Source organism: Mandrillus leucophaeus, unplaced genomic scaffold (assembly GCF_000951045.1).
Source record: "Mandrillus leucophaeus isolate KB7577 unplaced genomic scaffold, Mleu.le_1.0 Scaffold3, whole genome shotgun sequence".
Classification (NCBI taxonomy): Eukaryota; Metazoa; Chordata; class Mammalia; order Primates; family Cercopithecidae; genus Mandrillus; species Mandrillus leucophaeus.
Genome location: NW_012103142.1, coordinates 14,710,810 through 14,782,283, shown reverse-complemented (window position 1 = coordinate 14,782,283; position 71,474 = coordinate 14,710,810). Strand labels below are relative to the sequence as shown.

The window sequence follows — 71,474 nt, the reverse complement described above, 5'->3', positions numbered from 1 at the left end:
TCTCTCTCTCTCTCTCTCTCTCTCTTTCTTCTCTCTTTTTTGGAGATGTGGGTCTCAGTTGCTGAGGTTGGTCTTGAACTCCTGGGCTCAAGTGATCTTCCTGCCTCGGCCTCCCAGAGTGCTGAGATCACAGGTGGCCAAAACTTGATTTTCATGAGTCACCTTTATGTAGGTGTTTTGCTACACTTAAGACACTGTTAGCTCCTTAAGAGAATGGGGTATACTTTTTGTCTCATTGTAACTCTTCTTCCTAGCCGACTGCCCTGGCATAGTAAGTTGTATATAGTCAAACAGCAAGTTAGTTTTGAAAACCACTAGCATTCCTTTAACCCTGGATCAAATAATATGAGAAGAGTTAACTTTATTTATTCTAGGTATTTTTCTTTTGAGAAGAGTTAACTTCAGATACCAATGGCTGTGTGTATTAGAAGACAAGCATAAGAAGGCTACCTAGATTCAGTTTAGGAATCCTTTGAGAGAATCTCTGGTGCTCATAATGGTCAAGGAGCTTGAATCTAATTAATCCTCCCACAGATAACAGTTGTAAATTTGAAAAAATGAGAAAATAAACTCTTTAAATATGCTGGAAAATAGCTAAAACAGGTGGAAAATGGAGGACTTTTTTCTTAAAAAATGGAAAATTTCACTGAGTAAGATTCACATTTATACAGCTTTTTGCATGAGGGCACGCCCTAATTTCTTCAGTGTGAGAAAGAGAGAACTCAGGCATAAATCTACAGTTGTATTTTCTTAACATACCACAGGGACAGGTTTGGGGCTGAGTTTTAACCTGAGTGTCTGAAAATCAAGGGAGGAAGTCCTGGAAAGGAAAGTCATGGTTGACAAGGAGGAGATTCATCCCAAAGTTTGTGGATAAGTGCCCCTTCAATCCTTGTCTAACTCATGAACTTAGCATAAATGGGAGAAGGCTCCAACGCCCTTAGTGGGAAGTAGCCATTGGAAGACTGAGCAACCTGAACAGATACATCAGTTGCTGCCCACTGCAGTGGAGGGACAATCTGGAGTTTGAGTCATGCAAAGTTACAGGGGCTGGGGAAACTCGGGCATTCCATTGAAACCCCAGAAGGACCGTGACTTAACAGTAAAGACTATGTTCCAGCACTAAGAGATTTGCCTTGAACGAAGGACAAAACCACACAAAGCCTCCACAAATTCCAGATGATCATGCAGTAATTTAACTGCTCTAACAAAAATTAACACAAATCAGAGAAGAATGAGAATATGCATAATCACTACAATGTAATATAATGCCTAATATATAATCAAAAACTATGAGACCTGTGAAGAAACAGGAAACTGTTATCCATAGATAGTATTAAAAGCAGTAACTAGAGAAACAGACCCCAAGATGACTAAAATGTTAGAATTAGCAGATAAACACTTTAAATCTCTATTATATACTTGTTAAAGAATTTAATGGAAAAAAAAAGATGAACACGCAAATAATCTCAGCAGACAAATGGGAATTATATAAAAGAACCCAGTGAAAATTCTATCAGTATTATATCCAAAATAAAAAATTCACTGGATGATTTTAAAAGTTGACTGGCGATGATAAAAGAGACAGAGAGAAAAATGTTCAGAAAAATGAATAGAGCTTTAGTGACCAATGCAAAAAATACCACCCAGTCTAAGATATGTGCAGTTAGAGTCCCTGATGAATAGGCGACGCACAGAAAAATATCTGAGCAAATAAAGGCCTAATGTTTTTCAGATTTGGTTATTTAAAAATCACCTAAAATATATAAGAAACTTGGTGAGCCCAAGCAAGATGAATAAAAAGAAAATCAACATAAGCATATCATAATCAAACTGTTATAAAAACAAAAATAAAGAGGACATATGAAAGGAACTAGAGAAAAAAGACATTCCATACAGGAGAACAACAATATGAAAGATGGATTATTTCTTATCAGACACTGGAGACAAGAAACAGTGTATCTGGAGCCAAATATTTACCAAATATATATCAGACAAAAGACATATCCAAAATATATAAAGAACACTTACAACTCAATACTAAATAACAAATAACCCAATTTTTTAAATGGGTTAACAGAGAAGATATTTTACAAGGGAAGATATACAAATGACCAATAATTTACTTTAAAGGAGATCAACATTACTAGTCATCAGGGAAATAAAAATCAATAAATTAATAAGATAGCACTACATGCCCAAAAGAATGGCTAAAATTTAAAAAATTGACAACACCAGATGTTAGCAAAGACATGGTGTAAATGAAACTCGCATACATTGTTTATGGTTGTGAAAAATGGTACCAGCACATTGAAAGAGGTCTAACACTAAACCTACACCTATACTATAACCCAGTAATTTTATTCTTAAAGTATTTACACCAGAGATATGAAAATACATTTTAAAAAAGAATATGTGCAAGACTGTTCATAATAGCTTTATTCATAATAGCCTAAACATAGATTCAATCCAAGAGAATGGTAAAACAGGCTGTGACATACTCAATTCAATGAAATGACACTCAGTAACAAAAAAAGAATAAATTACTGGTAAACACAGCAACATTGATGCATCCCAATAACACTTTACTGAGTAAAAAGGAGCCTTAATCAAGAGTATATAACATATGATTCCATTTATATGAAATTCTAGAAGAGGTTAAATTCACCTATGAAGAAAAAAGAAAAAATAGAACAGTGGCTTTTTTTTTTTTTTTTTTTTTTTTCTTCTGGAAAAGTGAGAATAACTTGAAAGGGCCATAAAAAAACTTTCTGGAATGATAAAAATGTTTCATCTCTTCATAGGAAGTTAGGTTTCAGAGGTATATATATTATAAACATAGTCCATCTCTTGATAGGAATGTGGATTACATAGGTGCATAAATCTTTAAGAAGTCATTGAAATGTACATCTAAGGCCCATACATTTTACCCTATATATATTTTATGGTAAAGGGAACTATACACAAATATTGAACCGTAGTTAGTTACATGCATACTGAAGTGACTGGGGTAAAGTCTACTAGTGTCTGAAAGCAACTTTGAAATGCATCAAAAATACAGTGGATTCGTAGAGTGATATTAGGATGGATAGATGAGATAAAGCAAATAAAACTGTTAATTATAATCTACGTTGTGAGTATGTGAGTGTTCACTGCACAATGCTTTTAACTTTTTGATTATTTAGAAGTTTTTATAATCAAATGTTGGAAAACAAAGACAATGCATTAAAATTTAAAAATGTTAAAATAATAATTTTAACACTACTCTAAACTCAAATTCTATTTCCAGTTAAAATATTCTCAAAATGGAGGCAAAATAAAGATCATTTTCAGGTAAAAGAGAAACCAGAATTTGTCATCAACAGATCTGCTTTATAATAAATGCTAAAGGAAGTTCTTCAAACTGAAAAGAAATGATACTAGATAAGAACTCAAATTTACAGGAGCAATGAAGAGCACCAGAAATTGCAAATATAAAAGTAAATATAAAGACTGTCTTGTTTTTCATTAATTACTTTAAAAGACAACTGTTTAAATAAAAACTCCTAACACTATAGTGTGAGACTCATGAAGCATAAGATGGAAAATACTAAACAATAAAGGGCAGGGGTATAAATGGAATTATAACATTGTAAAATGCTTGCATAGTAGTAAGGCTAAGGACAATATTTTTAAAAATTTAAACACACTTTTACCCCATCCATGAATGAAAATATTCACAAGATAAATTATGAAGTATCCATTAATACACTAAACTTTAATAAGCATACACCATATCAAAATTTGAAGAAAGCAGTAAAGCAGTGCTTCAAATAAAATTTATAGCGTTAGTAGCCATGTTGTAGAATATATTATATCAGAAAAAATGAAGATTTAAAATAAGTGATATGAATTTTCATCTTAAGAACATAGAAAAAGAGCAAATTAAACCTGAAATAAGTAGGAGAAAGGAAATAATAAAGATAACAGAAAGCAACTAAATAGAAAGCAGAGAAGCAAGAGAAAATTAACAAATCAAAAGTTGATTCTATAAAAATATTAATAAAATCAGTAAGTCCCTAGCAGGACATGTCAAGAGAAAAAGAGGAAAAACACAAATTGCTGATATCAAGAATGAAATAGGAATATTACTAAAGATTCTACAGACATTATAAAGATAATGAGATATTATGCCAACATTTTGACAACTTAGTTGAAATAGTTGTTAAATTTTGTCAAATGCTTTTTGTGCATCTACTAAGATAATCTTAATTTTTTATTACTGAAAAACAGAATTTAATAAAAGCAGCATAATAGAAAATAAGAATAACTGTATAATTATTAAATAAATTGAATTAATTATAAAAATACTATCCCACAAAGAAAATTCCATTACTTGGCTATTTTATTGGTGAATTTTACCAACATTTAAGAAAGAAAAAATTTTAATCATACACAAACTTATTCAAAAGATAAAAGAAGAGGAAACATTTTCAAGATGGTTTTGAGATCTACATAGCTTTATTACTAAAGCCTAATAAAGATATTACAAAAAAGTAAATTAGAAACCTATACTTTTTATGAATATAAACACAAAAATCTATAACAAAATATTACCAAATGGGATCCAGCAAAATACGAAAAAGGTAATACATCATAACCAAGTAGAGCTCATCTGAGAAATGCAAAGTTGGTTTAGCATTCAAATTTGATGTTATTTACCGTATTACATGATAAGGAGTAAAAAGTATAGTTATCTAAATTGTCGCAGGAAAAACATTTGATACACTGTAACAGCTATTCATGATGAAAACATGCCATCTGACAAAGGGCATCTGTGGAAAACTTTCATGTCCCACATGAATGAAGTATTGAATACTACCACTAAAACAAGCCAATGAGGCAAAGATGTCCACTCTTACCACTTCTATTCAACATGGTAATGAAGGTCCTAGCCAGAACAATAAGACAAGAAAAAGCAATACATGGTGTAAAAATTGGAAAGGAACCAGTAACACTGTCTATACTGATAGGCAAGAAGAATTTTTATTAAAAGTCCTAAAAAAAAAATCTACAAATCAACGATTAATGAGTAAATTTAGCAAGGTAACAGGATACAAAATCAATATATAAAACTCCATTGTATTTTTATGTATTAGCAGAAAACATTAAGTGGTAAAATTTTTTTAAATTTCATTTTAATAGCATCAAAAATATAAAATGCTTAGAAATGAATTTACCAAAGACACACAAGATCTCTACACTGAAATTTATAAAATGTGGATTAGAGAAATTAAAGAAGACTGAAATAAATGGATAGATGTACCATGTTTATAGATTATAGGACTCAATATTTTTAAGATATTAGTTTTATACAGATTTATGTACAGAATAAACACATTCCTATCAAAATCCCAGCAGGCTTTTTGGAGAAACTGATTATAAAATATATATGAAAATGCAAAAATCTGGAGTAGGCTAAACTGTCTTGAAATTGGAGAGCAAAGCTGGAGCACTCAATTCAAGGTTAACTATAAAGCTAGAGCAATCAACATAGTGATTTTTGACATGATGATGGACAAGTAGAATAAGAGAACAAAATAGAGATACCAGATCAAGAGATAAGGAGTCTTGGAAAACTTGGCAAACAAGACTCTTGCAAAGAGTACTCAATGAGGAAAGCAAAGTTTTATAGCAAATGTTGCTGGAACAACTGGGCTAATAAATACCAATCAATCAATCTCAATCTCTTCGTCCTGTTGTACATAAAATTAGTTTGCAATCAATTATAGACAAAAATTGAAACCACACAACTTCAAAAAATATTGGATAATATCTTTGCGACTTGGTTTAAGCACAGATTTCTTAGAATGTAAAAACGCAAACCGTAAGTTAAAAAATTGATAAATCACACTTTATCGGCATTTAAAGCTTTTGCATTTCAAAATTCACTGCTTGAAAAACAAAAACAAATAGGTAAGTAACAGACTAACAGAAAATATTTATAATACATCTATCTGACAAAGGGCTTTAGCCATAACATATAAAATCCTACAAATAATAAAAAGACAAACAATATAATTTTTAAAACTTATGAAGGAGTTGGACAGACCTTCATAAAAGAAGATACAAAAATAGCCAGTGGCATACTGAAATGATAGCCAGTAGCATACTGAAATGAGCTCATTTATCTGTAAATCAGCTGTAAATCAGGAAAAACTAATCCACGGGGAAAAATCAGAATGGTAGTTGTCTCTTAGGGAGTGGGGATGGGAACTGCCTAGAAAGGAACTTCATGGAATGAGGGAAGTGTGCATTATATAGGCATATGTGTTCGTCAAAAGCCTTATATACTGATTTGTGTATTTCACTCTATGTAAATTTAACTTGAATAAAACAATTCTATGCAAATATTGAACTCTAGTTAGAAAGTTTGCTTTCACAGTAGTCTGGGTCTGGGCATCTGAACTTTAACACTAAAGGTGACCTTCACATGGTGTTGCTTGAGAAATACTGCTGTATCCTTACTACCTTTATCTTATGTCAGGTCACTTGTCTCAAATCACTCTCAAATATAATTTCTTACCTACCTTGCAGCTAGAGAGACCATATCACTTAAGCTGTGGTCTGCGTGGGGACCAATAGCATCAGCATCACTGGCGGACCATTGGACATGCAACATCTCACGCACCAACCCTGACCTACTCTGTAGGTTAACAAGCTCCTCATACGAATCCTATGCACATTACAGTCTGAGAAGCACTGCCTTACACCTCACAGAGGCAATGGTGAAGGTTACATAAAATATTAGATGAAGGCACAGTGCCTGGCACATAATAGGGTGGTGGAGATATGACAACCAGGATAAAAGAACCTGTAATGGGAAAGAACCCCTTTTAAAGTTGGTGTTTCTTAAATCATGTTCCATTAAGTATTGGTGTTCCATGAATTTACAAGGCAAACACTGGAGAAAATAACTCAATTTTCCAAGTGTTAGTGAGAACAACATTTGTTTATATCTAGCTGTTCTCCATAAAAAGGGATTCGAGGCAGCACTGATAAAGAGGATGGAAAATACGGAAACATAATCTACATCTCCTGAGACTATAAGCAGCCTAGCAGCCCAACAAGATGAAGCAACCTTGTCCTGGCTTTCCCTCTTCACTCTAATCTTGCCCATCTGTCTAAGCAGGTGGGGCCTTGTAGGCATTGAGTCATCATGGCTGCTCAGCTGTCAGTCAACTGCTTGAGGGTGCCTACATGGGGTTTCTAATATTTATTTCTACCAGCTGTTAGTTCTATACACAACCTTAGCTGAAAGGCAGAGAAGTGATTCTACTAGTCATTATTTCTAACAATGAGTAAAATGTAACATATTGAGATCTTTTTCTGAAGAGAGAAAAGAGTAGACATTAATAACACCAAGAAAAAAGGATTGTGAACATGTGAAATATGGACTTTTCTATTTCTCAAAGTGTGGCATGTTTCTCTTGTAACAAAAAGAGAAGAAATCAATATGCTGAAAATAGGATCCTCACACTACATTTAGATTCACCTAAACAAAGTGCAAACTTTGCCTTGCTCTGATGCAAACTATATTTCACTGGGTTTTTGCTCTTTTACGTTGCACCTGGTTATACTAATAGTTTAATGTGTGTTGCATTTTAAAAGTTATTCTTGGATACTGTGTATCTCAGACTGGTTAAGCAGCACTGGTTTTGATGTAATGTCATGTCTTTCTCCCCATGAGATAAAGATTCAGCAGGACTTGAAAACCCTCTTAGACCCTGGTGGTTACTCCCAATCTGAAGCCCATGAGCAGGCTGAGAGGGGAGAGAGAGTTAAACCGAAAACTCCTAATTAAGAGCAATTAATATTACCCAAATTATCAGCCAAGATGTAAGGAATGGGGAACTTCCACCTGGTGTTTGGGTCTCTCAGGCCATTTCTGGAGTTCTGTGAAAACAAAGGTAAAGGTGAGTGGGAAGCCTAGTCCTCAAGGTCACCTTGACCTCCTCCTTCAATAAACTCTCACACAGCAAACAGTCTATCACACAATTCAAACAGTTTAGTGGCAATTTCTCTTCTGATTATGAAAGCAATAGAAGTCTCTTGAGAGATAATTTGGAAAAATCAGAGAAATTATTAAGAACAAAATAAAGTGGGCCTGCAATCCCAGGAAAATTGGATAGATAAGCCATCTAATTATTTTAGACTCTTTTGTGCTGTTTACTTATTTTCCCTCTGTTTTTGTCCTTACCGGCTATAGTGGAACTCCTCACTGGAACAGATTATAGATGAGATTTCTGTTATCTCTTTCACAGTGCCCATCCCAGGGCTGGCCACAGAGCAGAGACTGACACCCAATGGTACTGTCTGTCCTGAGGAACTTACTGCATCTTTGACAGGTACTCACCTGCAAGAGGATGTCCCCTTGAAAGAGGTCCAAGCCTGCAGCTGGAAATGGAATTTTTTTTTAAAAAAAGAATATTTGAGGGAACATTATTAAAAGGCATCTTTCATAATAAAATTTATCTTTGCCATTATAAATCTTTGAACATTAGTCTTTACGTGGCAGAACTTTTCGAAACAATGCAAAAATTCCAGTTGAGCAAATGTGAATGGCCAATGAGTATCACATATTGTCATAGCCTCTGTTTTCAATTATGAAACAATAAATCTTGTCTAAGAATCTTAAAAGTAAGAGATAAGTTAGAAGGGATTTTATTGATCACTGACTATAAAAAAGGGATTTGAGGCAGCACTGATAAGGAGGATGAAAAATATTGAGAGAATGGCTGGGGGTGGTGGCTCACGCCTGTAGTCCCAGCACTTTGGGAGGCCGAGGTGGGCGGATCACCTGAAGTCAGGAGTTTGAGACCAGCCTGGCCAATGTGGTGAAACCCCTTCTCTACTAAAAGTACAAAAATTAGCTGAGCTTGGTGGTGCACACCTGTAGTCCCAGCTACTGAGGACCCTAAGGCAGGAGAATTGCTCAAACCCAGGAGGTGGAGGTTGCAGTGAGCCATGATCGTGCCACTGCACTCCAGCCTGGATGACAGAGCCAGACTCCATCTCAAAAAAGAAAAGAAAAATATTGAGAGAAATGGAGAAAAAAATAGAGTCCAGTGACATGAAGTGATGTACTATGTAATCCAGGGGCCAAGTGAGCATCAAAACTCTGGCCTTCCCATTCAGGGCTCTTTCTGCCCCCGTACCATTCTGCCTCTTGTCCCAGGGTAGATGAATGTATTCTGCTCTTTCCCATGAAAACACGATGATACCCTCCAAAACCAAGCTCAAGGTGCTGCCCACGTCATAAGGAAGACCAGAGGATTGTGGACAGATCCATTCAAAACCATACCTCCAAACATCTGTTCTCAGGTGCTTAGCAGAATACATTCTCCCACTGCTGGTATTGCTTAATCCTGGCCTCATCCTGTTTCAGTAAGCAAGATTCTTAAAAGGGAAGATCTTTGTGGGAAAATTTCTCAAGCATTAAAAGAGCATCACTTATCATAACTCTCATGTGACAAGCAACATTTTCTGTAAAATGCAACAACTTCAGACAGAATCACTGGATTGTACTTCATTCTGAGGACAGCCCTGATTTACAGGCCGGGAAACCAAAGCAGAGATTAATTACCACAGTCTCACGAGCCAGCAGAGGCCCCATTTGGCAAAGCCCATGGCTCATTCAGGAACCAGCTCCATTTATGCATAGGACACCAAGGAGGTGTTACGTATTAGCAGGCATCATGATTTCACTGGCCAGTGACTAACTAGGGCTATCCCTGCATCACTCCCTTCCTCATGCACACATTTGCTAGATTGCTTAGCCTCCTTAGCCCTGACCTATTCCTATGCTAGCAGTGCAATTAAACAACCACAAACAGTAATGACATCACTGTACCACTGTCAGTAGGATCCAGATTTGAATAATCTTTTAAATAAAGGGACTTTGTTCTGGTCCATCTATTCTTTCATTGAGAATAGTTCTACTATTTGTTTGTCCTGAGCAAAAATCTGTATTTCCTGACACCTGGCCTGGATTATAATGGAATTGAGGGAGCTCTTCCAAAGTGAAGTGAACGAGCCCACTCAGACTTTGGCCCCAGTGGTCAGTGAGAATGGATGGGGTCATGGGGGACAGGGAGAACTTCCCAAAGAAGTGCACATCCAGTGAAAGCAAGCCTCAATCTATTCATTACCCAATTTGTTCATGTGGTGCACACTTATTAAATGCCTAATGTGTCTGAAGCATTTTTCTAGATGCTGGGACATAGCAGAGAATAAAACAAAGTCCTTGAGGAGATGACACTCTTGATTGGGGGAAGAGGGAGACATACAAATAAACAAATAACTGTAAAGTATGACAAATGGTGAAAAGTACAATAAAAAAGAAACAAATGAAAGGTAAGGTGGGAAAGAGTGCTGAGGTGAGATAGGTTAGCTATTTTATTAAAGAGTGATCAGGGAGGGCCCCCAGAGGAGGTGGCATTTTAGCAGAAATATGATAGAGTAAGGGAATGAAGGAAGTGTAGTGGAGGTAAAGGCAACACCAGATAGAAAGGTCCTGTGGCAGGAAAACCTTGATGTCTTAGGGCAGTGGTCCTAAACTTGAGCATCAGAGTCCCCTGGAAGGCTTGGTCAACACAGGTTGATGAGCCCCCACCCTTGGATTTCTGGTTCATTAAGTCTGGGGCGAGGCCTAAGAATGTTCATTCCTAAGAAGTTTACTGATGCTGCTGGCTGGGGGACAACACATTGAAAATCACTTCCTTAGAGGAGTAGCTGTGCAGTCAGGGTGGCTGGAGAGCTCAAGTGGGAAGAGGAAGAGTAGTCACAAATCCTGTTTCAGCAGATCGACTCACACTCTAATGTGCATAGAAACCACTTGGGTCTGTCAAATTGGAGATGCTAATTCGGTAGGTCTGGGGTGGATCCTCAAATGCGGCCTTTCCAAGAGAAAGCTCTTGAGTGACACAAGTCACTTTGGCCTGTGGAACACACTTTGGGAATCAAGGCTCTAAGGCCTTTACTTTGTGTTGGAGGAGAAGTCATTAGAAGGTTGCAGCAGAGAAATGACATGATCTGAAGGATAATAAAGGAAGAGTTCTATGTTGTGCAGAATAGTCTGTAGGGAGCAAAGGCAGAAAGGAAGCACAGTTATAAGGACCAGTTCGGATATGAGGTGGCTGACCAAGGTGGGGACAGTAAAAGTGCTGAAAAGTCTCAACTGTGGTATGATTTGAAAGTAGATCTAGGCCGGGCACGGTGGCTCATGCCTGTAATTCCAGCACTTTGGGAGGATGAGGTGGGCAGATCACAAGGTCATGAGTTCAAGACCAGCCTGACCAACATGGAGAAACCCTGTCTCTACTGAAAATACAAAAACTAGCCTTGCATGGTGGTGGACACCTGTAATCCCAGCTGCTTGGGAGGCTGAGGCGGGAGAATCACTTGACCCCGGGAGGTGGAGGTTGCAGTGTGCTGAGATTGTGCCACTGCACTCCAGCCTAGGTAACAGAGCAAGACTCCATATCTTGGGAAAAAAGAAAGAAAGAAGAGAATAGAAGAGAAGGAAGGAAGGAAGGAAGGAAGGAAGGAAGGAAGGAAGGAAGGAAGGAAGGAAGGAAGGAAGGAAGGATCAAGTAGATCTAATAGCATCTGCTGACAGATTTTGCATAAGGTATGACAGAAAGACAAGAGTTAGGGGCAACTCTAAGATTCTGAGCCTAAAATCTAGAAGGAGTGAGTTACATTTACTGAAATGAAAAGGACTGAGAGGAGCAGGTCTTGGGGTGGAGGATAAGAAATGTTAAGTCAGCCTTGTGAGGCAAAAAGAAGATGGTGAAAGGTGGCAATTTTCTCTATATGATTTTCACCATCAATTTACAGTGTTAGAATCTGGCCATATGGCTAACCCAATCAATCCTGGTGGTTTGGTTGAAATGGCCTAAAAACAAGATTACATGGTAATGAGATTTCTTCACTGGGGTCAAAGTTCAGAGGTGGTGGTAGGCCTGAAGAGTACAAAATGGCAAAGAGGTAAAGAATTAATTTTTATTAGATAGATAAGGATGAGATTAGAAAAACTCTAAAAATTCAAATCCCAGCCCTGTTGTAAAATAACATCAGATTCTCTGAACTGTTTACACAATGTCTGACTCTAAAAAGAGGTATTTTAGTGCCTGGCTCTGAAGTCTTGGGACTTATTCATGCATTCACCCATTTACCTTCCTAAACTATTTCTGCTCTGCCTATGCAGCCATTCTCCAGCTATTCCAATTAAATATCAACTAACTGGCTTCTTTGTGAGTGAGAGAACGCCAGAGAAATTGACCCTTAGGTATAGGTATTTTCATTTTGTAGTCTTCAGATAGCACTGAGCTATTAAGGTAGGGGCTGCAAGATCTGGAAGTGAGCCCCGTCACTGCTACCTATGATCCTGAGCAGGTCACTCTAACCATGAGAAGCCACTTGCTCCTCCCCCCAAAAAATGAAAACAGCACTTACTCCACAACAAGACTGGACAAATAAAAATATCATGGCCAGTGGAGGGGTTGGGTTTTGTTTCCCCACTAAATATAACCAAAGGCTTATTCTTACATTTTTCTTTAACAATCAGAATAATTATCTATTTGCTTTCCTTTTCTTCCAAATACAAATTGGAAAAATAAATTTTTTATAAAGAGAAACTTGTTATGTATCTAGATCCATTGAGGACTCCCTAGCTCTCCTAGAATGTCTGGTCTAACTGTCTTCTCTTTCCACAGTTTTGTCTTTCAGAAAATGCAATTTCTCACAAAGCATCAATAAATATTTCTCCCCCAAAGAATCACAATACAGTATTATGAAGGAAAGTGCTTTTCAGTAATCCCGTCACTGGGTTTTAAGTAATTTCAATACTTTAATATGCAAAAATTGACCTCACCTAAATTGATTTCTGAAATATCCTTCTGTTCACCAAAGTCTGCATCATGTACTGTTAAAAGTGAGGGGAAAAAAAATATTATTAGCCTTGCTGAACGAAAAAAGTTCAAAAACACTCTCTGTGCATTTGAACTAATTCTTACCATTTTCTTTAGGAAGATACTTAATCTGAAAAAAAATAAATATACAGAAAATGGATAACGTATACTAGAATTAATATTTCTAAATATCCAAAAAGCAGGACTCTACTTACCGATACAGCTGCTATGTGGGCAAAAAACAAGGTAAAGGAGAGAATGCATGTGGATCTAGTCCAAGCCATTGCTGCGAGTGAGCTGATTTTTAGCAGACACCTTGTCATAAATACCTTTTAGACTTTACCCTGACAGTTGTATTAGAAACTTTGACCCTTCCATATGTACCGTAGTGCTAAAAAAGGTAGTCAAAGATAACAGCATTGACTCTTTCGAGGACAGACACTAAGTTTACCTTAAATGCTTAAGCTTCAGAGACTGGGGAAAAGTTTGAAAAATTAATACTGAAATGAGCATATAAGAAGTAATAACATTCCTATAGGGCAGCAATAGCGATTCATATAATATAACAGAAGATCCTCTTAACAATAAAAACAAAAATAATTTTAAAATTTATTATTAAGTATTTAATTCAAATAAAATATAAATTCAAATTTTATGGAAATGTTATAAAGCAATTATTGAAGGACATAAAAAAACCTGACTCTCTCTATATATATACATATATATGAAATATTAATAGATTATTTCAATATTAATCTATAAATTCATTTTCATTCTAGTAAAAAATCTAACAGGGTTTTCAGTGGAATTTGTCAAGCTGACAAATGGTTCAATTTACATGAAGGAGTAAACCTTGAGGAATATATAAGAAAATTCTGAAAAGGATGAATAAAGAGAAAAGAATCGCCCTAAAAGAATATCAAGAACTTTTGTAAAATTACAGTAATTAGAGTGTAATAGTTCCAAAAATAAAGACAAAATGAATCTGTAGACTGGAATAGGTAATATCCAAATAGATGCAAACACATATGGGGCTTTTGTGTATGAGAGGAACCAAACAGTCAAGAGGGAAATCCTGGTCTCTTTCATAATAATATTGGAATAATTGCATTTCCATATGAGGAAAAACATTAAATGTTCATCTGACACCATTCACAAAAACAAATTCTAGATAGATTAAAAATGTAAATATGAAAATATAAACTTTGAAAAAGAAAATATAGGAACATATTTTTAACCTTGAGTTCAAGAAAGATTGCTTGAACATGAAAAAATCATAGAAATTATAGGGGAAAAGAATAATACATTTGACTATATCAAAATTTAAACTTCTTCATGACAAAAACATAACATGATTAAAAGATAAGCCACAGATGAGAGATGATATGTATAGTGCATATAATTGAATAAGAATAAGTATCCAGGATATGTAAAGAATTTCTACAAATCAATAACAAGAAAAAGAGATTATCTAAGGAAATAATGAACAAACAATATGAGTAGCTAATTCACAAAAAACCCAGATGGCCAATGTACATGTAAAAAGGTTTTTAGCCTCATAAGTAATCAGAAAATATATAAATTCAAATAGCAGTAAAATAGTCACCTCAAGCTAAGATTGGCATAAATTAAGAAGACTGACAATATCAAGTGTCAACAAGAAGGTAAGAAAATAGGAAATCCAGTAGGACATCAATTTGATGCTATCTAATGAAGTTGAAATGTGCACAGTTCATAGGATAGAAACACCACTCCTAGGTCTATGTGCTAAAGGAACTCACACATATGTGCACAAAATTCCACAGAATATATTCACTGAAGGTTTTTTGTGTTATAGTAAAGAATGGGGAAAATGTGTTTATACTAAAAGAAAAGATAAATTATGGAATATATTCAGTCATGCACAGGTAAATTAACAATTGGCTCTTTTTAAAAAAGTAAAAACAAACAAGCAAACAAACAAAACCAAGCCTTTATTTGTAGTGTTTGTTGATTTCCATGGTCAATTTCAAGCTACGAACATCATGTCACTGAATGCAGCGTCGGGAAGAGATGTACACAGTGGGCTCCATCTGCCCCAGCACAATACTAAATATATGCACACACCCACCTATTCTTGCCTGCACCAGGTATAAGAATCTTTGGTATTAGAGCAATCTTCAAGGTCTAGAGCCTGCATCCCTCTACCTCAGACTTACTACTGGGCAGGTGGGCTAGTCCTGCTATCAAAAAAGCATTTCCTGTCACAAAAGACTTTTAGAAGGTTAACAGTAGAGCTTCTTGAGCTGTAAAATAGGAGGCATGTCAACTGGGGGCCTGCTTCTGATGGGCAGAAGAGGTCTATGGCTGATTTTTGTTTTACCTAAGCCACTGATGGTGAGCTGATAAAAGGCCTTCTTCCACTGTCTCTAACCACTACAAGCCACTAATATTACCTTTTTAAATGAAATAAAACAAAACAAAACAAAAAACCAAATTTGCTCAACAGCTGCAATGACTTAAGTGAGCAACTACAATCCATACCATTTAAAAATTGGGCAATAATCAAATTTTAAAATTGGGCAACATCATAAGAATAATTGGCTTTAAGTATCAGGGTGGAAAACATGGGACTTTTATTTCTTAAATGTGTTGTTTAATTTTTCTCAAATTCTGAAGCAATTATGGTAAAATTGAATATTTGTTAATCTTGGAAGCCAGGAAGTAGGAGTTTGTTATTTTCTAAAGAAACAGGCAGTGCTGTTGCTTTGGTACACCTCTCTACTAAATCTCAGGTATTAGGATTTCAAACAGGCAATAGTGAAGCTGCTTAATTCTCTCCACCTTCTCTTGCTTCCAGCCAGATGTGTTTTTATCTTTCCCTGCCTTCTTAAACTTATCTGAATGATATACTACAACAATGGCTTTGGGATCAGATAGGCAGGAATTCCACCTCTACCATTGACTAGCTATGGCAATTTTAGCACCTACTTTCTATGTGTAGAATGGATAGTGGTGCCTACTTCATGGTGCCAATGTAAAAGTTCAATGAGATAACATATGTAAACCACAGCTACTAGAAACGTAGAAAGCACTCAATAAACTGTTCTTTCTACCTACTAGTTAGCAACTGCCTCCTAGCAAAACATGGGTAATAAAAACAGCTCAGTCCACTCCTTGCTCAGTGGAATCTCCAGTAGTGAGAACATAGGTCTTCAGCAGACACAACCTGCCCCCAATTATTTTATGGTCACAATCTTAATGGCAGGTGTTAATTAGTTACCAGCTATTTGCAATCCTAGTCACTTCTTCATTGTGTCAGGGTATCAGATGAGTAAGGCTGGGGCCTTAAGTCCTTCATTTGAAGGGTTTATGGCTTTTCAGTTTAAAGAAGATTATGCACTCTGAGGTCAAGGTCCATGCTTTATTTCCTGTATCTGCCCCAGTGTTTGGAAACATAGTAGGTAATAAGTTATCATTTTAACTGAAAAACAGTAAATAGAATTTTCTCTGAAGGTATTGGATGGGGTGACTTGCTTTGATCTCAGGCAGGGCATTTCATAAACTGACCAGTTGAGAAAGTGGTCTGAAGCTTGGAGGAAGAAAGTCATTAACAGGTAGAAAATGGAAAAACCCTCCCCCAGCTATTTCCACACACTCTCCAGCTTCATAAAAGTTCAGGTCAGGAGTTGGGCTAAGAGACTTGCAAAGTCCTCTCACCCCAACCCTTTCTCAAGGATGTTCTCTGCCCTCTTTCTACTCTATTGCAGGCTGCCAATTCCTTCTGCTTCACTCGCAGAGTTCTGCCTTCAACCAGCTGTCTGCTAACCTGAAACACAACAGTCCTTGTTGTTCTTCCCAGGGCAATCAACATATTAACAGGGGCCCAAAGGTGTATAGAGCAAGAGTCAGCAAATTTGTCTGTAAAGGGCAAAAAGAATATATGTCAAGCATTGTGGGCCATATGAGCCCTGTTGTAGCTATGTAACTCTTCTGTTGTATGTAGCACAAAGTAGCTGTGGACAATAATGTAAAGGTGTGAATATGGCTGTGTTCCCATAAAACTTCATTCACAAAAACAAAGCAAAGGGTCATAGTTTGCTGACCCCTGGGTTTTAAAGAATAACCTTCAAGATGGTGGAAATTGAGATGGTGATAATAATTATAAAAGAAGCAGTAGCAGCAACCAACACGTACATAGTACTTACTGTGGGCCAGGCAGTTTTCCAAGTATCTAAGGGTAATTACCCGTTCAATCTTCACAACAATCCTACGAAGAAGGCACTATTATTATCTCCATTTTACATATTAAGAAACTGAGATGAAGAAAAATTGAGAAACTTTCTCAAGGTCATGCAGATCCTGAACAATCTTCCCAAATTCCACCTGAGAGGCAGTTCTGTACACCTGTGATTGGCCCTTGACAACCCAGGAGTGAGGCCTCTACCATCATGCTGTAGCATGCAGATCCCTGGTTTCACGTGGTTCCACCTCCAATAGTTTACTAAGAAGACTGAACCCTGAGGGAAACAGTGCCCAAGCTATAGATTCCTTCAAAGTCCTCTGGATGGCTTGTTGAAGTACAAACTTCTTGGCTTGGAATTTGGAAATCCTGACACATGTCAAATGGTGAGCTCCAGGGATCTGCATTTTTAATAAGCACCCTTGTGACTCTGATGCAGGTAGTCTGTGGAACACACTTTGATGAACAGGACACTGTGGAATTTGCATCAGTCAGATGCTTCCACTCTCACTGTGGTTATTGAATAGCTTTCCTGTGATTCTCTTTTTATAAGAAAATCAAAAGATCATAGAACCTTCAGTTTCCTAGTAGGGAATATATAGATGTTAAGAATTAGAGAGATCATCCACACAGAAGTCCACTTCAGAAGGCCTCTGGGAAACAGCCCGTGTGTGGTGTTGTGGTTTGAGGACCTGCATTTTCAACAAGCTTGGGGGTTATTTCTATTTCTATTTGCATGCCGACCTTGGCAGGCAACTGTGTTTTGGAGTGTGTACAGACACCAATCCCAGTGACTGGAGAGGCAAGGGGGACTTCTTACTCAGCTGGGCACTGAGGACCCTAATAAGCCACTCTTTAGGGCCAGGTGGGCATTCAGTGGGTTTGGTTTCAGTATTTTCCCTTTTATAGAACCCAAAGAACACACTGTTATCTTTCTCATATCACATAAGGAAGAATCAGACAAGCAGCTTACTTTATGTTTTCCCAATTCTCTTTCTACTTATCGAACCCTCATAAAGTATTTAAACTGAAGCCAACTCAGCTGTGAGCTACAAGGTTTTCCCCTGATTTCAGGAAAAGTCTCCAGCCTTTGCTAATTAGAGGGATTATCACTGCTCACGCGGCCTAGTTGGACTGTGACATCTGGGAGAGAATACTTAACACGTGGGAACAGTGAAGGGAAGACACACCTGAGCTGGGCTTTTCTCTGAAGGGAAATGTGATGCCTATGAAGACGTTTCTCTACTGCTTCTGAAATAAGGGTACGAGGAAATAGGCTTAAGTTGCAAAAGGGACACTTGATTGTTAATTATAAAGCCCTCCCAGGGTATCTGAGGATTCTTGGATCCTAAAGTGTTTTAAGGAGGGAGACAATGTTAGTCATAGAGTGCCATGGCTGCAGGCTGGGTATGAGGCAGGCACGGACAGATGAAATTCTTCAAAAAGGGGTGGTATTGGAGAAAGAATGGGTAGGGCTTGGTTTGGGGATTTTTTTGTTTGTCCTAGAAAAGTCATTCAGTTTTGAGGTCTTTTAATGGAAGCAAGATGATAATAAGTTACACATGAAACTTGATCCAGACAACAGGAGGTTTAGCCATTTAAGAAAATGAATAGTATCTGTAATCCCATTTCCCTTTGAAAATGACAAAATTGTTTTTGGTACAGCTGATTCTTTTAAGCAAGTGGACAACAGCTGTGTTTAGGGCCAATTGCATTATCTGCCACGGAGCAATCTCAGTTGAAGTAACAAGGGAAAGGTGATTAGGAGGCCTGTTGGGGGCATTTTTGGAAATTCTCAGAGTAATTGGTCAAAGTTGATAGACTGGCAAAGGAGGCCTCCTGAATTGGTAGCAGGTGAGATTATACTCATATTCTGAAGCAAATTTTAAAATATAAGTTTACCTTTTAATTGCCAATGATGGGAGTGGGAAGACTGCAATGGCAGCCACTTTCTAAAACAATGTCACATATTATACTAATAAGGACAGCTTTGCCCAAACATGCAAGCAAGAGTGTCAGTCACCGATGACCTGTGAGTATGTGTTACATTTCTTTACATACCAGGAAAGAAAGCAAGCTATTAATAGCTACACTTTAGTTTTTCCGTTGAATTTCTGGGAACAGGAGTTTGCCAACCCCCTTCTAAGTTCCATAGCTTGAATGGCATTTCTTATTAAGATAATAGCAATTATTATAATATGCAGAGGAGTTACTAGGTGCTTATTACATGGCAGGCACTGTGTAAAGTGTCTTACGTAGGTTATCTCATTTAATTCTCATAACAATCACACAAGAATTGTTTCTCTCAATTTATGAAAGACTAAGCTTAGTCTAGTGCTCAGAACCTGAAAAAGGTCAAAATACGGAGATTAGCTAATAAGGTGTTTCTTTTCATAGGTCAGTCTCCATTCTCAGTTGATTAGCTAAACCAATGTATTGATGCATGTGTTCATTCCTTCATGCATTCATTCGTAACGTTTTTACTCTGTGCCAAACATTGTATTAGGCACTGAGGAAACAGTCATGGCCCAGGCAGACACTGTCACTGCCCTCACAGAGCTTAGATAAAGATGGGGGAGGCAAGTGCCCACCAGCATTTTAGTAGATCCCAAAGTAAAGGTGGATCAACAGGTAAACAGATGAACAAGTTATGATATATTCATAGATTCCCATAAAATTCTACTAGAATAAAATACACAGCAGAATACTGTCACCATGGACTACTACTCAGCAATACAAATAATTGAACTATAAATACAGCCAACAGCATTGATACATCTCAGAAAGTGTTATAGTAAGAGGCCAGACACAAGACCATATGGTGCATGATTTCACCAACATAAAATACAAGAAAAGGCGAAGCTATAATAATAGAATCCAGATCAGCCATTGCCAGTGGCCAGAGGTTGGGAGTGGAAGGAGATTTGACTACAAAGACAAGAGGAAATTTTGGGGGTGATGGAAATGTTCTATATCTCGACTGTGTTTGTGGTTACACATTGTAAAAGTTTGTCACAACTCATGGAATTGTGCATTTAAAATTGGCAAGTTTTCTTGTATGTAAGTTACACCTTATTAAAGTTAACTTTACAAAAAATTAGGGACCCTGGGAGCCATATCCCACCTCTTCCACTGACACACCAGGTAACATTGGGCAAAACACTGAATTTGTGTTTTTGTTTCTTCTTTTCTTAACATGGGCTAAGGAGACCTTGTCTGCCTCTCTTATTACTAGGTCAAGAGAATTTCAAATGTGCAAGTAAAAGGCTTTGCAATGTATTAGATGCTATGTAAATTTGTAACTTCGTCATTATTGTTCCCTCACTGAGGACAATGCTTTTATGATTCTCAGAGGTCTAGAGTCTATTTATTTTGATGAATTTCAAAACATTTTGGTTTTGATCTCCTTGTAAGAAGGGCAGCCTTGGAGGCTGAGCCAGGGCTTTGTGGTTCCAGGTCAGCATGTTTTAGGGAAGATCCAACCCTTGGCTCTGGATTTGGCCCATCGAGCAGCTGAGCAGATGGCAACAAGAACTTTGGAAGCTTTTTGCCAATAACCACACCTCCCTAAATAATCAACAAGTCCATGTCCCCTGTGTGACTGGATGAGAAACCCATGCTGAGGGTGATCTGAGCAGAGTCTGCTCATAGAACAAAATGAGCAACTGATGGTTAGCTTTGTGGTTAGAAACCTGCTTGATTCTCATCCAAGGATTTATCTGCTTGCTGCTGGCTGTTTTCCTGAAGAAGCAAAAATGTGTTCTCCATTCTGCAAGCAATTCTTCTCCCACCAATTTTTATTTTATTTTATTTTATTTATTTTAGAGCTCAGTATGCTACTTATTTCAAAACTGTTCACACTGTAAAGAAACATGAGTAGCACAGATAAATCCATCTTGACATATCCAATCAGTATTTGATCAGGTCAACAACATGCACTTGGGCCCATACTGGATGCTAAGAGGGAAAATAAGAAGAATATTGAACTTTCCTTGTTCTCAAGGCCTTTAAATTTAATTTTTCCTGAAAGTGCAATCTCTTCATTTACTGAGTCAGTGGCAAAAAAATGCTATGACATTAAAACATGTCCATTATGAAATTAATCTTTCTTTAATTTAAAAATATAAAAAGAAGAAAAAAATCACTATGAATGCCACTGTTGACTTATGCTTTGATTCCTTCCAGTTTTTATTATTTATATAGACATATTTTATAATAATATAAAATTTATCCACTTACATTTTGACCATTAGGGCTTTCAAAGAGTCACTGAGTTAGAGTGTCACCCATTTTTCCTAAATTACCCTTCTCAGGAGCATTTATCAGTGCTCAATTCTCCCCCAGGTGACCAAGGCAGAGCCCCACCAAAAATATCGTGGGTTGCCAGATGTCTCAGCTTTTTAAAAAGTAATGCTTATAAGTTAGTTTATATTTACAATTCATAGTTAATACAAGAAAATTGGAAGAGAAAAACACTAGGAAAATGCTAACTTTAATCTCAAAGTAACCACTGTCAGCATCTCGGCATGTGTCCTAGATTATTCCTCCATGCCAATTTTTCTTTGTAAAAATAGTAGTGACATTGGATTTCTAGCCAGGCTTGTAAATATTTCTCCATGTCGATAGATATTCTTTAACAGCATGCTTTTCAGTAGTGACCTGTAATTTCATTAAATGGATATATTGAATTGAACTAAGCAAGCCTGTGCTGCGAAGGTAGAGGTTTTTTCCAGTTGATTTTGACTGTCACAGGCAGTGCTACAGGAAATATCCTTGCATTTGCAATCTTAAGTTATTGTCTTAGAACAAATTCCAAGAAGGGGAATTGTTGAGTCAAATATATTTAGTTGGTTTTTTTTTAGAAAAAAAAAAAAGAAAATATAATTACATAATTCTCCCACTCTCTGAAAGCACCTTAAAGAACGGTAAAGGTAATTTGAACTCCTTCAGCCAAAGATCCTAATTCAGGAATTAACTCCTCAAGAGGGAAACAAAGTAATTGTACTATGATTTGGTGGCTTACAAAAGGCAACATAAAAATGAGGAATATTAGGACCAATAATGCGGAGAAAGCAATTTGCACTCTTCCATTCTTTGATAGATGCTGTGTTACAGGTAATAACACATTTAGCAAGAATGGCAAAGTATAAGTTTCCCCTAGTAGACCCTTCAAATGGGATGATAGTTATAAATACAATAAACATGACATGTCTCTTAAGGGGTAAAGGAAGTCAACTTCTAACCAGAAAAGAGTCAGGTATGTAACACCATTATATTACTTAATCTTCACTGAGGCTCTTTGACATTTTCTAGGGACTGAATGTTTATGTCCACCCATCCTCCCAAAATTCGTGTTATGGAGTCCTAACCCTAGTGTGGCTATATTTGGAGATGGAGCCTCTAAGGAAGTAATCAAAGTTAAGTGAAGTCAAAAAGGTGAGTCCGTGATCACGCAGAATATGTCCTTAAAATAAGAAATAACCAGCCAGGTGCGGTGGCTCACGCCTGTAATCCCAGCACTTTGGGAGGCCAAGGCAGGTGGATCACAAGGTCAGAAGATCGAGGCCATCCTGGCCCACATGGTGAAACCCCATCTCTACTAAAAATATAAAAATTAGCTGGGCGTAGTGGCACGTGACTGTAGTCCCAGCTACTCAGAAGGCTGAGGCAGGATAATGACTTGAACCCGGGAGGCGGAGATTGCAATGAGCCGAGATCAGGCCACTGCACTCCAGCCTGGGCAACAGAGCAAGACTTCGTCAAAAAAAAAAAAAAAAAAAATGCCCTCACTAAAAACCAAATTTGCCAACACCCTGATTTTGGAGGTCTCAATTTCTAAACCTGTAAGAAAATATAATTTATATTGTTTAAGCCACTCAGCCTGTGATAAGTTGTTATGGCAGTCTGAGAAGTCTAATACAACATGGATATTACCATCATCTACATTATAGATGAGAAAACTTCAAGTGAGGAAGGCTAACAATATACAGCAGGTCACACAGTAAGGATCTGACAGCTTTTGAACTCACCTATGTCTGAGCTACAGCCCATGTTCTATCTGCTTTATCTTCTTGATTCTACAAGAAAGAAAAAAGTTGGTGACTACCTTTCAGGTGTGATTTGAGACACTCTAGTCAACTGTTCTAGGTCCTAAGACATGTTCATTATTATCTGCCTCCATTCCTGAAATTCCATTAAAGAATCTATGCCCAATGTTCTAAGGTTTTCTCTCTCTTTCTGGAACTTTTCTCTGAAATTCTGAAATCTCCCAAAAAGAATAATATTTTAAACTAAGGAATCTGACATATAGTTCCCTCCCCAAATGTACAACCCACCTGAAGTTTTCAGAACATTACCTTTGTCTAATAATCTAGACAGTAAATAACGAGACCAACAAGGCCTACCCAGTTGCCCATCAACGCAATTATGTTGCAAAAAAATGTCAAGCAAGAAGCCTAAAATAAAAAAGTAATCATAATTAAAACTAAATGCAATTATTATATAATTCAGAGCTACTTAATTCTATTATAATTACATCTTAAAACTGGGGTATTATGAAGGTTTACTGACAAAAAAAAAAAAAAATGACAGAGAAGAATAAAGCCTCCATTATACCCTTGATTTTTGTTTGTTTGTTTCTGTTTTTGTTTTTCCGAGTCTTATCAACACGTGCAAGCCAACCAGCCAAAAACTTTCTCTAATTTCGTTGCTATCAGTTAAATATTCTTGCAGGCACATTCTCACATATCTCCCATTTCCAATACATGCAGATTATGTGGCCCAGTCCTCCTAAAGAAAATGTAGACAACACAGCTATTAACTGTTTTGGCCACAATGTATTCATTCAAGCCTGTTCTTGCTCTCATATTTCCTATCTGAATTGCCAACAACTTCGTTGCTCCAAATCAGAAATTTTGGAGCCATTCTTGTCTCTTCCTTTCACAGCAACCAGTTTCAAAAGGTTCTATGAATTCACCCTCATCAAAACTCTCTAAACCATCTGCTTTACGGTCTTCCTGATACCCCACCTCATTGCAGGTCAAGGTCAGCATCATCACCCACTTCCATCAGGGCATCAACCTCATCGTTAGCCCCCTCCACCCAATTCACTCTTATGTAGGGTGAGAAACTTCAAGAACGTCTACGGGATAAAGAACCATAAGGTGTATTATTAAAAGTATTAATTTTAAAAATTAAATTTATTAAATTAAAATTTATTGAATACATTTTAATAAAAATAAATTAAATTTTATTTAATAAATTTTAATAAAAACAAATTAAAATTTATTAAATTAAAATTTATTAAATTAAAATTAAAAATTAATTTGAAAAGTATTTTAAAAGGTATTATTGAAATATTTGCCATACTACATGTTTATATTTCTCTTGAGGCATATCTCTTCATGATCTTTTATGCACACTCAGCATGTTAATGCTATTCTTATGAAAGGTTTTAAATTCTTAGCAGGATCTCAGATTGTTGATATTTTATAATTTGAGGATAAGTCACTTAATTTCTTTGAAATTTGGTTACCTTATCTGTCAAATGATGTGACACCTTGGTGATGTAGTTCTCAAATTCTAAGGCTCTCTGTTGTGTTGAGTAAACTTATCTACTAAGATTTTATTTGCTTTTATAATTCATTTCTAAGGGTTCAGTGCATACGTTGGTGAATGAATGCTGCTGTGCTTAGACGGTTTAATCCTTTATTGATAACATCTGCTTTTCTTTGGTATTAAGTGTTCCACAAGAGGGCGCCCACTTTCTGGCAAATTAGATATTATAGCCTTAGGCCTCAAATTTTAGAGAAATCCCCAAGAGCGATTTAAACAGCAGTTTAAACTTGTAACCTATTTAAATAGTACATATCACTTGTTTAAATATTTCAAAAGATAATTGTTAGTACAAATTTAAGTCTTTAAAAGAGGATCCCTACAAATGGGGTGAATTGGTGATTTTTCAGTGACATTGAAACGATGAAAGACATGAAATTTTGTATGAAGATAGACTTGGGGTTCTATTAGACTTTCTAGAGAACCTTCAATTTCTTAACTTCCTGCTTAATAGACATGCTTCCTAATTACATCTGAATGGTCTACCTCAGAGGGTTTTATGGAGGTTGATTTAAAGTATATGAAAATGATTTGAAACATTATCTAAATATAGGCTATTGTTTTTAGGCAAGAGTCTATTGCTAAAAACCAGGACTCAGGTTGTGTCTTAATTATCTTAACTATCATTAGATATGTATAGCAGGAAAAGGTAAAACAAAATTATGAAAGATCCAGTTTTTCATGCTGAAATGTTTCTATTTGAAATTCCCATCAAATAGATGAAAGGTAACCACGTAAATAGCATGTCTGCACTCAACAGCATCAAACGTTTTATACTACATGGTGGCTTTATCAAAATAAAGCCATTGAGTCAGACATTTTCGATAAAAAACAATTTTGGGTAGAATTCTTCACAAAAACAACAAAGCACTCTGGAGAGCAAATAAGCAGTTTCGAGGAAAGATTCCGCTATCCATTGAGAAAATTTCATTCAAGGGTCCACATTTATAAACTTTAGGCAAATTATAATGGAGTCTGATGGTGGAGATGATGGTGATGGTGAAAGGAGTGGGGCAAAGTTGATGGGAATAAAGGAAGGGAAGTGAATGAAGTTGGGAGATGGGTGGGGGATGGGGAAGGAGGAACAAACTGATAATCAAAGGGACCCTGCAGGCAGGAAGACATTAGGTCAGGACAGCTAACACAAGACAGCAGCTTCCAGGCTCACTGGACACTAGAAGGACTCAAAACATCACACCAAAGGCAAAGCAGCCACCCAGGAGACTAGCCAGGGCATCAAAAGATGTGAGAGATGACATCTATGTATGAGGTTATAAAGTTAGTAGGAAGAGTATACGTTTCTCTTTCAGTATGGTTTTAAGTGACTTTGAGAAAGTTAAATAATGTTTCTGAGCTTCCATCTGTTCAACTTTTTTTTTCTGTTCTAATCTATTTTATTTTTATGTACTATTATTGTTTTTATTATTTTAATAGTTTTTGGGGAACAGGTGGTATTTTGTTGTATGGATAAGTTCTCTAGCAGTGATTTCTGAGATTTCAGTGCACCCATCATGCAAGCAGTGTGCACTGAACCCAATGTGTAGTGTTTTATCCCTCACTCCCTGCCATCCTTCCCCCTGGAGTCCATTATATCTTTTTTTTTTTTTTTTTTTTTTTTTTTTGAGACGAAGGTTTGCTCTGTCACCAGGCTGGAGTGCAGTGGCGCCATCTCGGCTCACTGCAACCTCCGCCTCCCAGGTTCACGCCATTCTCCTGCCTTAGCCTCCCGAGTAGCTGGGACTACAGGCGTCGCCACCACTCCCAGTTGATTTTTGTATTTTTAGTAGAGACGGGATTTCACCATGTTGGCCAGGATGGTCTTGATCTGACCTCATGATTTGCCCGCCTCTGCCTCCCAAAGTGCTGGGATTACAGGCATGAGCCACCACGCCTGGCCCATTATATGGTTCTTATGCCTTTGTGTCCTCATAACTTAGCTCCCACTTACGAATGAGAACATTCGATGTTTAGTTTTCCATTCCTTAGTTACTACACTTTGAATAATGGTCTACAACTCCATCCAAGTTGCTGTGAGTGCCGTTATTTTGTTCCTTTTTATGGCTGAGTATGGGATATAGATATATATAGAGAGATATATATATAGATATATAGATATATCTCACAGGTTCTTTATCCACTCATTGGTTGATGGGCATTTGAACTTGTTCCATATTTTTGTAATTGTGAATTGTGCTGCTATAAACATGTGTATGCAACTGTCTTTTCTTATATGACTTCTTTTCCTCTGGGTAGATACGTAGCAGTGTAAATGGTAGATCTACCTTTAGTTCTTTAAGGAATCTCCACAGTGTTTTTCACAGTGGTTGTACTAGTTTACATTCCCACCAGTAGTAGACAAGTGTTCCCTTTTCACCACATCCATGCCAACATCTATTATTTTTTGATTTTTTAAGTATGGTCATTCTTTCAGAAGTAAGGTGGTATCACATTGTGGTTTTGATTTGCATTACCCTGACAATTAACGTGTTGAGCATTTTTTCATGTCTGTTGGCCATTTGTGTATCTTCTTTTGAGAATTGTCTATTCATGTCTTTAGCCCACTTTTTAATGGGATTATTTGTTTTTTTCTTGCTGATTTGTTTGAGCAGCTCTTCAACTTTAAAATGAGGATAATAATACCTCTCAGTGTTATAATGATTTAATAAAATAAAACATAAAGCTGCACATGGTAAATACTATTACACAAAAAACAGTACCTCTACCATCACTATCATCAATATCCTCCTCTCCTCCTCATCATCATTATTTTTATCTGTGTCATCGCACATTATTTCTGTTTTAAGACTTGATCATGTGGTAAGTCCTTCAGTGAATGTACCTGGCTAAAATACTTCTGTGGCTTTCCATACATGGCAATTAAATTTTTTTAAAAAAGAACTCTTACAAAGGTTAACATATATCTACCTGGTGACCAAGCAATTTCATTCCTAGGTGTTACCAGAGATAAATGGAAGTATTTGTAAATAAAAAGACACATACTAAAAGACACATACTAAAAGTTTTAATTGTAATTACCTCAAACTGGAAGCAACCCAAATGTCCATTAAGTGGTGAATTAAACAAATTACGGTATATTCATCCAGAGAATAAGCTACTGGCACAATCAATAACACATAAATCTCAAAAACATTATGTTGAGAGAAAGAAGCAAGACAGGGATAATGGATACTAATGATTTCTTTATACAAAATTGAAGAACACACTAAACTAATCCATGTTGACAGAAATCAGAACAGAAGTTCAGGCGGGAGGAAGAGGGAGCAGAGGAGGGAGCGGGACAGGACTGGTAAGGATTGACTAGAAAGGGGTATCGTGGAATGTAGAATGTTCTCATCCTGCCTAGGGTGTGGATTTTATGAGGGTACATGTTAAATGGTTCACTTACGCTGTGTGCATTTGACATATGTGAGTTATATCCCAATAACATGTCAGTTCTTTGGAAATGTAAGAGAAAATAAACAAGTCTGTGAGATTTAAGTAGCCAGAAATTGCTCACAAAGTGAAACTGATCTACCAAGATACAGTGAAAGGCAACATGTACAGAGATAGCTTCCCTGGCAAAAAAGAAAAAAAAAAAAAAAAAAAAAAAACCCAGAAACCTACAGTGATGAATAAAGTAAGAGCAGATTTTCAGAAGTTGCTGAATCCATAGCTCATGAGAAAAATAGTCAGTTGTCAGGGGCTGCCTGTAGCAAATTTTCCCTGTGTGGAAGTTGAATTATCATTAAGCATGATCAGTGTCTGTGAAACGGGTTGATGGGGGCACATTCTGCACATTTACTGCATGTCCTACTCACCCCGTAACTGAATCCTCTGCCAGGCCTTCACGGTATGTCCATAATCTGGGCGCTTCCCACCACCTTCACTGCAGCTCAAGCCACCATCCCCTCTAGCCTGGTTATGGCAATAGCTTCGGTTTCCAGTCTCCCTGCTTCCACCCTGGCCTATTTTCAGCATAGCCTACTCGCAGCACAGTAGCCAGAGAGACCTCGTTAAGACTCTCCAGTAGTTTTCCACGACCCTTAACACAAAATGCTGACTGGATTAAGAAAATGTGGCACATATACACGTGGAATACTATGCAGCCATAAAAAAGGATGAGTTCATGTCCTTTGTAGGGACATGGATGCAGCTGGAAACCATCATTCTCAGCAAACTATCACAAAAACAGAAAACCAAACACCGTGTGTTCTCACTCATAGGTGGGAACTGAACAATGAGATCACTTGGACACAGGAAGGGGAACATCACACACCGGGGCCTGTTGGGGGCTGGGGGAGGGGGGAGGAATAGCATTAGGAGATATACCTAATGTAAATAACGAGTTAATGGGTGCAGCATACCAACATGGCACATGTAAACATGTGACAAACCTGCACGTTGTGCACATGTACCCTAGAACTTAAAGTATAATAAAAAAATAAAAAAGAAGAAAAAAAGCCTAATTATTTATTCTCTTGGCCTACAAGGTCTGCATGAACCTGCTGCTGCAGTCCACCTCTCCAACTTTATCTCATTCCCTGAGGCACTCTCCAGTCCTCCGTGATCCACCCTTAGCAGTTTCTTACTGTAGTTTGGATATCCTAAACTTGTGTCAGATATAGGGTTTCGTACTTGCTATGCCCTTTCCTGGGAATGATCCTCTTTCACAGCTTCTGGCTTTTACTTCATTTAGATTACTGCTCTTATGGCCTCTTCCTAGAGATGCCTTCTCTGAAAACCCTTTTAAAATAGCACCCCCAATTACCACCTTTCTCATTAACCCATATGATTGTTAATTTTATGTGTCAACTTGACTGAGCCATAGGTGTGCCCAGATATTTAGTCAAACATTATTCTGGGTGTTTCTGTGCAGGTGTTTTGGGATGAGATGAATATTTACATATGTAGACCGAGTAAAGCAGACTGTCCTCCCTAATATGGGTGGAAAATCATCTGAAGGTCTGAATAGAACAAAAGGCTGACCCTCCCCAGAATAAGAGAGTCTTCTTCTGCCTAATGGCCTTCCAACTGGAACATTGGCCCTTCCTGATTTTGCAGCAGTCTGCCAGCCTACAGGCTCAAACTGGGACATCAGCTTTGTGGGCCTTGGACTTGCTCCCCCTCCATAATCATATGAGACAAAACCACCTAATGAATAATAGATCCTATTGATTCTGTTTCTCTGGAGAACCCTAATACAACATGATTTATTTTTCCCACAGTGCTTACCCTCATCTGGCACACAATACATTTTCTCATTTATTTGTTTATTGCCTGATCCCTCATGTAAGTTCATGAAGGCAGAAACTTTGTCTTATTTTCTGCTAAAGCTAAGCACCTAGCACATAGTAGGTGCTCAGGAAATAATTGTGGAATGAATTCTACTGGAAAAGCTTATTCTACTTGAAATGCCAGTTAAGAATACTTAAAAGGCTTTCCCTTACAATCCTAGACACCTTGAATGCTGGTTTTCTACTTTGGTTACACATGAAAATCAATAAGAAGCTTTTATGTATTTTACTTTATGCTTTTAATACATGGTTCTGATAAGTGGTGTAGAAACTTCACCAGGCAACCAAAGGAGTCCATGGTACACAAATGCTAAGAATTTACCTTGCTCAATGAACATGGCAGGAATTATATCTTCATCTTCACTCACAGTGTTTAACACATTGCTGCTGTGCAGTGAGTCTTTCTTGAGCAGAGTGTGAGATGGAGAGGCCGTGGTGGGTCCCCACTGCCCAATAGCTCACATTGTTGAGCACCTGATGCCAGGCACTGTGTACGACGCTGTAGAAGCCTTGTCACTTCGTTCTCACATTGACAATCCTGTGAGGAGGGTATTATTATGCTCCCCAATCACAGATGAGAAGTTCAGAGAAGTTAGGCAGTGTATCCAAGGTTCAACACCTCTTTGATCAGGCTGACTTGGGAATCCAAGCCTTTACCTACTGTGCTGCCTCCCTGTGGCATCTCTTACCTAGGTTGCTCCAGAAGTTTTCTAGTTGGTCTCCCTGCCTGCATTTTTGCCCTGTTCCTATATGTTTGCAATACCACTATGTCACAACCAACTTTATCTAAAGCCCTCCAGAGGCTTCTGGTTGCCCTCAAGGTACCATCAAATTGCTATGCCCTGGGCATCTGTGACCGGGCTTCATCTGTTTTTTAGGGTCACTAGGGCCATCACTTCCCCTCCCTGTCCCAACTCCCTCACACACACTATACTCCAGCCTTGCCAAACTTGCTTTGGTCTCTCAAACTTGGCACAAATTCTCTTCAGTCTGGGCCTTCCTAAAGCAGCTCGTTGGCCTAGTGTGTGCTGTCTCCTCCTCTTCTCCTGCTTAACCCCAGCGTTCCTTTTAGTTTTCTGTTCAGATACCACCTCCTCCAGGAGACCTCCCCCGAATTCTTCACAGTACATTATGAGCTCCAGGTAAGCGTTCCTGAGATCTTTGGGCCTCTCCTTCACATTCCATCCCCCTTTACTGTTTTTGGTGAGTTAACTTCTTGCCTTCCCAGCTGGATGGGATCTAGCCTATCTTGTCCACTTTAGGGTGAGCCCCTAGCACCTACAACAGTGCCTGGCACATGAAATGTGCCTAATGTATATTTGCTATATGTTTGAATAGATGAGTCATTGAGACACCTACTCTTAAGAACTCATCTGTTCATTTGCATGAAATGTCCAGAAATGGCAAATCTATAGAGACAAAACAATTAGCAACTGCCCGGGCATGTGAGTGGGAGCTGGGAGTGATTGCTAATGGGCAGGAGAGATCTCTGTAGGGTGTTGAAAATCTTCTGAAATTAGTTTGTGGTGGTGGTTGCACAACCATATGTCCACTAAACATCATTGAATTATACACTTAAAATAAGAGCATTTATGGCACGTAAATTATTCTTCAAGAGAACTGTTTTAAAAAGGAACTCATCTAGGCTTTGCTGGCTCCTTGTCAACTAGTTCCAGCAATTGCTGTAATGGCAGGAAAGCCATCCCAAAATCTCATATACCTTAGCATTTTTGTAATAGCAATAAGGTCCAGACCTCAAGTTTCACTGTTTCACACACAACTTTGACTTCTCAGTGGAAAGTATTTTACTCCCTTAGATTCTTCAGGAGCTGCCGTCATCAAGTTTCGTGGAACCTGATAAGGAGGCTCAGAGTCACATGGCGGAGGGAATTCCTGTACTGAACATTAAAAAAAAATCTTTGTAGCTGAGTTTACTTGGAGACTAGCACAATGTGCACGGGTGTTAGATAAGGCCAGAGAAGTGTCTGAGTGTGACCAGGCAAGAGATAGGAGAGCAAAAGCTGTTCTCTCTAATTTCTGAACCCCGGCTGCAAAGTTGCTAAACAGTCACATGGTTCCTAGCGAGTGGAAGGTCTCTGATTTCTCTTCTGCAAATGTGGCAATAATTTAGAGTTCCCCAGCCCAATAAGAGGAACATGTGTGGCCACAGGCTGGCCTTGGGACTCCAGTTACACCCTGGAGGGGAGCTTCTTTTTGCCTTGGTTTTGTCAAATGACATGTGGCAAGAAGTGGTTTGCTAAGAACCTGCTGCTCTACTTATAATGTTCCCACAACCCATGCCAGAGTGCCCAAAGAGAAAAATGATAGGACTCCTCAAGTCCAAGATCCCTGGAGAGCTCATGGCTGCTACCCCAAAGTCCTTTGCTCTGATGGAATCTAGGACTACCCAAATGTTGAGAACAGAGTGACAAAGCCAGCAGGGGAGAGAACTCCTGAGCTGTGTCTTAGTGAAATTCCCTCTTTTGCATACGAATTATTGGTGATGCCTGCCTGATTGCCCTATAGTTGGTATATGAGATTTTATAAGATGGGGGGAACAATCCTCTGGAAGGAGTGTGGAACGGTGGACAGATGACTGGACTAGAACATAGAAAACCTGAATTCAAATACTAATTCTACGACAAATCCGCTATGTGAGCTTGGGGAAATCACTTTTCTTCTCTGAGCATCTGACTGCCCATCTGTAAAATGAGGAGTTTTGGTTAGATGAACTTTAAGATCCTCTTGACTCCGATAACGAGAAGAGTAATAACTAGAATCATGAGTGCCAGGTACATCGTGTGTAATCCCAAGAGGCAGGCATAGCTATCACCAATTACAAATGAGGAAACTGAAGATATGGCAGACTAACCAAACTCCTCCAGTTCAAACTACTTAAAAAGAATTGCTTGAACTGAATACCCTAAAACAGATCCTGAACTCTGACTACACAGCGGAATGTGAGGGAATTGTTTCTCATTTCTTGGGCTTGTGGGCACCGTAGACATTTCCAAAGGCGACTGGCTACTACAGAAAAGCCTCTAGATTTTCCCCCTAACATTACATTTAGAAAACTTTCAAATACACAAAAAAATTAAAAGCATTTTATAGTACCATCCTAATACCTTCTACTAGCTCTTACTGTTTGCTTTCGCACATAGCTAGTCACCTGCCATCCCACTATCCCTGCATCAATCTTATTTTTGGAGGAAGCTTCAGTCTTGATGAGTTCTAAGAAAGGGGTCTCTCATTAAGCTTTCTCAGTTCTTTCTCCCTGGCCACATATTGCTTAACCTTCACAAGCGTCAATGAAGCCAGTGCAAATGGGCCTTATGGAGGAAGAAATTGAGACTCACAAAGGTCAGCAACTTGCTTAAGGCCACTGAGCTGGGAAGTGCTGGAACCCACCTGCCTCAGGCAAAAGCCCCTGCTCTTACCACCATGTTCTGTTGCCCTCTGACACAGCACTTTTCAAAAACACAGGCATTATGCCTTCGTTAGCCAGTCATCTTATACTTCCACTGAGGGTTTTTTCCCCCCTCCAGGACATTAATATCTTTGAGGCAAAATGAAACAAAATAAAAACAACTCCGGTTTTATTCACTCTGCTATAAGCAGAACTTCATGTATAGTGTCCTAAAAGAGAATGAGTAAATTATGTGGTCCCCCTCCATAGAGGTTAACTGTAGCGTCTGGTTTTGTGTGTGTGCGTATATGTGTGTATTTATGTGTATTCCATCATATTTGTTTGCTTTCACAAACTAGTGCCTTTCAACTCTGCTGCCAACCTTAGCTGCTGGTTTTGTCTTTCTTCCTTTCATTTTGCGTGCCATGTTCTTGAAATGGTGGGAGAAGAGGAAGTTCCATCAGGGTGAATGAGTGTAGGTATAGGCACTTGAGTGATGTGGGAATGCTCATATTGCTCAATGTGCCTTTCAAGACCCAAGCCTTATCATCCTCAACCCGTTAGCTGGGTTTGCACAAGCAAATACATTTCCGTGGATGTTTTTTTTCTTTTCTTTTTTTTTTTTTTGAGACTGAATTTTGCTCTTTTTTGCCCAGGCCCCAAAGTGCTGGGATTATAGGCATGAGCCACTACAGCTGACCTAAATACATTTCCTTGCCAGTTTGATTGAGTAAAGGGATGTTGGTAACCAGAAATGCCTTAGGTGATCCAGAATCCCATCACACCTTTATTTTAAAGTATCTTTTCCCCTCTGCTTTCATTTAAATATGGTGTGTCTGCAGTTACAGGAGCCATAATACTTTATTTTTTAAGATTTTCCCCCACTTTTTATTACTTTTTATCTATTTATTTATTTTGAGACAGAGTCTTGCTCTGTCCCCCAGGATGGAGTGCAATGGCACGACCTCAGCTCACCACAACCTCTTCCTCCCAGTTTCAAGTGATTCTCCTGCCTCAGCCTCCCAAGTAACTGGGATTACAGGTGTGTGCCACCACACCTGGCTAATGTTTTTAAAAAATTATTTCTAGTAGAGACAGGGTTTCATCATGTTGGTCAGGCTGGTTTCAAACTCCTGATCTCAGGTAATCCACTCACCTCGGCCTCCCAAAGTGCTGTGATTACAGGAGTGAGACACCATGCCAGGCCCACTTTTTTGTTAAAGAATAAATCACAGATTGGGAAAAACAGGTTAATATTCTTAGTGGACAAAGGTAGTGTACAAATTGGCAAAAAGAAAACACATTTCCAATGCAAAAATGGGCAATGACAATGAGAGCCCTAACACTTTAAATCAGGGAAACTTACCATGAAAGCGTTTAACTCCTTTGTCCCATGAGCCATTCTGGCTGCCTGGTGAAGTCTATAAACCCCTTTCTAGGAAAAGCATTTTTATATAAAATGTAATATAACAGATCACAAAGAATATTGATTTTATCATAATGCAATTATTAAAATATTAAAATAATTGTGACATAATATTTATGTCATTATTAATATATTAGATAACTAAATTTAGAGATAATTCTAATAGTTACTGTAATTTCTGGTTAATGAGTGTAAATATTTTAAGATATCTGAGATATTATCAAAATATTTCATAATTCAAAATATTAATATAACATGAAAGTATCTGAGAGATCTGTGAGCAACAAAGCCACAGGAACTACTAATACACATGAGTTTTCTTTCTCACCATTCATAGTTGAAGGAAATGTTAAATGTCACATAGGGCTAGTAAAAATAAATATTTTTCCTCCAAAGACGTTTACATACATCCTAAATTCTATGCAGTCATAAGAATGATTAGTTTAGAAAGGATTTTAACAATTATACAGCTCAAGGGTTCTAACCCTGGATGGACATCACATTAATTTAGTGAATATTGAAAAAATAGAAATTCCTGGGACATGACTTATTGAAATAGAATCTCTGAGGGAAAATCCATAAATTTGTATTTTTTATAAATTCCAGAGGTTATTCCGATACAAAGCCAATAGGGAATCCGCTGAGCTAGCCCAATATTTCCAATAATTCATTCACGAAGAATTTATGGAATACATTCCCTTTTCCATCCTCAACTCTCATGGACCTGGTGTTTTGACAGAGGCTTTGTCTTACTACATGAATTAAATAATCATTTCTCCCCATATTAAAAAATGTTTAACATGTACTTTGCACATACTAAAACTTATACTTTTAGTGTACCATACAGTCATGTAACCCAGTCATGTAATCACCACAATTATCAAGATAGAGAGCAGTGACTTCACCCTAAAAAAATTACCTGTGTTCCTTTGGAGTAAACTCTTCCTCCTATTCCCAATACCTAGAAACCACTGATTTGTTTTCTGTCCTGGTTGTATATTTTCCAGAAAGTTATACAAATGCTTCATACTATATGTATATATTTTGAATCTGGCCCTCTTCCATTGAGCATAATGCATTTGCAATTCATACATACCGTGTGTATTAGTAGTTCATTTCTTTTCATTATTAAGTAATATTTCATTGTATTAGGATACCAAGTATTTTTACTCATTCATTAGTTGAGGAATATTTGGATTGTTTCTAGTTTTGGGCAATTATGAATAAAGCTTCTATACACATTCATAGGCAGGTTTTATGTAAGTTTTTCTTTCACTTGAGTACATATCTAAAAGTGAGATTGTTTGGTCATATGGTAAGTGTATATTTAACTTTATTTTAAAACTCCCAAGCTGTTTTCCAAAGTGGCTGCACCGATTTCATTTTCGCTAGCAAAGTATGTGAGATCCCGTTGCTCTGCATTCCCAGCACTTGGCATTGTCAGCTTTTTGTTTGTTTTTTCTTATTCTATTCTAATAGGTGTGTATCTCATTGTCATTTTAATTTGCATTTCTCTTATGGCTAATGAGGGCAACCATCTTTTCATGTGCTTATTTACCATCTGTGTATTTTCCTTGGTGGATTATCTATTTAAATCTTTTGCCCATTTTATAAATTGGGTTGTTTGATTATTATTGAGGTTTGAGCTTTTAAAAAATATATTCTCGATGCAAGTCTTTCATCAGATGTTTTTCAAAGATTTTCTCCAGGTTTGTATCTTGTATTTTCATGTCCTTAATAGTGTCTTTTGAATAGAAGTTCTTAATTCTCATTTTTTAAATGCTAAATCATGGTTTCGGTACCGTATCTAAGATGTCTTTGCCTAACTCAAAGCCACAAATAATCTCTCCTTTGTTTTTTCTAGAATTTTCAAAGTTTTGTGTTTTATTTTCAAGTCTGTGGTCCATCTTGTGTTAATTTTTATATTTGATGTAAGATATGAATTAAGGGTCATTTTTGCATATGTGGATATCCAACTTAAACCATTCAAACAAATGATTCCTACATCATTTGTTGAAAAACTTTTCTTTATTGAATGTCCTTGACACTTTTATGACAAAAAATCTATTGACTATTTTCATGGGGATCTATTTCTTGACTTTCTATTCTGCTTCATAAATCTAGGTATCTGTATTTTTGCCAACATTACACTATCTTGATTATTATTATAAGCCTTGAAATCAGGTAGTGTGCATCCTTCAATGACGTTCTTTTTCTAAATTGTTTTGACTATTCTGGCTCTTTTGCTTTTCCTTATAAGTTTTAGAATCAGCTTGACAATTTCTAACAAAAAATCGTGATGGCATTTGGATTGGAATTGTATTGAATTTATACAGCAGTTTGGGAAGAACTGCCATTTTAACAATATTGAGTCTTCTAGTCAAGGAGCATTTGTATCTCTCCACTTACTTAGATCTTCGATTTTTCATCAGTTTTATAATTTTCAGCATACAAATCTTGCTCATGTTTAAATTTATCCCGAAGTATTTCATGTAGTTTGGGTACTATTATAAATGGCATTTTATGCATTTTTCAATTACCAGCAGTGCATTTGCTAATATATAGAAATGAGGCGTGACCTTAAATATATTGAACTTGTGTCCTGCAACCTTGCTAGTTTCACTTACTAGTTCTAGTGGCTCTGTTTTATGATTATTTGGAATTTTCTAAATAGACAGTTGTGTCATCCATGAATAGATATTATTTTAGTCTCTTTTTAGTCAGCTTTTTTTTTTTTTCTTGTCTTTTGCACAAGCTAGAACCTCCAGTATAATGTGGAATAGGAATGGAGAAAAGGACATCCTTGTCCTATTCCCAGTATTAGGGAGAAAATGTTCAGTCTTTTACCACTCATTACAGTAGCTATACTTCTCCTGATAGATGAGATCAAGTAGGTTTTTCTAGTTTTCTGAGTGTTTTTATTTTATTTTACTAAATTTTCTCAAATGCTTTTCTCATGTCTACTGAGATGAGAAAAATTATGTGGTTTCTTTTCTTTAGTCTGTTGATAGACTAAACAGAGAATTACGTAGAGTTATTACTGAATGTTCAACCAGTCTAGCATTCGTGGGGTAAAAAAATACTACCTAGCCATGGTGTATTATCTTTTCATATATTGATGGATTTGACTTGTTGCATTTTGTTAAATATTTTTGCACCTGTGTTCATGAGAAATATTGGCCTGTAGTTTTCTTGTGATGTTTGTGTCTGGTTTTGTTATCAGGGTGATACTGGCTTAATTACAAGTGTTAGAAGTGTTCCCTCCTCTTCTATTTTCTGGAAGGGTTGATATAAAATTAGTATTGTATTTTCCTTAAATGGTTAGTAGAATTTTCCAGTAAAGCTATTTGGGCCTGAAGTTTTCCTTCTTGGATTATTTTTAACTAAAAATTCAATTTTTAAAAATAGATAATTTCTTTATGAGTAAACTTTGACAAATTATGTCTTTCAATGTATTTTCTCATTTCCTATAAGTTGTCAAATTATAGGCATCAAGTTTTTCATAGTATTATTTTTCTCACTTTTTAATATCTATAGATTTCTCCATTTTTATTAATCAAAAATTTTATCAAATTTGTAGTCACCCTAGTCAGATTACCATAAAAGAACGAGGGTTATCTCACTGGATTGATATAATTCTAGACCTAAGCAAAAAATTAGATGTTTGACTTATTAAGGTCTGTCTTCCTACTAAGAATCATTGATTTATGTTGGTCATTTTGAACTATTATTCTTTTAAGGTCATCACTGGTGTATTTGCAACGCAGTGGCCCAAATAGTTCTAGCAGTCATTTTTCCAGATGTTTTGGGGATTTTCTAGGTAGACATCATGTCAACTGTGAAAACCATATTTATAAAAAAGAAAATTGAGATCAGAAATGTTAAGTAGTTTTCCCAGAAACATTCCAGATGCAGGTTGAGAACTAAAGGAATTCAGCTAAATCCAAAAAAAGGCAGCATTGGAGAATATAAAATAATGAGCTAAAAAAAAAATCAAGCGCAGCAGCTACAGTTTGCAATCTTTCATTAATAATTTATTGATTGGCTGGGTATGGTGACTCACACTTGTAATCCCAACACTTTGGAGGCTGATGGGGGGCAGATCTTGAGGTCAGGAGTTTGAGAGCAGCCTGGCCAACATGGTGAAACCCCATCTCTACTAAAAATACAAAAATTAGCTGGGTGGGGTGGTGTGCACCTGTAGTCTGAGCTACTCAGGAGGCTGAGGCAGGAGAATATCTTGAACCTGGGAGGCAGAGGTTGCAGTGAGCCAAGATTGTGCCACTGCACTCCAGCCTGGACAATAGAGGGAGACTCCGTCTCAAAAAAATAAAAAATAAAAATAAACGATTGATTTCAAGCAAATGACTTTATTAAACTTGCATTTCTCTATCTGTAAAACACTTATCTTACTTAAGTATGACGTTTTGAAGAGATTGATACAAAATACCTGGCATGCACATGGTTGATGCTCAGTAAAAAGAAGCTTCTATTATTTGTCACTGCAACCACTTCAGTAACTTGAGTTAAAATTCAACTTGAGCCACTTTCGAAAGGCCAGGCTTGGTAGACAAAAAGGTCAAGTTTCTCCAGGTTGCTGAGAAAACCATCCTTAACTTCTTAAATACTCCAGCTTAGGTTCAATGAGGTTTTTGTTTGTTTTGCTTTGTTTTTTCAGTTTTAGGGGAAAATATTACTCCTCACCCTCATCTGGAAAACACTCGATGACTCAATTTCAGTCAAGAAATGTATATTGAGCATGACATGTGACTACCTAGGCCCACTGGGAGAAACAAAAGAAGTATATGCAGAGCCCTTGCTTTTTGGAGAACTTAAAGAAGACCCAAACTCAGAGGAAAGTGATATCTATGAATCAATTAAGAAAATGAAACTATCTCATTAGGAGTTTATTTAGAACCCAAAGCAGGACTAAATAGAGTGGACCTTGTACTCTGAGTGACTTTCTGGTGGAGGTAGACCCTGAAGAAGGGATAGGATTTGGAGAAGCAGGAGGGAAGACGGAGGGTGTCTAGCAGAGATGACAGGAGCCAGGGCTCAGAGCTGACAGGCAGGGTAGCACATGGGCATGAAGCCAGGCTGTGGAGCTCGAGTGCTTAAGTCTAAGTTCCAGCTTTGTCCCCTGCTGGCTGTGTGACTTGGGTAGATTACCTAATCTTATGAACCCCTATGTCCTCACTTAAAATAACAACTACCTCAAAGACTTATTGAGTAGACATGGTAACATATTTGGAACAGCACACAGGGTAGGTATCACTAGGCAGCAAGCAGCCCAGCTTGGCAGGCACCAGGGGTGTACAAAGCAGAGTATTAGGAAGTGAAATTAGATTGGAGAATTGGGATCAGAAAAAAATTTATATAATTATTCATAAATTTTGTTATTAACTTTTTTTAAAGAAATCTGTCTTTTCTCTGAAAATTGTACCCTCATGTTTTAGTATTGTTCTTGATCAAGGTGGGTTTTTTGTTGTTGTTATTGTTGTTGTTTTAAGGCGGAGTCGCCCTCTGTCGCCCAGGCTGGAGTGCAGTGGCACAGTTTCTACTCACTGCAACCTCCCCATTCCAGGTTCAAGTGATTCTTCTGCCTCAGCCTCCTGAGTAGCTGGGACAATAGGCACGCACCACCACACCCAGCTAATTTTTGTACTTGCAGTAGAGACAGGGTTTCACCATATTGGCCAGGCTGGTCTTGAACTCCTGACCTTGTGCTCTGCCCACCTCCACCTCAAAAATGCTGGGATTACAGGCCTGAGCCACCACGCCCAGCCGATCAAGGTTGTTTTAAGGGTCTCCTTCTTAAGAGATTTTAAAATCCACATTGTAGTCACTTTATCTTCTAAATTTTTCTCCTCTTCACTTAATAATGTGGAGGGTGGAAAGCAGGAGTCAAGATATCATTGTCTCGCAAATCAATGTTGCAAAATTATAAGAAGATGAACTGAATCAATCATTTTAAGTATTACAGAATAACTCAGTGTGAAATACGTGATCTGGTTAAATTGGTTTTTGCTAAATGCTTTTTTTGTTTTACTTATAATGTTTCTCTTCAGGAACTTTTAAAGTAACATTGCCTGCCAAGGGAGTATATGAGACAGAAACAGAAAATAAAAAGTTGTTAATTCTGAAGTTAAAGGATTAAGGTCTGAAAATTGATAAGAAAAAACATTAACAATGTTTTTGGCTGAAATCAAGGTATTTGTGATTCTCTCTCAAGGAATGACAAATAAGGGATATTGTTAAGCAAAATAGATCCCATCAATCTTTTTGATAATATAAATACTTTTTTTTTTGTTTTGAGACAGAGTCTCACTCTGTTGCCCAGGCTGGAGTGCAGTGGCAGGATCTCCGCTCACTGCAAGCTCCGCCTCCCGGGTTCAGGCCATTCTCCTGCCTCAGCCTCCCCAGTAGCTGGGACTACAGGTGATGCCACCACGCCCGGCTAATTTTTTGTATTTTTAGTAGAGACGAAGTTTCGCCGTGTTAGCCAGGCTGGTGTCGATCTCCTGCCCTCGTGATCCACCCGCCTTGGCTTCCCAAAGTGCTGGAATTACAGGCGTGAGCCACCCCACCCTGTGGATAATATAAATACTAAACAGTAACATTGTTGCCTGCATTTTTAATGTTTCTAACTAGTTGCTTTTATTTCATGGAGACACACCCTGAATGCACTATTCTGTGGTGCAGTTCTTAGAATTCACAGTAAAGGTTGGTTTTTAAAAATAAGATATAAAAATCTTCCCATGGACAAGAAAATATTCCATGTAATTCTGTCATTGGCCAAAGTAAACATGTAAATGCTATGCAGAAGAGCCCTGGACATACATAGTACTACCCACCCTCTTGGTAATATAATGGAAGTAGCTCAGAGCCAAGAGTCAGTAGCTTCTGAATTAGTTTGCTAGGGTTACCATAACAAAGTATCACACACTGGGTATCACGCACTGGGTATCACGCACTGGGTAGCATAAACCAGAAATTCATTGTTTCATTCTAGTTCTGGCAGTTAGAGCTTCAAAAATCGAGGTGTTGGCAGGGCTGGTTCCTTCTGAGGGCTGTGAGGGAAGAATCTGCTGCAGAACTCTCTCCTTGGTGTGCAGATGGCCATTTATTCCCTGTGTCTCTTCATATCCTCTTTCCTCACTGTGTGTCTCCTTCTATAAGGATAGCAATCATACTGGGTTAGAGGCCCACTCAACTCCACTCCATTTAATTTCATCCGCAATGACCTTATTTTCAAATAAAGCCACTTTCTGAGGAACTGGAAAGTAGGACCTCAACATATAAATTTAGGGGGGAAACAATTTAACCCTTAACAGCTTTGATTTCTCATTTATAAAGCTAAGATAAAGGCATCTTCTAATATTTTGATTGCAGCTCTCTGAATTTTCTCTTAGCAAGCGCTTATAATTACTGATCTAGGTAATAGATATCCAAAGTTGAATAAAGTGCCCTCAGGAGCACACAATCTACTCAGGTCTTATTTATCGTTTGATTCTCAGAATCTAGCATAGTGCTAGACATAAAGTATGGATCTATAAATATCTGACAACTGGTAAAACAAAATAAGGGAGGTAGGACTGTGCTTACTTTAGATCTTCCCTAGTGAAAGAATTGCTTGTCATTTCCTTAATGAGTTCAGATTTTGTATGGGTCCAAAATTAATGATTCTAGTGAATGTGAACATCTTAATTTAAATATGTAGATTGGATGCCTGGTGTAAATTCATCAGGGCAACGTCCTGCTTTATCTTGGTTTCTTAGACAGTCTAGATCAAAGGTTCCAGACTCTGGTGTGATATCAGCAATAGATGTGATCTTGGAGATCTGGTTCTACCCTTTTGTTTTACAAGTGAGGAATCCCATCCCAGAATCACTGCCCACAGTCACATAGCCAGTGCCAAGTGCAGTCAAGTCCAGAATCGTCTCTCCTCTTCCACTGCCCTTTGTATGACATGATACTGCCTCTACTTCCTGCATGATATAAACAGCTCATTTCTCCTTGCCTGTGAGGGTGGGAGAGAACAGACAAGGACCACAAATACCACTCCGTCCAACTGCTGCAGATCGTCAAATAGACCCCAATGAAATGGACAGTCAGCACGACAGAATGAAGGCAGGATGTTGGAAGTCCATCTGTTTCAGCTCAGATACCTTGCAAGGGACAAACCTCAGCCCTAAGGCTGCTCGGTGGAGAACTCAACCTCAGGAGCAAGAATATAGTGGACAACTTCATTCAGGGTTTTGATGGGCTTCAGAGAATGATGTCACCCCAAATCTCTGCCTCTGGACTGAGGGAAATGCTTTGTAGCAAGCCATTCTTCATTGTTACATATCTGGGACACTGAAGGCTGTGAAAAATAATAACTACCACAGCAACTGACATTTGGTGACCCACACCTTGTTGAGGACATTGTACTAAGTAGTTGACATGTATTATCTCATTTGATCCTCACCACAACCCTGTGACATAGGTGCTGGTATTATCCCTGTTTACAGAAGAGGGAACTTGAGAAGTTAAACAACCTGCTAAACGTCTTAGAGCCTAAAAAGTTAGCCCATCAACCAAATCCAGCCAGGCTTTACAGCCTGCACAAACACTGGTCAGGTGGCCTAGGGCAAGTCATTCAACCTCTCAGAACTTCAGTTTGGGATGTCAGTTGGGGATAATGATACTTGCCTTGCAGCTATGTCATGCAGATTAGATACAATACACGTAAAGCACTTAGTACAGAGTCTATGTTGCATCGAATTAGCCATACAGAGAAGCTATTTTAGCATTCTCTTCCTGCTGTTCTCATTGACTACCTAAAAACCTGTGGGAGAAGACATAAGTCTCTCTATATCTCAATGAGAATAAGTATGAAGTGAGGGCACAATGAAGGCACTGGGAGCCACAGGGTTGTGGACACAGTAAGAGACCCCCAAGGACACTTTGCTTATCACAGTTTTGTACAGCTGATGGAGGACAGGCTATTATCCATGCCACAAAATTAGATGGGATATTTATGGACTGGACAATAGAGAGCCTCATTTGACCTATAAAAGGCATTATTCCTGGATCCCCTTGGGATTCCCAGGGGAAAACTGAGTTCACTTCTGTAGTAATACAACAGCCATGACATAAACCAGTTACAGTGTACCAATGTCAGCATCTTACACATCTTACACACATTGTCCATCTCATTCTCACAGCAACCCCAGGAAATGGGAATTATACATTTCCATAGAGGAGGATACAAACCTAAGTCAGCTTTACTCATAAGTCCATGATTAAAATATTGTACTTATTAGAAAAGTCTGCTTGCAAGGAAAATAATCAATTCAATATACTGTAAGCGAAGGGAAACTTTTATGATAAAATAGTATTTCACAGATTCCTGAGTAAGGAACCAGAACTAGGAATAGCAAATTATCTAACTATTCATCTCTATCTATCTATCTATCTATCTATCTATCTATCTATCTATCTATCATCTATCTATTGAATCTATCTATTCATTTATCTACTGACCTATCTCTATCTCTTTGTCTTTTCCTCTGTCTTCTTGTCCTTTTTGTAGAGCATCTCTGTACCCTTCCTCAGCCCTAGTGTAGAATTAACCACTCCATACTTCTGAAGTCATCTGCTACTGGTCCAGCCTCTCATGAGGATTTCTTTCCAAGTACCCAGGAGAAGAATCTTATTAGTCCAGCTCGAGTCAGTTGTCTTCCAATGTTTGTACTGGTCCAAAGCAGGCACTACTCTGTATTGCAGAGCATAGAGGAAGGGATTGATGCTCAAAGGTAGACCAACATGAGGAAAGGTATCCTCTATAGCTATACTGCTTTTCTATGAGATATTCAAGCATTTTTTTTTCATTCCAGAAAATTCAAACTAAGCATGGCCTGTATTAACACAAACATTAATTAAGGAATATGTAATAAAGGTACTTGATAGCTAAATAAATTTATTTAGGCAGAGAAATTAGTATATCTAAAATGCAGAGCAGCCAGGGAAAGTAAAATACACCAGACTAGTCTCCTAGGAGAGGCTTAACATGCTGTTTGGGTTCTATAGCAATGCTGTCCGATAGAAATAAAATAAAAAACACATGGGTAATTTTAAACGTTCTAGTAGCCACATGTTTTAAAAAGGAAAAGGAAAAAGGTAAAATTCATTTTGGTGATATATTTTATTCAACGCAGTATCCAAAATATTATCATTTTAATGTGTAATCAATGTTAAGTATTACTAATGAGACATTTTATATTTTTGTACTAAGTGTTTGAAATCTAATGTGTATTTTGCATTTCAATCTGGATGCAATTTTTTATTGGAATTATCTGATCTGAATTTAATTTTCCAAAATTTACAGTTGAAAAAGTAGGCCTATAATCACATGTTCATTATTTTACATTATCTCTCGTTTGTTATCAGGGATGAAGTTAATTCATGCCAGAGTTTCCTTGTCCCCTGAAATTCTATCATTGTTGGGGGGCCAGGGGACAAAAGATGCTGACCGTGCAAACAGATGACACTGATGACAAAATGCAAGCAGGTTTTGTCCTCTCCTGGCAATTATTGTACACAGTAGGTGCTAGCCAGGAAACAACAGCCCATGTAGACAGCACCTAATGACAGGTCCATGGGCTTTTGGCAGAAGCCAGATGAGTACAGGCCTGTAAGTAAAGTCATGGAAAGGCCACCACGCCTAACAGCCTCAATTCTGGCAGGAAAAGTTCCCTGCCAGAAAACGTAAGGTTGAGTTCTCATACTCTCCTCTCCTTGGTATTGCTGGGCCTGGTAGGGCCTCGACTTTTCTTATTCTTTTTATTCGTGTTTTGATTTCGGGAAGGAAGAGACAGCTCCAGCTCCCTTTTCTTGGCATCCCAGTCTTCATCGCGCTCATCCAGAGGCAGCCCCTTCTGCTGGGCAGCAAGGCGGTGGTCTTGGCACTCGGGCTCTGCCCTAGGAAAGAAGAAAGGGGCTTCTGAACTTGGAGCAGGAGGGCCTGTCCCAGCCTGGGAATCAGCCTCTATTCACAGGTTCTGCACACAGCAATTCAGTTGAGAAGGAAGGAGGCCAAGTTTGAGTATTTCCAAGCATACACTTAGGGAAGGTCTCAGACACTAAAGAAACTACTTGGACGCGGAGAAAAATTGTGTGACCCCAGTGAGATGTTAACAGACTCAAAGATAGTCACTCAGCTTGAAGAAAATGCTACTGATTCTTGAAATGCTCACATTTATAGAGCAGCTTGCAGATTATTGGGAGACTGTTTTCATTTGTTTATTTTTAGGTTTTTTTTTTTTTTTTTTTGGTTTTTTTTTTTTTTTTTTTTTGAGACGGGGTCTCGCTCTGTCGCCCGAGCTGGAGTGCAGTGGCCGGATCTCAGCTCACTGCAAGCTCCGCCGCCCGAGTTTACGCCTGATTCCCCTGCTTCAGCCTCCCCAGTAGCTGGGATTACAGGTGCCCGCCACCATGCCTGCCTAATTTTTGTATTTTTAGTAGAGACGGGGTTTCACCGTGTTAGCCAGGATGGTCTTGATCTCCTGACCTCGTGATTCGCCCGTCTCAGCCTCCCAAAGTGCTGGGATTACAGGCTTGAGCCACCGGGCCCGGCCTTTAGTTTTATTTTTCATAACCGTAAAAGTGATGTGTGTTCCTTGTATAAAATTTAAAAGTACAGAAACATATAAGGAAGAAAACGAGAATCACTCACAATCACATATGTATTATATGTACGTATGGATTATGTAAAAAATATATAATTTTAAATGGATATATGGATGGATAAATAGACAATTAGATAAATAGAGCATTATACACACATAGACAATGGGAAATATACACATATATAGTTTTGTATGAGGCCAAAGGTGAGTATGTGACTTGCTTAAAGGCACTTGGAAAAGTCACTTTACAGAGAGAAAATTTGAACCAATATGAGGACAAATGGAATTTAAGAGGGTAGATAATGGTATAGGGAAGGCAAATAGCATCTTAAGTGCAAACCATTATTAAAAGCACAATTCATTCAAAGGACAGCAAACTCGCTAGTCTTTCACCCTAAGCTGGAAGTGACCTTTCAGTCTTCAGACCACACCATGTCCTTCCTCTGCCTAGTCACTCTCTGTCTTGTATTAGTGTTATTTATGTAAACAAGTTATTTCCTCTCCCAAACAGTTAAACTTCTTGATGTCCAGCACTGTATCTGGTTTATTTTAGGTCGTTTTTAGTGTCTAACTCAATGACACACACATAGTAGAACTCAAAAATATTTGCTAAATGAGTGGTTTAATGTGAATCAATAAGACATTCCTTAAGTGATCCCCTTGCCTAAAGTCTAGCATTCTTCAATCCCACACAGTACCACTGCCAACTCCTCTACTACACTAGTAAATTGCTAATGCATCTATTTCAGCCTGTGACTCCCCTGATGAGCTCACATTCTTCTGCTTGCCCTGCTCACTGTGGTCACCCTCCCCCTCACCTGACCTTATCCTCCATTCCTCTCTAGTGTGAATGCTCTGCTTAGCCAGGCCACTCATCCCTGCACTGTCCCTGCACTGTCCCTCCACTATCCCTTGCCTTCTCACATATACACACAACCTATGCACATTTCCAACTCGGTGCCTTCACTCCAAATCAACAGATTTTCCCCTCCTCCACTAGCCTGCTAGCTTTCAAGATCCAGGTTAATCCCCCCTTAATTCAGGATTCTTCTCCCTAAACCCTCTAACTGTCAGAAGGGAAGTTCTTAGTGGGAGCTGATGATAAGTAGAAATGACTCACACGTGATGTGACTGATGTGACTTTGTTGTTTTTGCCGGCTCAACACTGCCTACTTTTCTTGGTAACAGCACTCCCCACTCTTTGGAGGCAAGCACCCCTCCTGCATTTCAGTTATGCTGGGGTCATATTTCATGTTGATCCCTGGTCACTAGGGAGGGGCTGGGATTACTTAGAGAGAATCAGTAGAGGACAGTCAAGGGCAGGACCCTGAGGAATGTCAGCATTTAAAAGGCACGCAAGAATATATCATGAGATTTATTCTTAGAAAAAGCACATTTTAAAAGTCATAAGGAATTATAGGAGAAGTAGAAGAAAAACTAAAAGAGAATAGCATCAGATAAAACAAGGGAGAAGGGTTTCAGGAATATTAAATACCGAATTAAGTGGAGGTAAGATGTGAATTGAGAAGAGGCAATTGATTTACCATGAGGAGATCCCTAATGACTTGAGTGACAGCTGATTCAGTATGAGGATCGGGGAAGAAGTCTGAAGCTTGGGTGAGGGATGAAGAAGTGGAGACAATTACGTAGATTAGTTTCCTCAAATGTAATGTTTCAAAGAAGTACAACTATCATGATTAATACTGATATATATATATATATATATGTTAAAGTTCCAAGGCTACATATGACTATCAAGTAATATCAGTAAGCATTCCTATCATAATATTCAAGCAAATGAAACAATGTTGCCTTTTTGAGAGAAAAACATATTTTGAAACTTTTACAAGCAGACATAAAGACAGTTGACATTTCCAAAAAGGCACACATAATTTATGAAAATCTATTACGTTCCCAGTTTAGTACAAACTCAAAGCTGATCTAATTTTGATATTTAAAATGCACCTCTTTCCTCTGGCTGAAAATGAAATAACAAACCCTTCCAATTAACAGACATTTAAAACCTACTCAATTTGATTGCTAACAAGGCAGAGGAAGGACATGTTGTCTCTCCCCAAGATTTTAGGACCTAACGTTTATCATGATCTTAGATCTTGCAAACACGAACTACTAAAGAATTCAGGTGTTTCTTGATTTATATAGAGTCAAAATTCTATTCCACTGGGGAGAAGAAAGAGAGGGTAGTTGTTTATAGGTATGGAGTTTCAGTTTTACACGATGAAAAAGTTCTGGAGATCTGTTTCAGAACAATGTAAATGTACACAACACTGATGAACTGTATACTTTAGAAACAGTTAATATGGTACATTTCATGTTATGAGTTTTTTATCACAATAAAAATACAGAAACTATTCAAAGATTCTATGTTTTTACACAAATTATTACTATAAAACATGTTAGACACTCTGAGAGGATAAGTGTTTTTCCTTTTGGATTATAAAAAGTAGATTAGCTTTTAAGTTGCTTAAAAGTGTAGGGAAGAAGAAAGACACAGAGGAATTCAGAAGGACCTCTAACTTTTTGTTTGTTTGATAATACCTATTTGAACACGTTCACAGTCCAGAAAGAAGTCAAGGGAAAGGAAAAAACACTAAAAATACAAGAGAAAGAGTAAAGATGTAACAAAGAATACACGAATAATGAATGGCCTTCTAGAAGACATGAAGGATTGGATCAAGAGTCTATATGGAGGGATAACACTTTACAAAGGAGGGACAGGACGGCAAGAAGGAGCTGATGTAAATATACATAAAATCTGCAGGTGTGAGCGTTGAAAAATTTGTAACTCATGGCTCAATATTTTTTCTAAAGTAGAAGGAATACCTCTGAAAGCCAGGCTGAGGTGTGATGTTGCTTTAGAACTGCCAATGAGGGAGTAGGACAGGAAGAGATAGCCAAGCTGCTCTGAGGGCTCAGATAAAAGTGGAAATATTCAAACTGCTGGTGATACCCATATATTGACATGTGGGATTTTCTCTAGCTGAACAAGCATAAACGTGGAGAAGACAGAGATTCATCTAAGGTTGGGAATTCCGGGTTACATGCTGGGTTGAGAATTAATAGCAGGAATAGCGGGAGGAGAATGGAACAATGAAATGTATTATGGTACTCATATGGTAGAGGAAATTTAGTGAGACCTTCAAGAAGGTGATAGATAGGAGAAAAAGGAGAAGTTGAATGACAAGATATCTTGATGAATTCAAGACCTGGTGATAATGCAGGAACTGATAAAGTGAAGAGAGCTATGGTCACATTGTGGTATATTAGGATTTTAAAAAGTTCAGAGAACAATGTCTGCTGATGCTGAGGTCCACAGAGGATGGAGATCATTGAATGTAGGAGATGCCGGATGAAGTTGGGGAAAAGTGAATCCGTGAGTCAGGACTCAAGTTTCTGCCTCTTTACTCCCCAAATCACCTCAATTGTGATATTGGATATTTTTAATGTAAGACATTACCTTTAAGAGAATGTCTCTTGGGTTACTTCTATGGATAACTAACCTCATCATAGGCAAAATTTTCACTTGTTCAACTCTCCGAAGATAACTGTATTTTCAGGTTCTTCGGAGGGCACCCCACCATGAACTGCCCCTGTAGATGGCATTGCTGTCTATAGTCTATATCATTTGGTTTCCAAGCAATGATGCCCTCACTGATACTCTACTTTCTCTTGTATGAATTGCTTGCCGAAACAATCAAATTCTAGGTTTCCAAATTTTATTCAATCCCTCTCAGAGCTATAACTGTTATGCAAATTATGGGTGCTTAATTATGTTTGAATGCTTGGCTGAGTGAAAAAAATAAACAGGTGCTAGATAGATAAGTTCTTTGGTGTGCCTATAAGTAGGGCATTCACAGATGAACATAGAAGTTTTAAAAGATAGGAGGGTACTGAAAAATTGAAGTCTAATTCACCTGCCTCACTTTAAATATGAGACAACTGAGGGTCAGGAAGCTGCCGTGACTTGCACAAGGTCACACAGCCAGTTTGGATGCCTTTCAGAAAGCTGAAGGTCATGATTCTTGCACCATGTCCCATCTTCAAACTTGGTATCCCAATTTTCTTACCTGAGATAATTTCTGCATAATCTAAAACAACATGTTAATATAATTTTGACCCCCAAACTAGTCTTTCAAGTGAAACATTAATAAAAATAACTCAACTAAAAAAATCAATAAAATAATCATCCGCTGGCTGGATTTCCTCATTTCATTTTCATTGACCTGAGACCACAGAATCAGACAAGATCTTGATCACAGACTCCTGTTCCTCTGCTCCTTCTATAGATGGAAAAAAATAAACTTACTTTTCCAGAAATGCCACACAGGCTTTCTGCCCATAGATCTGTGCAATCCTCTTTGGTGTGTCTCCAAAGAAGTCGGGGGCATCGATGGCAGCGTGCAATGCATGGAGAGTTCTGAGTACATTCAGATGGCCTGATTCTGCTGCAAAATGAGCTGGGGTCCAGCCCACATTAGTAACCAGGCAGGGCCTGGCTCCGTATTCTATCAGGAGCCGTAACACCTCCATTTGCCCTTAGAGGTACCAAGAAGAAACAGGATGAGGTTAGGATAAAGATGTCCCGAGTGGCCTGAGGCCAGGGCCAGCCTAGGTAACACAATGGAAAGGGAACCTTTGCTTTTGAGGAGCCTCCAGTTTCCTATCATCATCCCCTCCTCCCTTTTCCCTCTTCTCACCAGGAACTCAGTGCCCTACCTTACCCCACGAACCTAGTTCTCACCCAGGGCCTGAGCCCTGCAAGCCTTCCCTGTCCTCCTTCCAGGACACTCCCCTACCCTGTGCATTGCCACAGGCCCTGCCCAGGAATCTTGCTTTCTCTCCCAAGCCACACTATACCTGTCTATTGGTAAGGCCCACTCTGTTTTTGACAGTCTCAACACTGAGCCAAAACCAAATATTTTAAGTCCTATTTACATGATAGCTAGCACAGGTTAAGAGCACAGGCTTTCTAGATGTGATAGATGTGATTTCATATCCTGCCAATCCCACTTGCTAACAAGTGGCACCTCAGATAAGAAACAAATATCTGAGGCTAGTTTCCTAATTTGCAAATTAATGATATTACCCCTTATATCATTGAATTCTTGTAGAGTGCAGGCGAAATCACAGACATGAAGTACACAGTACAGTACCCAGCACATAGCAAATGTTCACTAAAAGGTGCTTTGGTATAGCTACCATTACTTTGCACTTAGATTTTTGCAAAAATATCCCAATTAATTTCTCTACAGCCAGTCTTGCTTCTTGTCAACCCATTCTCCACACAGGAATCACAATAAATGTTTAAAAAGCAAAGTTGACCATAATACTTTCTTACTTAACATTCTTTAATGGCTTTCTATTGCCAAAGCCTTTGAGAAGCCCATTGCCGGAGTTTTTGCCACTATCTTCCTCCAATTCTGTAACTGAGCTATGTAAGGCATGGGGGATTCAATGATGAACGAAACAAAGTCCCTATCCTTCTTTGTGATGTTCTATTCCTGTTAAAGGTTGAGAGGGCAAAGGACTAATATTAACTGAGAGCAGACTATACGGTAGGCACTGTACACTCATTATTTTGCTGAATTCCCATCACAGGGCTGCAAAGTGGCATTCTTGCACATAATATTTAGGTGAATAAATAGGCCCAGAGACATTAAATAACTAGCTTAAGGTACTACAACTAGTAAGCGGTGATGTCAGGATTAAAATGTTCCATCTGGGGCTGGGCGTGGTGGCTCATGCCTGTAATCCCAGCACTTTGGGAGACTGAGGCAGGAGGATCACTGGAGGTCAGGAGTTGAAGACCAGCCTGGCCAACATGGAGAAACACCTTCTCCATTAAAAATACAAAAATTCACTCGTCATGGTGGCGCGCATCTGTAATCCCAGCTACTCAGGAGGCTGAGGCAGGAGAATCGCTTGAACCCAGGAGATGGAGGTTATAGTGAGCTGAGACTGTGCCACTGCACTCCAGCCTGGATGACAGAGCGAGACTCTGTCTCAAAAAAAAGAAAAAAAAAATGAAATGAAGTTTCCATCTGGCTCTAAAGAAATGTTTGTTCCACTCCTCCACATAGCCTATTGGTTGATAGCCTCATGAATGGTGGACTCAAAGGGGCAGATCTACCTAAGCATTGCCCACTCACCTTTGATTGCAGCCCAGTGAAGTGGGGTCCGGTCATTCCAGTCTACATCTTTGTAGTTTGGGTCACAGAGACCTTTCTTTAAAATCTTCTTCACTAAGCTGTAGTCTCCTGCAGCAACAGCTTGGTGAAGCTTTGTCATGTCTGACATTTTGGCCAATTCCATGACAGAAAACAACTGTGGGAGAGACATGCCACTTAGAAAATTCTAAGTAACCCTTTATTCTTAGCCAGTAATCCCACAGACTTCCGTATCATTTATTTCCTTTCCCGCCACATGCGTTTGCCTCTAAGTTTGCCTCATGTGTGTGGCATGAGTGTGCACTTAGAGCTCCTGTGGTTAGTGCCTGCCTGTCCCCTACCCTAAAACTATCGGTGGCTCCCACTGCACACAGAATTATGTCTAAACTCATGGGCTGACACACGGCTACCTGGCCTCAAAACATCCTCTAGTGCTATTTCCTACTCCTACTTCAGAGTTCTAGTCGTGTTCCCTTATGTTAGTTGTGTAATTCTGTGCCTTATCTTTCTTATCTGTAGAATGGATATAATCTGCCAGGGTTGTTATATCTTGGCAGATATAATCTGCCAAGGTTGTCAATTTGCAAAAAAATTTATATTGGATACAGAACAGGTACTCCATGAAAATTAAACAGTATTAACATTGTTGCACCAGTTGAGATGGACACGCAATCACACAAATAAATACCTAAAAATTGTTACTAATGTTATGCCATAAACCAGCAGTTCTCAAACTATGGTCTGTAGACCCTCAGAAATCCCTGGAGCTCTTTCAGGGGATCAGTGAAGTCAAAGCTGTTTTCATTATATTAAAATGTTACTGGCCTTGTTTCACTGTGTTGACAATTGTTCAGATGGCTCAAAAGCAATAGTGTAGAAAACTGCTGGTGCCTTAGCATGAAGCAAGGCAATGACACCAAACTGGACCTGGAAGCATGCCATTCACCACACACTCAGAGTAAATGTTAAAAAGCCAGTTACATAGGAACATCCTAAATGAAACGATAAGAATTATTTTTATTAAATCTTTATCTTTGATTACATGACTTAATAAATGTGTTTTTAGAATACCGTACAATGAAATGTGTGAACATTTAGAAAATATTTATCACCCTAAAGACAAATATTTTCCATGACAAAGAAAGGATGTTATGAAATCATGCATGGATAAAGAGATCCATTTGGTAGACCAATGGATTTTAATAAAACAGTATAGAAAGTGCATTGATACCATTTCAGATTGCACATTGCAACTAACCTTTAAGACACTACAACTTATACAATTTTGTTGTAGTATCAAACAATATCCATAATTATCTGAAAATATTTCTCCCTTTTCCAACTGTATATATATAATATATACATGTGTATATTATATGTACACACATATAGGTATATATAATATACATGTGTATATATGTATGTGTATATAATATATAATTATATATTATATATACATGTGTATATGTATATGTATATATATCATACACATATATGTATATATGTGTATATATATTGTATATACGTGTGTGTGTGTATAACCACATTGTCTTTATATACCTTAACCAAAACAACAAACTGAATGCAGACGCAGATACAAGAATCCAGCTGTCTTCTCTTAAGTCAGATATTAAAGAGATTGGGCAGGGGAGCGTAAACCTATGTGACTAGTCACATTTCTTTTGTTTTGGAAAATACATTTATTTTCATAAAATGTCATTTATATTATAGTGTAATAAGTTTATTACAGTCTTTTAAATGAACTAATCAATATTTAAAAGTTTTCTCAGTTTTAATTTCCAATAGAATAAATTGACAGCTATAACCCACATAAACAAAAGCTCTCTGGGGCTCTCAATAATTTTTAAGAGTGTAAAGAAGCTCTGAGAACAAACAGGTTGAGAGCTGCTGATGTAAACAAGGAGCTGAGATAGAAAACAAGAGTAGAGAGAGTACCATTTGAGACGGGGCCGTTGGGAATGTCTCTGATCTCAAGAATTAAGTTGGGATCACAAGAAGGAGCTGGTGTCAACCTCACTAACTGTGACCAGCAGCAGCAGCCCCTGCGAACTTGTTAGAAACACAAAATATTGTGCTCAGCCCCAGACCTACTGAATCTGAAACTCTGGGCGGGGGCTGGCCATCTTTGTTGTGGTAAGCCCTCCAGGTGAGTGCACTGAAATGTGTGAACAGCCCTGGAGGGAGAGAAAGAAAATAAAAGAAATTAAAATACAATGCCGTAAATGCCTGGGGGACAGAGAGAAAGAGCCATTCACAAAGACTGGGAAGTAAAAGGAGCTTTCTCTAAATGTGGCCTAAGCTGGGTCCTGAAGGGATGGGTCAGAGACATATTGGCAACTGATGGAGGTGGAGGATCCCCTGCTGAAGGACAGCCATGTCTGTGGCCGGAGTCACACACTGCAAAGGGCAAGTGGTTCCTAATGTGTAAACCAAGACTCAATAAACTTTTACGGATAGTAAATATTATTAGGCCAAGAGGAAAAAAAAGAGGGGAAAAAAAGAGAAAAATATATATGCCAAGAGTCTATTATACATATGAAAGAGAAAACTCCTGCTCCACCCTGCCCTACTTTCCTGGGGTGGATCTTTCTACCTTCTTTGTACCCTGGAGGGTATCTCCTCAGCTGGAGATATTCTTAGTGGAAAGAGGACAGGCCTGAGGGGGAAGGGCCTGGTCGGTGAGATGGTCAGTTTCACTCTGCCCTAGTGATGCTCAGATCCCAGTGAGCTTTCTCTCCTCCTAGAGGGGTCATCTCCAGTTAGTTGGCAGGAGACAAGGTGGTTCATGGAGCCACCAACTCCCATACTGAGATTCCACTGCTCAGTCCCAGCAGTTGCCACCAGGAGAGTCCCCATTGTGTAGGTGGTGACCAGCAGGGCCCGGGCAGTGGCCAGGCACAGCTGTGGGCTGCTGACGGGGCAGCAGGGGCAGAGGGCATTGCCTGGGCTTGCTCTGGGAGTCTCACTGTGCCATCCCATGGAGGTTCAGCACCTTAAATGGTGACCACAGGCCTGCAAAAACGGGGTGAGTAAGATTTGGTCTGTAGACCATAGTGTGGCAACCTCTGATGTACACAAATCATTAGAGATCTTATTAAAATGCAGATTCTGATTTAGTAGATCTGGAACCTGGCCTGAGATTCAGCATGTGTAACAAGTTCTCACAGTGCTACTAGCTCACTTACCACACTCTGAGTAGCAATATCTCTGTGGCTAAAAAGTAAGGTATAGACTGGCAGGAAGCAAGATTGGAGAGCTGAGGAGGGAGTAAGGATGTGGTAGCTGTTCTCAACTGAGGGGCTACATGAGAATCAGCAGTGGATTTTTAAAAATACAGATGCCTGGGCCTCAGTCCAAAAGGAATCAGAATTTTGGGGTGTGCAGGACAAGGATTGGGCATGTTTTGTGAAATAGATGCTCTGTACATACTATGTTAGGTAAGAGAGAAGATGGCACAGACTGCATTTTACTTTTAAAATTTATTTTAATAAAATCCCTTATACCGGAGTGTTTGATCAATGATAAAATTGTAAACAAAAACACTAGAGTGTTTCTAATCTGAGGGTGCCACTAAAACAAAACCATTTTTTAAATCAGTGTCTAGAAGTCTTTTCGCTTGCCTTTCATAGAAGCCTTCAAGCAGGTTTACATTTCAACCAACCTCATTTGTCCCACATTTGAGTTCATGCCAAGATTCCATAACTTCCCATGGATGAGTTGCAATTCAAGTGGAAGCATTGGGCAGCAAAATTTATTTCCAGAGAAATGGAAAATCTGATTCTAAAAAATTGTATGGAAATGCAAGTGATCCAGAAGAACTGAAACAATCTTGAAAGAGAACAAAGTTAGAGGACTCACACTTCCTGATTCCAACAAGTATACCAGGACAATTCAGTGACAAAATAACAGTCTTTTCAATAAATGATGCTGAGACAACTGGATATCTATAGGTAAAAGAATGAAGTTGGTCCTTTCCCTCACAGAGATTTATTCCTGTGTTTTCCCCTAAGAGTTTTATAGTTTTAAGTCTTACTATTAGGTCTGTGATCCATTTTGAGTTAATTTTTATACATGACACTTGCCGCAAAACAATTGAACATAAATGTAAGGGTTTTTTTCTAGACTCTCAATTCTACTCCATTGCTCTAAATATCTATCTTCATGCTAGTACTACACAGTCCTGATTACTGTAGGTTTGTAGTAAGTTTTGAAATGGGAAAGTCTGACTATTCCAATGGGCTATATACCCAAGAGAAGAAAAATAGATATCCATATAAACATTCGTACATGAATGTTCATAGAAGCATTATTTATAATAGGCAAAAGTGGAAATATCCCGAAGGTTCATCAATAGATGAATACACAAAATGTGGAGCATCCATATAAAGGATTATTATTTGGCAATAAAAAGGAATAAAGTAGTGATACGTACTTCATGGATGAACCCTGAAACATGCTAAGTGAAAGAAGCCAGTTACAGAAGACCACATATTGCATACTTCCATGTATGTGGAATGCTCAGAATAAGCAAATCTAGATAGCTAGAATGTATACCATAGGCAGCCTAGGGCTAGGATGGAGGTTGGGGTGGGGAGTGACTGCTGATAAGTACAGGATTTCTTTTTGGGGTGATGAAATGTTCTTAGATTAGATGCTTTCACAACACCAAAAGGCCAAAAACCACTGAATTGTACATTTTAAATGAATCCAATTTTATGGTATGTGAATTGTATCTTAATAAAGCTGCTTTAAAAAATACCTATTAATTAGAAGCTTTCTACAAAACAAAAACAAACACAATTTGTTTGCAGAAAATATATGCAATTCACTAGCTTAGCATTGACTACTGAAATTTATCAATTGGTTCCTTTAGCAACCAATCCTTGTGAATTTGATTAAATGCACTTGATTTCCTATCTTTCTGGTGGATGTGTCTCTACCAGAAAGATAGGAAATCAAGTGCAAAGTAGTCAATAAATATCAGTTCTAATAAATGTCAGTGATTTTTAATAACTATAGTAAATAAGAGAGGGTAACATAAAGGCACTTACTGTCTTGTGTGAAATCCAAGGAGCTCTGTGCTGGCAGGCAGTCCTAACTATCCGGAGTGTTGTGCCCATGCCATGGAAACTGACTCCTCCTTCTGCATGAAAGCCAGCCAGTCAACTTCAGCTTCCCTAGGTGTTTGATGGGGTGGGATCCCCGGTCTGTTTCACATCCTAACTCTTCAGCAGTTCCAGTCATCTTTTTTAGTCCAAATGTGCTGGCCCTTAACAGGATCTTTCAAATAGTATTTAATGCAAAAATAAAAATAAAAATAAAAAAAGCTGTGAATGATTTTCTGCCCATATAACACTGTGACGGAGGTAGGCTGCGTAGTGACCGTGTATCCATAGGAGATGTGAGACCTGTGGGGGAGTGGGGACAGTTTGGGCTCCTCACATTCAGAACCAGTTGTCAGGTCTTGGGCAGGTTCCTTAACTTTAGAGAGATTTTTTTTTTCCTCAACAATAACATGAAATTTTAACATGTTGCCATGGCTTCAGCCAGTCCCTCCATTTGGGGTCCCTGACTTCCTGCAACATCTCTCCCTTTCTTTTTATATAAATGTGCCATGGCTATGAAGGTTTGTTCATTCTCTCGATTTTGAAGCCAGATTCTTTGACTGGTCCAGCACACTAAAAACAAGCCAATTGAACAGAGGAACATAATTCCAAAATGTACTACAGTGGAGTCCCCAGCAGACTTAATCCAAGTCAAGAGGTTTAATCCATAAATATTTTCTGCCACCTGATCTAACACCTCAGCTCTAGGCACAATGGATAAGTGAGCTTGAGAGGCTTCAAAAATTTGTTTCTTTAATTTAGTTATGTCCAATGATAAATTGTCTTTCCTACCCAGAAGGTGTCCTTTGACCATTTCCCATGAATGATCAGTCTTGTTTTAGGAATACAGGGTGATACAGAAATCAGAGGTATTCCAGTCACACTGCTTTTGCATGCAATGTTTGAGACTCACTACCCAAGCTCCAAGCCAAATAACAGACTGTCTTAAATCATTAATTTGATTAGCCAATTTTTGATCAATGCCTTGTTGAGAATTCTACATTTGGGTGGAATTGGTTTGCTGATCATTAACAAAATGAGCCGTTTGAATAGATTGATGTAATGCCATTCCGGCAGTGGTGGCCAGCGCAGTGACTGTAATTAGGCCCATGATCACAGCAATTAAAGTAAAAACAAATCTCTTAGATCTTTTTAGAATTCACTGTAACACTTCATTAATTAAATGTATTGAGTGGGAGGATTTCCAAAGTCTGGGCAAAGTTACTGGAATCCAGATTCCTTCCCGAGCTCGAACCAACATTACACTTTTCCTGGAGTCAAAATGGGAGTTAATACAACAGTAAAAGCAAATTTTTCACAATCCAATTTATGTAAAGCAATATGAAAAAAAGACAATCTTTAAGATCAATAACTATGAGGGGCCAATTTTTAGGTATTAAAGCAGGGGCAGGCATGCCAGTTTGGACGGCTTCCTTAGGTTTAATTACAGTGTTAGTGGCCCTTAAATTGATTACCATCTGCCACTTGCCTGATTTCTTTTTTGCTAGAAACACTGGAGAATTCCAGGGGGAAAGAGAGGGTTCCACATTTCCAAGTTGTAACTGTTCAGTAAGCAGTTGAGTTAAAGCCTACAGTTTTATTTTATTTATTTATTTATTTATTTATTTATTTATTTATTTATTTATTTTAGAAAGTGGCCACTGCTGAATCCAAACGGGTGTGTCAGATTTTCATTGTAAAGGGATAGGATCGGGAAGCGTGGCAGCAGCCGCCACTAAAACAGTCCTGTTTTCTTTTATAATAACTGGGAGGGGTTTGGTAATCCCTTCATGTTTTGGACCGAGACTGAGACCAGGAACAAACCCCATGTTTTCCATCATATGCTGACTGGGAGCACTATAAAAGTTACATGGAATATTAATTTTAGCCTCAGTATCTACTAGGCCATCAAAGCTTTTTTCCTTGAATGTGTACAGTGTAGGTGGGTCATTGTTTAGAAATTACATTAATCCAAGAAGTGGCCTTTTCACCGCCAGAGCCCATCCCAGGGCCACCATCCCAGGGCCACGTGTCTTGTCTCCTTTGTTTAAAATGATTTTAGGTAGTAAAAGCAATTGAGCTTGTTTAACAGTAGTAAAAGAAACAGGAGCTTGGCCCGGGGCACATAATTTATCCCAAGCTCTCATACACACCTTTGTTACTTGTTTTGTGATAACAGTATCAAAACCTAATTGGGCATAAGTATTAGAGAAACTATCAGAACCTGTGAGCTGAGCCTGAGTAACTAGAATGCCATTAGTTCAATTTAGTTGATCCTGCAGACAGGCCTCCTCTGCCCACCAAGCTGAGATAGAACAGCTTTTTGCCAAAAGGTCCCAGTCTAAAGGGAGCAAAATGACCTCAGTACAAAAAGTTTGTAATACCATTTTAGCATAAGAAGAAGTAGGGCGATACTGAGTACGAGCATCCTTAAATTATTTTTAAAAAGTAAATTTGAGCAGCGCATATCGACGCAGACTGCAATGAGAGTGTGAGAAAGGGGAATTGAAGGAGTAGAAGAAGCAGAAGTATACTGGTGATCACAGGCATTTATGTGTGAAGAAGGGTACAGAGAAGCAGGCTGAGTGGATGGCAAAGTGACCAGTTGAGGAACCGAAACGACAGGAGGGTGAGGGGCTGAAGTGGACAGGAAGGGCCTATAGAATTACAGGTAAATTGTAGTTTGGTCCTGGAGCCATTAGGTAACACCCGGAGGCAAATGCTGCAAAGGTTTGAAGAGGGAAGAATTAGCATATCTGTGGTCCATATGGTCCCAGGCTGTGTGAGTCCTGGCCTCGGGAGCTTCAAGTACCGGCTCTTCATGAAAAAAAAGTAGAATCATCAGGGGGTAACATTAAGCCACAGTCACTAGAGTTAGACATTGAATTTTCGGTATCTTTAGGTAGGGGAGGAATAGCTGAAGGGAGAGGCTGATCTGATAACGAAGGCCCTGTGGGAGAGGAAAGTTGAGGAGGTATTAGGATGGCATGCACAAAGGCCCAATCATCCCAAACAGTGTTGGAAACATAATTCCCTGTCAAGACCAGTTCCTGGAATGCTGCAACAAGATCCCATACTTTTACATATATGGTTCCTTTTTCAGGAAACCAAGGACATTATTTTTCCACTGCCCTGAATAGAGTGACCATATTTTCCATGGTTACTCGGACCCTTCCCTGTTTTAACAGGTCTACATCTAAGGTTCCTTTTTCAGGAAACCAAGGACAGAATTTTACCACTGTCCTGAATACAGTGACCATATTTTCCATGGGCACTCAAACCCTTTTCTGTTTTAACCGGAGTTTAATATAGAAGAGGTAAGTATAATTTTTATACTCTGTATGACCCACAGTTAACCCAGACCATACACAGACTACTTACCAGTCATTAGGGAGTTGAACACGCATGTCTGTGGACCATACCAATGACGTTTCTCCACACCTACCAAAGGGAATCAGGTTCCCACATGCACCTAGGAAAAAAGAAAAAACCACGTTGCTGCATCAGATATCAGGGGAACCCGCCCCTGATAGTTAACGTGGGTTCTTTTCTATTTCCCTAAGCATCAACTGGTCTGAGAAAGAAAGGGAAAGAGTACAAAAGAGAGAAATTTTAAAGCTGGGTGTCCGGGGGAGGCATCACATGTTGGCAGGTTCTGTGATGCTCCCCAAGCCATAAAACCAGCAAGTTTTTATTAGTGATTTTCAAAAGGGGAGGGAGTGTACGAATAGGGTATGGGTCACAGAGATCACATGCTTTACAAAGTAATAAAATATCACAAAGCAAATGGAGACAGGGTGAGATCACAGGACCACAGGATGGGGCAAAATTAAAATTGCTAGTGAAGTTTCAGGCATGCATTGTCATTGATAACATCTTATCAGGAGGCAGGGTTTGAGAGCAGACAACCTGTCTGACCAAAATTTATTAGGCAGGAATTTCCTCATCCTAATAAGCCTGGGAGCACTACAGGAGACCGGGGCTTATTTCATCCCTTCGGCTTTGACCATAAAAGACGGCTGCCTCCAAGGGGGCCGTTCATAGGCCTGCTCTCAGGGGTGCATTCTCTTTCTAAGGGATGATCCTTGCTGAGAAAAATAATTCAGTGATATTTCTCCTATTTGCTTTTGAAAGAAGAGAAATATGGCTCTGTTCTGTCCGGCTCACTGGTAGTCAGAGTTTAAGATTATCTCCCTTGTTTCCTGAGCAATGCTGTTATCCTGTTCTTTTTTCAAGGTGCCCAGATTTCATATTGTTCAAACACATATGCTCTACAAACAATTTGTGCAGTTAACACAATCATCACAAGGTCCTGAGGCGACATACATCCTCCTCAGTTTACGAAGATGATGGGATTAAGAGATTAAAGTAAAGACAGGCATAGGAAATCACAAGGGTATTGATTGGGGAAGTGATAAGTGTCCATGAAATCTTCACAATTTATGTTCTTCTGCCATGGCTTCAGCTGGTCCCTCCATTTGGGGTCTCTGACTTCCTGCAACAGGTTCAGCTTGATTTCATTGGACAAATACTTGACAAGTAACTAGTATGTGTTGATGCAAGGGTACAGAAGCAGAGGTCCTGCCCTCAAATAGCTTGTAATAAGGGACAGATGGTAAAAAGTTGCATGCATCTGTGGCCTCACCTTCTCTTTACACCCTCTCACAGGTTTCCTTCCCCTAATAACAGGTGTCTGACATCTAATTTCTTGGCAAGTCATAAGCTGGCCAGAGAGTAAGGCAATCAAAGGCAGAGGCCCCCAGGATTTCCCCAGGATTTTCCACAAGTCCAGAGTGATCTACTTCCACTATACTAAAAGGAAGAAGGAGAAGAAGAAGATGAAGTGATGAAAAAAGGTGCAAAATACTATAGTATGTTTTGAATAAAAAAAATAAAACTTTGACATAATACACAGAGTTCTATAAAAATAAGGCCAAAATAAATCTTTATCTTATGAAAATATTAATTATTTGCTAACTACAAGTAGTAGGGTCTGCTAACATGATACTCAGTTTGTATGATACGTGTTTCTCAGTGCTCTTAGTGTGCCTTTGTGACTGAATGAAGGTCAAAAGTCTACAGTCAAGAGTCTCTTACCTATCCTGCGATAGGTCACAGAGGTCACCTGGGGCAATATCTATGGGTCAGCCATTGATCTTTGGTCACATTAGCTAAAGCACTGGGACTAAATTTTCTGGATGAGGTGATTTGCAGGAGACCTTTTTTTCCATAGAATCAAAGTCATTTTTAGATCAGGAAGAAACTCTGGAAATAATATATCCAAAACTCATTTTATAGGTGAGAATATTGAGAGCCATTGACATTAAATTATTTATTTAAAGTAACACTCCTGCTGTGTTTTAATTCATCTCTTACCACTTCCCCAACCCCAGCTAAGTTCAACATACATAATCAATGCACAGCAACTGCACGTTATGGGTTCAGTTCAGGGCTCAGGGTTCAGGGTTGAATGGGTGTGGTCTAGGCAGCTCCACCACCCATGAGCTGCTGACTCTTGCTCGGAACACTGAGATTTGATTCTCTCCTACCTCCCTCCAATTCTAAAGAGGATGATAATAATAAAAAACCCATATAGGCTTTGTTCTAAGTACTTGAAAACACATTAACAAGTTTATTTCTGTGGGGCAGATACACCTATTATGCCTGTGGGGCAGGTACACCTATTATGCCTTCTGTTTACAGAAGCAAAAACAAAGGCACATAGTAATCAAGTAACTTCCTTAAGTTTACAAAGTTAGCTGTGGGACAGTTCTGGTAGTTTGGTTGCAATATCCATGTTCTTATCTACTATGCTACACATTGCCTCCTGAGGTGGAAGTCAAACTTAACATTTGAAAGTTATTGAAGTTAAGACTTCTCTCCCTGGGAAATAACCCAGTTTCAACTTCAATATGTATGAAAGAGGCAATACAGTAAAGGGACGGAATGGTGACTTGGACAATGGGAGTGTCAGGAAGGAAATGGCATATCTGTTAGATGCCCTTGTGCATGAGGTATTGTTCTAAGTATTTTATGGATATTATTTCATCAGTCCTAACACCAAGCCTGAAATACAGATAATTTGCAGGCAAAGAAACAGGCTCAGCGGCTCTGCCTATGGAGTAGCCATTCTTTTCTTTCTCTACTTCTCTCTTGAAAAAAAATAAAAGAAAGAAACCGAGGCTTAGAGGGCTTACACATACTCAAAGCAGGTCTCTCTATTTCTTGTTGAGTGTTATGAGGATGAGAGCTGATGAAACTTGGTGCCTGATGGCGCTACTACCAAAGCTGAGACCTCAGGCAAGTTCTTGGGTTCCCTGCATCTGGGACTAGGAGGGTAAGAGTTGGGTTCCTTCTGGGCTTCTGGATTATTCATTCCCTTCTGTATATATCCATTTTACTGGAGCTTTCACAGGGCCTCCTAGTCAAGGAGTAGGACCTGAGTTGACATCTTGGACCACCCATGGGAAGAGACAGGAAAAAAAGCCTGTGCTGGATGTAGGATTCCAGCATTGCTGCTAATCAGTCCAAACTGGAAGTGTGTGTCAATCCATCATGAAGCTTGTAAAATCTTGTTCTGGGGAGTAGGATTTCCAAATGGACCATGTTTCCTCTAAAGTGTTATTTGAAGCAGATACTAGCTTCAAAGACACAGCTATGGCTCTCCTCTCAGTCTCTCCTGTGTGCTGCACAAACTGAAGGTGGGCCTACATAGCTCCCTCACTCTGTAGACCCTGACTCTTGCATGGGTTTACAAAAGGGCTCCATATCATTGCCTTGGTATCTCATATCCCTCCCACCTAGGAGCCCTTGTCCAGACAAGTCATCCTTTTTAGCCTCTCTGGTATACCTATTGTCCCCAAATCAAGTTCCTTGAAGGAGTCTCTTTAGGGGATACATTCACAACAAATTATTTCCTGAGCACCTGATCACACATGTGAAAAAGATCACTTCTGTCTTTAAGAAGTTATTAATCTAGTTGAGGAGGTAAGATATTGCACAACAAAATGTAATCAAGGCTATGTTAAATGCTATAACAGGGACACTAAAGCACTTGAAGACTGGTACATAGGAATAAGCGGGTATGCTGGACATCTTCCATTTGTCTCATCAGATCCACTCTTCATTGTTCCCACCTGGCATCCGTGGGCTCTGGCGCCACTGGCTTCCAGTCGGGCCTGGGCAATTTCCAGCATGAGATTGGAGGGTGGATGGAAAATGGGTTTGGAATATTTAGTCCCTTGGCCTCCCTCCTGCCTGAGTGCCAAGGATTTGCTGTGACGGTCACAGCTCCTATCTGGTGGCCTTCTCTATAGGGTTGTTCTTGCTAGGTCACAGCTACTGTTTTCTCCTCTTGCTCCTGCAGGTCCATGCATGATAAGGGCTCTTCAGTGTTGTTTGCCCAGAGTCACTGCACTATGCCTTGTTGGGTTTCCTAAACTCTCCTTTCACCTTTGTCCACATTCACTTTGTTAAACATTCATCCAATAATCCAGTTTGAGCATGCTGTGTGCTTCCTGCTAGGACCTGGACCAATAAAGTAGGAATTCAACAAGCCAAAGGGATGCCACGACATGACGTCCAGAATCGTTGAGCATAAAGTGAACTGAATATGGGAGGCCTAAATGAAAAAGAGCTTGAGGCCATATCCTGGGAGGACACAAATGCCATGTCAGGATGTCTAGATTTTATCTGTACCTGTGTCCAGTGGGAAATGTTGGCAGTTGCTGAATGGGGAAGTAGACTGAATTAAAGTCCATCCTTTATTTTTGGAGATGTAATTTTGCCATAACAATGTAAAATGTATTCTAGGGTAAAGGATACCCATGGAGGTGGAAGAACAAGTTAGAAGACAAAAATATGCATAAACTCTGACTCAGAAAATTCATTTCTAGGTATTTCTCACAAACAAATAATTAAAAACATGCATAAAAATTTAACTGCAATGATAGTCACTGAAGTACCTTTTCAAAAATTAAAAATTATGAATAACCCAAATTTTCACTAACAAGAAAATAAATATTTAGCCTTTCAAACCGATGCTGTAGATGTGGATCTGTTGGCTTAGTAAAATGCTAGTATTATATGGCTGAATGAAAATAGAGTCTTATCAAAATAGCCAATAATTTCAGTATACGTATTTGTTTATGTGGAAAAAGCCTAAATGGATATATATTTAATTAGTAATAAGAACTTTTTAAAATAATGAGCATGTATAATTTGTGTAAACAAAAGAAACATTTTGTAATTGTCAGGGTTAGACCTTTTGAGGGCCTTGATTAGCACGAAAACAGTAGGAACTGCACAACTAGATAAAGGATGTGGGTGACTGAATCACAGTGTCAACTGAGAGAAACCTGGGAGTTCGGATTTAGCACAATGCCTCCTACATCTTGATTAAGGTGAGTAAGGGTGTTATCAATGACTGGGGTAAGGAAAAATGCCCTGAAGACCAATTTGGCAGGCCGGGTGGTAGAATCCAGTTACTGAATGCATACAAAAAAACCCATTGTGACATTCACAGTTCTCAAGTCCCTAAGCGAACCACATCCACAAAAGATATCAAGGCATTGCCAATGAGGAATGAAGGCTTAGTCTGGCATTGGATAATTAGTTTTTGAATTGGCTAAAATATCAAATAAAAGATTAGTTTTTTCTACTTCAAAAACTTAGAGGCATAGTTACTATCATTGAACTCTTGGATCTCAAATTCTATTCTCAGATCATGATATGCTACCTTCCCACTTCTGTCACTCTGTCTTGTGGTAGGTTCTTCCAACCCACACAAACCACCAGTATCTTCCAGGTCTTCCTAGTTATTCACATACATATTCATATATGTATGAATTGTCTTTCTCATATGTATATTTATGTGAGATATGGCAAGATTTCTCTTCAAACAGCCTGCTCAGCTTCTTATTCTCTAATTCCGAATTACCACCCCTCTTTCTTCTTTCTGATTTTACTACATGCCCAGGCATGCCACAGCCCCAGCTCACATTTCTTTCCTTACTTGGGAATGGACTGCCACTCTAGTCCTCTGTAGATGACCCCTTTCTCCTCTCCCCTCTCTCCCATCATAAGCCCACCTTATCTAAGAAAGTTTAAATATTTAGCCAATCGAGTCCAGTTTAGATTGTGCCATCTGACCCCAACCAATGGGGAAAGGACACAAGGGCAGGAGTCGCCTCAGGAATAAAAGCTTCTACTCTCCTTTGTTCTGTGTGCTCTCGTGGCAACCAGCCCTACAAGAAGCATCCTTCTGCACAGAACTAAATTTGCTTTGCTGAAAAATCCTTTATTTGCTCATTTTTCTTTAAGACTCCGAGCTTTATTTCTAACAATTTACGTATCTCTATATGCATATATATCTATATACATACTAATAGCTAACATCTATCAAGTGCTCACTCTGCTTGTCAAACATTGTTCCAAGCACTCTACATGCATAATTCCTTATCATCCTCACTGCAACCCAGTGATGTAATTGCTGTTATTATTTCCATTTTACAGATTAGGAAACTGAGGGGTTAGAAGGCTACATGACTTGCCCAAGACCTTAGAAGGAGTACAGGTAGAGCTGGATTCCAGGCTTTGTCTGACTCTGCTCTCTTAATAATCACACTCACATCTAAAAAAGCATCTAGAAGGTATGTACCAAATTGTTAAATAATTACCAAATGAAGTTGGGGTTATAGGGCAACCTGCACTTCGTATTTTTTTCTGTTTTGTTTAGATTTCTAGCAATATCAATATTACATCTTAACTGGAAAACATGTTTTCAAATTACCATCAATTATGTCATTTTCTTATGACATAATTGATGCATGTTGTGATGTACTACTACTGCCATGTGCTAGACTTTGTACTGGATGCGAGAATAAAAATGATGTGGTTTCTGTCCTCAAAGTGCTCGCTGTCCAAATTCTATTACATTACCCAGAGGACTTTTTTAGTAACCCCAGCCCTCCTTTCATTCTTATCTTCTGATTTGTCCTATCCATATGCCTAATGCTCTTGACATGATGGAGAACTTGACATTCCCAAGATGTATTATTCACTTTTAGGCCCCTGAGCCTTTGCTCATGAAGTTCCATATTCTGTAGAATGAGTAGGAGTTCTTCCGGAAGAACTTCCAGAAGAACTCTTCTTCCAGAAGAGCTCCTACTCATGCTTGAAACCTACTGCCATGGTGAAGTCTTTTCACAAAGTTCTAATCTTGAAAAGTTTTAAATATGTATTCCATACAATCATGAGCATAGTTCAAACAAGTAGCACTGAAGTACTAAAAAAGAAAAGCAAGAGTCCCCACCTCAGCCCACCCCAACCCCAGCATCAACCTCAATCTCAATCTCATTGCCATTCTCCAAACTCCTAATGGTTTCTGCTTTTAGATTTCTGGTGGTGATCTCCATGTTTCCAAAATAACATGCTATCTTATTATTTCTGGGTATATCATCTTAGGCCCTATCTACCTAACTTTTCCTAACAGAAATGAAGATTTAACTCACATACACACTGGTCTTATCTCCTCCCTAACCTCCTAACAGAGATACCTCTCTATACTCAGCCCTGCACTGCTCTATCCTCTGTACACCCAGACCATTTTGTCCTGTTAACCACAGAGAGTATCTTCTGACTGTCAGTTCCCAAAATGAGAACCTTAGTACCCCACCCTTCTCTACACCCTGCACCTGCTCCTACCCCTTTCTACCTATTGATGTTTACCCTGCACATTAAAAAAAATTAGTCATACTTACATTTTCTTTTATAGTCATAGTTCTTCTTTGACTTGTTTATAAGGTGAATCTAAAAGCAGAAAACCAATAGGCAGCATTTCTGTGACTATGTGAATATTGTTGCCTGTAATCTTGTGGAGGGCTTGATAATGCTTCCTGCTCTGGGTCATTTGGACAACATTCAGATTTCAGATTTAAATGGGATCTCCTGTTTGAGACACCACTAGTAGCTCAAAATCAATCCATTTTAGGTACATCACACTTGCATCAGGCCTTTCCTGGACATTTTCTCCCTTGAAGATCCTAGTTTTAATTTTAACTTTATATTTTAGATGGAAATAATTTAACCATAATTTTTTTTTCTTTGCATTCTGTCACCCTCTAACAACCTTAAGGGCTTCCAAATTCCTAGTCATGCTTTCGATTGTATTGAACCCTATTTTTCCCTCCAGTCTTCCTACTGCAATCAGGATGGGTTTCTTCCTAGCCTCGACACTGCTGCCATTCTGGGACCTCTCCTGCTTATCTGGGTTGGAGCCACTTTTCTTTGGGTCCCACACAGTGAGGTGTCCTTGACTCCCACATCTTTCTCAGGATAATTAAATAACTCACCTTGCTGAACTCCCACAGTACTCCATTTGCCTAATAGGGTAGCACTTTATGTTGTTATTTCCTTATTCTCCAGGGAAGGACTGTGTCTTATTCATCCTTGAAATGGTACCTGACTTACAGCTGGCCCTCACCTCAATAAACACTATTCAAATTAAACAAAAACACTGAGCGCATGGCAAGGCACAGTGGCTCACACCTGTAATCCCGGCACTTTGAGAGGTTGAGGCCGGAAGATCGCTTGAGCCTAGGAGTTCAAGACCAGCCTGGGCAACATAGTGAGACACTGTCTCTACAAAAAATAAAAATAAAATTTTAGCCAGGTGTGGTGATATGTGTCTGTGATCCTAGTTACTTGGGAAGCTGAGGTAGGAGGATTGCTTGAGCCTGGGAGGTAAAGGTGGCAGTGAGCTGTGATCATGCCACTGCACTTCAGCCTGGGTGACAGAGTGAGACCATGTCTCCAGGAAAAAAAAAAAAAAAAATTGAGCACGTTATTACAATTTAATATCTTGATTGAAGGGAAGAGCCGAGTCATCGGTTTCACTCATATTAAAGAGGAAATAGGTACTGTTATGTTGATGGGAAATGAGAGGAGGAATTAAATGTAGGAAATAGAATAACAAAGAACCAACTTACAAAAAACTAAAACAACCCATATCAGACTCACTTTATAATCTGTATGTCTGTGTTGACTTATCCTCTTGGAATGTGAGGAATATTCTTTATTAATTTTACTTACTGGGTTGCCAGATATAATACAGGAAGCCCAGTTATCTGAATTTCAGATAAACAACAAATAACTTTTTAGTATATGTGCCAAATATTGCATAGGGCATATTTATACTAAAATACTATTTATTGTCTATCTGAAATTCAAATTTCACCAAGTGTTCTGTATTTTTATTTGCTAAATCTGGGCACTCTTCACCGGGCATCTTCTCAGGGCACTAAACTGTCAAATGCCAACCGATGTGGGGCTGCTCATAGAATATGACCTAATGACAATGGGAGATGACATTTGCTGGCAATGAGAGAAGTGAATAAAATGTTGTATACTTGTTTTTAGGAGCTGTTCTCAAAGCTTATCACCTTTTTAGTGTGGGGTTAGGTCTTCAACTTCAACTTTGTCTTCATCTTTGTCTTAAGGTCAAAGGAAGATATTAGAGATCTCTTTGGTAGGGCATAATGTATCCTTTTAGATTGATGTTTGTGGGCCATTTGTTTTACAGGGGGTTAGTCCAGGAAGTACAAGACAATGTCATTAGGTGGATAGAGTTTCATTTAAATTAAAAAAAAAAAAAAACTATTGTTAGGTTTAAATGAGTCACTGCTTCATTAAGCATCAACATTAGATAACACATATTGAATGAATGTTTCCCATAGGCCAAGCTCTGTCCAAAGCATTTCACATGTATTCGCATTTTATGCTCACAAACTGCCTCTGACTGACTGATTTTTATTTTCTTGATTTTACGGATGAGGGGACTGAGAAGCAGAGATGATGAACTTCCCCAAGGTCACGCCACTGGTAAGTGGGAGAAACAAGCAAAAATTCAGGCCGTCTTACTGCAGAGTACTCAAAATCAAAATAAACCAAATTTCATCTCCAGTTCTGACAACTCACCAAAAACCAAAACACTATTTAAAAATATAAAATTTTAATAACACCCCACATAAATTTCCAACTACTTTACCTAAGTTTCTAACTGAAGTTTTAAATGAGTGTGTTTTTTAATTTATTAGAAAGTGGATTGAAGAGAAAGCATTGGAAAATGAAGGAAGGCGTTTCAGTTAAACCCCAAATAACTGTTAAACTGAGCTATAAAACGGCTCCTTCTAGCTCCATTTGTCCTCAGACCATAAGTGCTATTCCTGATTGCCCTTCATTGTCATTTCCAGGGAGAAATGACACCAGCACAGTGGCAGGCCTTCCAATCTGGAGCACGGTCCACACAGCTTCCGAATTGGTGTTCAGTGTACAATGCACCGGAGTGCGGAAAATGCGCAGGGCATTGCCAATTATAGATGCTCGGAGTAATTCAGTGTATTCAGAGAACATGGGGAAAAAAGCAAAACCAGCCTGATTGTGGGGCGAATTCAGCAGGGAGTAAATCTGATTCGCATCAGTTCTGCGGCCCGGAGTTGGCGAACACGGCACCACCCAGGCATTGCTGCACTCTGCCCGCAGCGGGCTGTTAACTGCGGGTCCAGGTGCGGGCCCT

At 38.7% G+C, this 71,474-nt stretch overlaps 3 protein-coding genes across 3 annotated transcripts in view; 1 reads left to right on the top strand and 2 right to left on the bottom strand.

Annotated features, from left to right (window-relative positions):
- MEP1A (meprin A, alpha (PABA peptide hydrolase)) overlaps positions 1-13,274 on the bottom strand; it is a 55,634-nt gene extending 42,360 nt beyond the window's left edge. Inside the window, exons 1-5 of the mRNA XM_011986870.1 lie at positions 13,169-13,274; positions 13,059-13,083; positions 12,917-12,967; positions 8,396-8,436; positions 7,860-7,935 (exon numbers count right to left, since the gene is read on the bottom strand). Coding sequence (XP_011842260.1) covers positions 7,860-7,935; positions 8,396-8,436; positions 12,917-12,967; positions 13,059-13,083; positions 13,169-13,237 — 262 coding nt within the window. The 5' untranslated portion in view covers positions 13,238-13,274. The remainder of the gene's footprint in view (positions 1-7,859; positions 7,936-8,395; positions 8,437-12,916; positions 12,968-13,058; positions 13,084-13,168) is intronic.
- Positions 13,275-45,085: 31,811 nt separating this feature from the next.
- ANKRD66 (ankyrin repeat domain 66) lies at positions 45,086-57,916 on the bottom strand. Its single transcript, XM_011986869.1, is given in 6 exon segments — positions 45,086-45,880; positions 50,915-51,143; positions 52,758-52,932; positions 54,888-54,907; positions 54,910-54,970; positions 57,848-57,916. Coding segments are annotated over 6 exon segments (753 nt in total). The 3' UTR covers positions 45,086-45,681.
- A 13,408-nt stretch (positions 57,917-71,324) lies between these two features.
- PLA2G7 (phospholipase A2, group VII (platelet-activating factor acetylhydrolase, plasma)) overlaps positions 71,325-71,474 on the top strand; it is a 32,558-nt gene continuing 32,408 nt past the window's right edge. The window contains exon 1 of the mRNA XM_011986868.1: positions 71,325-71,463. The gene's annotated coding sequence lies outside the window, so the exon portion shown is untranslated. The remainder of the gene's footprint in view (positions 71,464-71,474) is intronic.